Source organism: Gadus morhua, chromosome 2, assembly GCF_902167405.1.
Source record: "Gadus morhua chromosome 2, gadMor3.0, whole genome shotgun sequence".
Classification (NCBI taxonomy): domain Eukaryota; kingdom Metazoa; phylum Chordata; class Actinopteri; order Gadiformes; family Gadidae; genus Gadus; species Gadus morhua.
In genome coordinates, this window is record NC_044049.1 from 16747246 (window position 1) to 16806311 (window position 59066).

At 43.2% G+C, this 59066-nt stretch overlaps 4 protein-coding genes across 7 annotated transcripts in view; 2 read left to right on the plus strand and 2 right to left on the minus strand.

Moving 5' to 3' along the window:
• Positions 1-7481: 7481 nt before the first annotated feature.
• si:dkeyp-113d7.10 (uncharacterized) lies at positions 7482-36819 on the plus strand. 2 transcript variants are annotated; one of them, XM_030346159.1, is made up of 6 exons: positions 7482-7569; positions 8626-9045; positions 28036-28341; positions 32954-33262; positions 33734-34036; positions 36683-36819. In XM_030346159.1, exons 2-5 carry the CDS (start codon positions 8682-8684, stop codon positions 33919-33921), a joined length of 1167 nt encoding a protein of 388 aa, XP_030202019.1. In that variant the 5' UTR covers positions 7482-7569; positions 8626-8681; the 3' UTR covers positions 33922-34036; positions 36683-36819. The 2 variants fall into 2 exon arrangements, with proteins under 2 accessions (XP_030202019.1, XP_030202011.1); XM_030346151.1 differs by lacking the exon at positions 7482-7569 and having other exon boundaries at positions 8491-9045.
• A 6666-nt stretch (positions 36820-43485) lies between these two features.
• si:dkeyp-113d7.1 (COG5048 and zf-H2C2_2 domain-containing protein) lies at positions 43486-48768 on the plus strand. Of its 3 annotated transcripts, XM_030346079.1 has the most exons (4): positions 43486-43919; positions 44091-44136; positions 45373-46139; positions 46948-48768. In XM_030346079.1, the coding sequence occupies exons 3-4, from the start codon at positions 45705-45707 to the stop codon at positions 48139-48141; spliced, it is 1629 nt and encodes a 542-aa protein (XP_030201939.1). In that variant the 5' UTR covers positions 43486-43919; positions 44091-44136; positions 45373-45704; the 3' UTR covers positions 48142-48768. The 3 variants fall into 3 exon arrangements, with proteins under 3 accessions (XP_030201939.1, XP_030201930.1, XP_030201948.1); XM_030346070.1 differs by lacking the exon at positions 44091-44136 and having other exon boundaries at positions 43494-43919; XM_030346088.1 differs by lacking the exons at positions 43486-43919; positions 44091-44136 and adding an exon at positions 44315-44627.
• Positions 48769-50130: 1362 nt separating this feature from the next.
• On the minus strand, positions 50131-54288 carry LOC115534825 (keratin, type I cytoskeletal 13). Its single transcript, XM_030346111.1, has 8 exons — positions 53640-54288; positions 52831-52913; positions 52282-52438; positions 51970-52131; positions 51595-51720; positions 51027-51101; positions 50648-50796; positions 50131-50483 (listed from the first exon to the last, which is right to left on the minus strand). The coding sequence occupies exons 1-8, from the start codon at positions 54141-54143 to the stop codon at positions 50372-50374; spliced, it is 1368 nt and encodes a 455-aa protein (XP_030201971.1). The 5' UTR covers positions 54144-54288; the 3' UTR covers positions 50131-50371.
• A 2518-nt stretch (positions 54289-56806) lies between these two features.
• LOC115534837 (keratin, type I cytoskeletal 13) overlaps positions 56807-59066 on the minus strand; it is a 5064-nt gene continuing 2804 nt past the window's right edge. Inside the window, exons 5-8 of the mRNA XM_030346121.1 lie at positions 58804-58929; positions 58275-58349; positions 57512-57663; positions 56807-57056 (exon numbers count right to left, since the gene is read on the minus strand). Coding sequence (XP_030201981.1) covers positions 56930-57056; positions 57512-57663; positions 58275-58349; positions 58804-58929 — 480 coding nt within the window. The 3' untranslated portion in view covers positions 56807-56929. The remainder of the gene's footprint in view (positions 57057-57511; positions 57664-58274; positions 58350-58803; positions 58930-59066) is intronic.

The following is a 59066-nucleotide window of genomic DNA, read 5'->3' on the forward strand; positions in this document are numbered from 1 at the left end:
ATGCAAACATAAACATGTTCATAGATAAGTACGATGAGATGAGATTAGCAAGGTAATTTAGTAATTTGGTAATAATAATGATAAAGTAAGTTAAAATAATAAGCAAGGTCACCTAAAATGTCAACCAAAGCCATGACCTTATTCAACCCTTAAGGGTTGAATATACTGTGACATGTAATGTTTTTACGTCGTACAGCTGATTTCCTTTTACGTACATTAAGGACAGCATGAACAGCATGTTAACATCCCTCATTCTGTCTCTGATCATCCCATTCAGCCAGCTCGAGGAGTTAGAAAGAGTCTTCTTGCGTCAGGTCGAAAAGTTCTCCTATGGGGCCTGTAGCTAAAGATGCTTATCTAGTCTGCCAAATAGTCACATAGGGGATGGGAGGTGATGTCCATGAAGGAGTTCGGTTCTCATCCTCCCATCGGCCGTCTATGCATTCGGCCGATGGGAGGCATTCTGTAAAAAAAAATCCTCCATTCTGAAAAATAGGAGGATTGTCTTGCTTTTAAAACTGCTGTTTCAGAAGACAGATAGGATATCTTAATCGTAAAAAAAATAGGAGGATTATTTTGCTTTTAAAACTGCTGTTTCAGAAGACGGACAGGACATCTTAATCGTAAAATGATTTCACTAATCAATACAGGTCAAATTAGATCTATCTCGATACACATTTGTCTCGTTCTTTTTGCCCAATTTGTTGTGTGGGCTGCAAATTGCAATTTTTGATATAATGATCTAGTGCAGACCTCACCCTAAGCTGCTTATTCACAAAATACTCTCCTTTTTTTCTAACGCACTCGATAAAAACTGGCTGGAAACCAATCCACCAGTTAGTTGGAGATGCATCAAGGCTTCACTGAGACCAAGAAAGAATTTACATTTCCAATTTTCCAAATTAATTGATACTTGGCACTGATTCTGCCGAGCAAGACAAAACTAACATCATGTGCAGTTTCTTCCCACCCTGGAAAGAAATACTTAGCGGCACCTGGGCCAGACAGCTGCAGTCGTCCTTTGTTGTTGGGGACATATTTACTTTGGACTATTGATTGATGTACCGAAAACAATAAATGAGATGCATAAGGACAGTTAAGAGATTACGATTGATTTTGCTTTCATTTTACTACTATTGGAGAATGTTTATTTCATAACGGTAACACATTATCAAAATAATAATCGTTGGTCCTCGAGATGGTTGTAAAACCAGCTTGAATATAGAATCAGGCGCAGGATAGTGGCAGGATCCTAGGGGGTTTGACTCCAAGCGCCAAAGACACTGGGTTAGAATCCCCATGTCACATTCTACCTACAGGCATCCTTGGGCAAGATGCCTGACCCTCTATACCTTGTCTCTAAAGAAGTGTATCTCAATTCCCTATAAGTCCCTTAGTTACTATTGAAAAGGTAACAAATAATGCCTCGCCCAGATTACTTCCAAACATCACTGAAGGTCCACATCCAGCGTCTGAGACAGTGCTTGATGACATATGAGGGTGGGGGAATGTGCAGCCTCACACTCTGCGTTGTGCTCCAGTGTTTGAATTATGGAGACAATTCAATAATTTGATCATTCGATAATTGATTCATGAGTTGGATGGCCAACAGACATCACAAGTCAATCCCTTGCTCCACTGATGTTGTGCTTCATTATCTATTGGGGATCACAAAGGATTCGGTAAAAATAGAATGTATATAGTAATATATCAGCAATACAAAACTCTGCCATATTGTGCAATATGTGTGAAATACAAAACAAACACAAAGACATCCACTTCAATCATAAGAGCAGACAGCTGCTGCAAGGGTCAAAACATACAGCACTTCAAAAACAGAGCACAGAGCATCATTGAAAACATGTTCCATCGCCACTAAATGAATCCAAGACAAATGTAACAGTAGAATTATGATGGAAGGCAGCAGAAGAGAAATTTACATCTGAAATACAGATGAACACACAGTGGATCCAGATTTAGAGCTGCACTCCAAATGAAACAATGCCGTGCTTCAATGCGTGTTTTCTGTTTTCACTGTTTAATTCCGAAGAGCACTTCTGCCAAAAATCCGCTACCTATTATTGGTTTGAAATTAAGAGCATGAAATGAAATTTAAGGAAGTGATGTTACTGCGTACTGAATAATATGTATAAAATATTTATTTTCATTTATCTACAATAATTGTCCTAATATTATGAATGTGTATTTTTCAAGACTAGAACCCATACCACCTGCAGTACTTTCACGATCCATCAGAGGTGCATGCCCCACAGGTTGAAAAGTGGTTACAGGCTGTTGGACTCCCAGTTGAAAGGGTTTCAGGAGGGTGTACCCCAATGTCCTCGGCCTCCCTGTATTACTAAAGGCCTCTTTGAGCGAGCTGCCTTTCTCCTATCCTTTGATAACTTTGCCTTTCCCATTCGTATCATAGATCAACGCACCCCTTCATGGTGAAGGAGCACTGAATTCTTCCTGAAGGACTACTGATAAAGGCCTGCCAAGGATACCAATGTCATTAGCATCTTGGATCAATAAACCCACTGAATGTGATGAGGTAGGGAGAAAGCAGACTTTAATACAACAAATAGAACGCTCTAACAAACTAAATAAGGCCTCTCCCGCTGGTATGTTGACAGACTAAATCTTTCAATTTCCTAGTCCACGAATGACGTCAACTTAAGTTCAGGAGAAAGTTAGTCCGCCTGCCTACCGATAACCACCTGTGTTTAAACCCTCCTTTATCCACCTGTTTCTCTTATATGTTGCCATGCAAGACTTGAAGGTCCTAAAATAGCCATGGTGAGACCGCAGCGTACACACAGGGCTGGCCTATTTAGTCAGTCTATCTATGGTGTTCATCAACAAACTCTTTACTACCATGTTGTCCCTGTTTACACTTGTTAATGAATGCTGGGCTTTCATTCAGGAATAACTTGCATCGTTGGGCCAAAGGGGTTTCATGGCGTATCATAGACCGACAGAGATCCATGTAATATTGGTTTGGCATCTGCTTATCTGCTGGAGATGCAGAATTGGCTATCATGCTGAATTCATTCATCATAAGCTCCTCTTCCTTTAGAAATACGAATGCAATATAACCAAACCCCCCCCTCCGACCCATCTATATTTTGGGATAATCCAATATTCTTATCTTTACCACAGCATTTCCACTGTACTAACTCTCTCTCTCTCTCTCTCTCTCTCTCTCTCTCTCTCTCTCTCTCTCTCTCTCTCTCTCTCTCTCTCTCTCCCTCTCTCTCTCTCTCTCTCTCTCTCTCTCTCTCTCTCTCTCCCTCTCTCTCTCTCTCCCTCTCTCTCTCTCTCTCTCTCTCTCTCTCTCTCTCTCTCTCTCTCTCTCTCTCTCTCTCTCTCTCTCTCTCTCTCTCTCTCTCTCGCTGTCACTCTCTCTCTCTCGCTGTCACTCTTTCCCTCATAGACAGCAATTGCACTGCACTACAAGGTAATGGACAGTTAGATTGGAACTCGTAACGTCAAGGCGGACAGGAAATGGAAGCCCTAACCCTGGTAACAGGAATGCTTATACTTTTGAGCAACGCCACACAGGAAATGGATCCAGGTTTTTTGAGTTTTGAGGGGAACCATATTTTCTATGGTGAGTTGACTGTTAGAGTCAACATTGTAAAAACGTAGTTCATGGGTGTGCATGGTAGAGTTTCATATTTACTGGAAGCTTATTGGGTTTGGTAAAAGCGTATTGGGTTAAGTGACATATAACTTGCCAGCAGAAGGCAGTGCTCAGAAATGTTTGTATTAGCTTTAAAGACAAATAGCAATGCTTTATAATCTTCAATTTTTTTAATGTTATTCATCTTAATTATGTTTATGTTTAATATGTTTGAAAAATAATAGTGTTTGATTGACAAGCAGTCGTGGAATCTGCTTCAGTGATTCACTGTCTAACCACAGAATGTGCTGACAAAGGCCTGCTGCTGCTGCCACCACAGCATGCAGATTTATACTTTGTGAACAAGAGCAAAATTAAGTCAGGAGGCCTCAATTGCTGCCAAGATGGTATTTTACTGAGTTGGTGGTTTGAAGGAATTGTGAAAAATCTCTGCAATAAAAAATCTAAAAACGACTAGATCTATGTTATATATTTTGTTCAGTTATGTACTTAAATGATCTATTATCGATCTAGCATAATACAATGTGCTACTTTGATATGTGGTCCAAGCCAGCTCCCAACCTATTGCAGTTTTTCCCTCGGATAGACTTAACTTTGTTGGGTTATTCATTGTTTCGTTTTTTTCATCCATCCAATAAACGATGAGATCGGCAACCGATTGTGTACACAATTAAAAATAATAATAATAACTAGAACTGCAAGCAGTTATCCAGGGGTCCAAGCGATGTGCATTTCGCCGGCACAGCGCGAAGGATGTATTCAAAACGCTACTGTGAACATGTGGATATAAAGGTTTTGACTGTGAGAGGTTTGGTGTGGGAGTTTCGGCCCCAAACGCATTTTCCGCTACCGTTTTGTCGTCGACGGTTGGATCAAAATAGTTTTTTACTGATTTGCAACGTGAAACATGTATTCAAAACGCTACCGTTTCGTCAACGATGGTCGGATCAAAATAGTTTTGTGTCTATCGGGCAAGAAATGTGCGAGGATTAGCGAAAAGGCAGTTTAGCGGTTTTCGCCATTTTGCGAATAAATTATATCGACGCAAATGGGCGTGGCCTATGCAAAAAGATGCAACTGACTCCAGTGAATCTATGTGTATAACGTTTTTGACTGTGGGAGGTTCGGTGTGGGAGTTATAGCCCCAAACGCGTTTTCAGAACATTGCATTGGCCAATTAGGAGATATACAATTTCCTCGTTTATGGCGCCCCCTTCTGGCGAAATTTTCCGAAGAGAATTTTCCTTTTCCAAATAACTCCCGCCCACATTAATAATTCTTGGCCATATTTATTATATAGACTCGGGTTGGCCCATAGATGGTTTCCCTTGAGTTTGAAGAACATTCCTTTGGCCAATTAGAAGATATACAATTTCCTCATTTATAGCGCCCCCTTATAGGACTCGATCAGATGTCTAATTTTGTTTTTTTCTTTGGATTTTTGATTTTCGACGTAAAACGTAGCTAAGCAACAAATATTCAAAACGCTGCCGTTTCGTTGTCGACGGTCGGATCAAAATAGTTCTGAAGATGTCGTGTGCAAAGTTTGGTGTCGATTGGGCAAGAAATGTGGGAGGAGTAGCAAAAGGCAGTTTAGCGGTTTTCGCGATTTAGCGAAAAAAAATTCCAGACGCAAATGGGCGTGTGCCACGCCCATTTATAGCGCCACCTGAATTTTGTCGTCTGAGTAGCGGTGCCGGACCAGGATCTAGTCATGCTATTGGCGTGTCTGCACCATTTACGGTTTGGGCTGTGGTCCCACTTTCACGGGGGAAAGCATAATAAAAATCCTAACAAAAACAATAGGGATCCAACCTGTTGGCTTCGACCCCTAATAATCGTATTTCATTGTAGAGGATCTCTCTCTCACTCTCTCTCTCTCTCTTTCTCTCTCTCTCTCTCTCTCTCTCTCTCTCTCTCTCTCTCTCTCTCTCTCTCTCTCTCTCTCTATCTCTCACTGACAACAAACCATCAAGCGCCTCTCCAATCGATCATGCGCAGTATCAAGGTGTTTTTATTGCTACTTACTTAGTACACACTATTGAGTATCTTTCTTTCCAAACTCCTGTTTGCACAATTATCTATATTTTTTATTTTGGAACAAAAAAACTCCCACTATATGGTCACCTCACGCTGTAACTATAAGGAATCTATCTATTAGGAGGTATATAAGTTTTAAGCATAGGAAGTATTTGATTGATTAGATTATAATACTTTCTATAATATGACAAAAAAAAATGCTTCATTAGTCTGAAGTTTAAGTTAAGTTAAGTTACGTTTAAGTTTATGTTGGGGAAAAGCCCAAATATATCTTGATGGAATTATCATTTATTTGAGGCACCAGTGGTGGCAAAACAATCATCCACCTACTGCACCTTCCCCACACCCCCCGCCCATGACCTTCTTCGACCCCATCAAGCCATTCGACCTGGCAGTGAGTACCGGATCATTTACAAAGCCATATTTTTAAGAAAACTACTTTATTACTTTAATAAATCTTCCTCTTTCAACATCTTTCTATGCATTTATTTACTTTCCATTTATAAAAAAATACAATGATTTGAGCTGTCTTAATTCAGAATATTTGCAACAGCTACAACATATGGAGGTGCTAGGTTCCATCCTATAAACAATAATTATCATGCACACAGCTGTAGAGTACAAAAGCTGAGATTCCTTTGGCCTTACCTGGGTTTCTATCAAGCAGAGACATGCTAGCAAAGTGTTTTTAGCTTTACAAAACAAATTGAATACCGGCTTCTGTAGAATAAATAATGAACCAGCACACTTGAACTACACACAAACCGAGCAAGAGGGAAAGAGGAAAAGAGATAGAGAGAGAGACAGAGAGAGAGCGAGAGAGAGAGAGAGAGAGAGAGAGAACTGTGATCTTGGAAAGTTATCGCATTCTATGTATCGCCAATAAAAGCGACATAAGCCTATTGCTTCAGCCACAGCAGTTAGGGCGCACATGTGCAATAAAACTGTCCACGGGGTCCCACTGGGTCCAACTATTATTTTATTGTTTTATTATAATATTTATTATTATAACTCATTGTATCAGGATGCAGGTGTTTTGTGAAACGCATCAGAGAATGTGTCCCGCTGACAGCCCGGTTGGTTTTCTAAACAACCAAATGGGTCGATTCTGTCATACCGTGCGGTCCACACTACACACAATCCGCCGAGGGGTCTGATCGAACTGGGGCACCTCGGTCTCGAGATGAGCCCCGTACAACAAAGAGAAGGCACGCAACGAGCGACAGACATCCAGTGTGTTTGACGCTGGTTACCGTATAACAGACACTAAATGCGAACGTTTCAGGGGGAGTGCCCCGTCGCTGCGGTACGTTTTATGGAAAGTGTTGGGAGAGGCTATTGCACATGTATCCCGCCTTGCCAATGCGTGATATATGAGTGAACTATGTTTAGGCCTATATGTATAAAGTATGCTTTGTATGCAGCGCGTAGGTCTGTACAGACTAGTTTTGCCTACTGCAGATAGCTGCCTGTATATATCCTGTGCATATGTATATTTTTATGTATGTTTGTTTGTTTGTTTGTTTGTTTGTTTGTTTGTTTGTTTGTTTGTTTGTTTGTTTGTTTGTTTGTTTGTTTGTGTGTATGTATATATGTATGTATGTATGTATGTATGTATGTATGTATGTATGTATGTATGTATGTATGTATGTATGTATGTATGTATGTATGTATGTATGTATGTATGTATGTATGTATGTATTTAATTATTTAGGTATATAGATATGTAGGTAGGTGTGCAGGCTATTATGTTTCCATGTGGGTGCGCGCGGGCATGTATGCGCGCGTTTGTGTAGGGGAGAGGGCGGCGTTTAAAATCATATAGGATATCCATAGCATGTCTGTTGTCGTCTGGCTGGCTATACCAGATGTTGCTATACCAGGTAGGCTACTGTTTATGAACACAGAAAAACCCACCATTGGGATTTAGTTGGCAGAAACATGTTTACCCAGGTTTATGACGAGTTTGTACTTAACTTTAAGTGGAACAAATAACGGATTGTAACGCTTCAGATAGGCCGTATCGTGTTAACACTGAGTTATCAAGCTGTGTTTTTTTCGGTCAAGGGCTACACAATTTGAGTCGAAGGACTTGAGTGTTCAACTCCTTATTCCAAGGCAGTCGTAGGCTAATTGACAGTTATTAGATTAATCTTTATTTTCATTACGCAAAGTAGTCATACAGGTACAACGCCAATGAAGCCAATTTAACAACGGGAATAAGCCTATACGTGATTAATGCCCTGTTCAACTTAGACATAAGGACATGAGCAATCTTTCTTATTTCTAATGACGTTTTTTCCTATGAATGGACAACATGCAACAGAAAGGGACCCTTGTAGAGAAAAACGCGTAATTCATGAAGGCCTAAATACTTTTAACTTAAGTTATGTTGTAACTTAGCCTATAGAAAATAAGATCCTATAACAAGATCAGTGTTGCATTGAAAGATATAACAGAAGTTTTCCGTTGGCTTACATTCTAATATTAATTGATGATAGGATACGTACAATTAATTAATACAATGGTCTGTGAGTCGATTAATTATGAATAATTTGATTAATGGATTTTGACTGACTCAATCAATACACCTACAGTGATTTGCTGGCCACGTAGGGTGTGAAAATATGCCCGCATTCAAAATGCCGTACATTTGATTGTGTGTGCTCCATCTTTGTATCAGCGTTTGGTTATAGCTCTCATAAGCAAAATGGCGTGGATGGGGAAGCACGGCATGTGTGCTGCTGATACCATTTAGCACGGGGAAAATATTTTTGCGCTTCCGCAAGACGTCCTACGGTAGCGTCTGAAGGGGTGTGCACCAGCCTTCTATGGCGTATACACGAACACGACGCATAGTGATAGAGGAGGCAGTCCGCCGTGCGTTTCAATTGCTGGAGAGCTGACTTTGTTTAATTTGTGTTCAATTTTCTTAAAAGGAAGCGGGGGCGCAAAAGAAGAATGAAAGAGCTCTCAACGCGAACGGGACGCAATCATGAACGGGTCCTTGTACATTTCTTTCTTCCAAGGACAACTCGAGCCTGTCTTGGAGCAAGTGGTGCAACTCGCAGTCCAGGAAATAAGCAAGACTGTGGGGTCGAGTCTCAATTCTATGTTACTGGAAACTGTTGTCAAAGAACAGGAGAACAAGCAACTTAAACTGCAGCTCCAGTCGCGGGAGAATGGAGGTGTTGCCCTCGACAATGGGTGCCCGATGCCCGCTAGCAAGGCGGCCGACAGCGCGGGCAGTGGCAGAACAAAGCTCGGGCCACTACCAGACTCCCACGCCCCCGTCCACTGCACCGCGCGCGGCATGCCCGCAGATGCACGCAGACTGGAGCAGAAAGGGCGAGTTGTGGGTAAGATTGTGTACTCCTCCGATATATGCACCCCAACACATGCAGACACTCTCTCATGGTACTGCTTTATTGTGCTATATACAACGCGGCACATTACGTAATATAGCAAGCACACAACCAGTGGAGTGTGGGCCACAGAGAGCCCATACGAAGCCAAACAAGAGTTTCTTTATGCCTTTCTGACATATTGTATTGAGATATAATAAAAAAAGCAGCACCATATTGACGGGTATAAATGTATTTCTCAGCGTCACAAAACGTAAACTTGACTAACTTTTCATTCTATTTTGATTGGGGCTATATAGTGAAGGAAAGAAAGTTTGAACACATTGGTAGTGGCTACATCATATATCCTGTTCTCCTTCATACGTAGTTACCCTATGCATGCCTATAGGCCTGTAGTTAATCTATAGGTGGATGTCTGTTTCCAGTTCGCCCAAATGAATAATTAACAACCTCCTACAACAGTATAATTCTCCCAAGATCTTTCCCAGAAAAAAAGGACTTTCACCTGTTTTTGAATGATGAAAACCCTGGGTGTATATAAAATAGTTGCACACATCTTTACAATGAACAAGATAGCATACCTTGAGTATTGAGACCAAATGTATATGTCAATGAAAGCATTGTCAGTTGTGTGCTTTATGTCTGGTTAAGATAGTATAGTATATAGTGCATAGAAGTAGTATATTTAAGTTGAGTTACAGACAACAGATGTTAGTGGGGTGTCAGTGGGGCCTTGCATTCTTTCAACGCTTGCTGTAAATTAGTCTGTTTGTTTTGGGCAAAAAGGAGACGACCCATGCATAGGCACAAAGGACACGAGAAAGTGCCTTAAACAAAATGTCGACACATGGTTGCACATGAACCACGGTGGAGAAGACGCACCAGACGTCTGCTCCACTCTTCCATTTCCTAACTGAACTAGTATCTGATTCTGGCACTCACATTCATCAATCATGATACATCTCAAATCAGAGAAAAATCGAATGGGAGAAGGAATTGTTACCCAAATGTGAATAATTTTAACATATTTAACAGAAACGCAACTGAAGGAATGATTGCTTGGGTGGAATTTTTACGAGCCAACTAGCCCCGGGCGAGCTGCCTTTCTCCCCCTCTTTTTTAAGTCTATGCTCGGTTATATTGGTCTTCTCCGCATACAGGCTTAAACCGAGAGTCAGCAGGGGGACGTTACTATTCACTTTATTATCAGGAGCGAGATTTACCATGGTCTCTTTGTGTACACAAGGACACCACACAATGCACTGGCTCACTCAGTAGACACAACATACATCCTTTATCTTGTTGTTTAGTTGATTCTTCATTTGTCCATTTCAGCTAATGTCAGATGGATGTTAAATTGAACATTACAATTGTTATTTCTGCTGTACATATATCCTAACGCAAATACACAGATAATACGAGTCTGGTTCTAGGCCAGGTGGCAGTAATTCCATTGTTGTATAGTGCTTACAATTCAATTGGCTGAGCCTAACCTAACCCATAGACCCGTCTGGCATCATCCAATTACCGTTGGCCACCGTAAACCCCACACAATCTGTTAGGGCAGGATATATCCGGACAAATGGTGGCTTAATAACGCACAGTGGGTCATCTTTTAGATATAGCATGATCTAAGAGGGTGCGCCGCTCAAAATGTAACTATGCACGCTAGATGGAGTGTTTTATAAGGACAGAACTTGTACTGTGTCCAGTCAAAGACGGAGATCCCCCCCCTATCTCCATCCCTGTTCCTCCTTGTTAATGCAACCATTATCTTTACATTCCTCTGTTCGGCTTCACACTTTTTTGGCTAGACTGAATTTAACCCAAATAAATTGTTTCCTATTCACAAGAGACAATCGTTAGGTCCTGATTTGTGTTCCCTCTAGCATTTATCTCCTACAAACGTACAGCATGTGAGTTGTATGTTTACTTAATTTACTCTGTTAAAGACATTGATACATTCCTTTGCTGAGGGTAAGTAAGTCAGTTTATCTGTTTTCAGGGCTTATAAGGTTAGCTTTTACTTGAAATTGCAGGAAACTTGAGTGTATATAGCCAAAGGGGTGGCTTTTTTGCGTCTTTTGAATGTCAACACAACCAAGTATGTTGAGTTGAAGTACTCAGCTTTATCACTCCCTTCCAGGGCTTTGCATCTCTCCTTTTGAGCTTGATTCAGGGGTGATTGGGGCTGAAGTCGGCTCTGATTGTCATGCACTGGGGGGTCTCAAAAATCGCAATATGGCCGCCCCCTGTTGAGTCGGGAGGAAAAGATGTTATCCAACTGATTAGATTTTATCAGGCCCAGCTTGCGTAGTGTGGAGGGGACAAAGTCTGAAATATGCAATTACAGTGGCAATAGCCAAAATGTGAACAATCAGACTTTAACCCATTATTTTCCTTTGTGTAATCTTGAATAGTTTAATCTGCTGCTTTTAACTATAGCAATAATTCATTTTATCTAAACTTGCTAAATGCAGACCTTAAACAATGCTTGAAACATTTGTTTCATTAGGAATGACTCATTAGAGAAGTTTAGTTAAATCCATATTCCATTTGTAAAGTTATTTTATTAAAATAGCAGTCATCATGGGATGCTTTTTGGAAGGTAGAAAACAGAAAGACAAATGTATTCCTTGAAAATATTAGTGAGTCAGCAATTAGTAGAGAGACAGCAATTTGCACCGCTAAATGCTAAATATTGATCAATTGTGGTTCTGGCAACCAACCAACTTGCATGGTAAACATTAGGGATGGGCATTTGAAGGCATATCAATATTAGAATATTCAATAAAAATACATTTGAGTAACCGGTTAACCGAACTACAAAAAAGTAGGTACACGTATTTGAACCGAACCGTCACGGTACAGGCACTTCGGTGCGGTTACAGAGGTGTACCGCGGTCCGTAAATGTGGCGTACATAGCGTTAATATGGCGAATGTAAAGGCTTGTTTTGCGGTGCGGAACTTAAAACTTGAAGTCGGAGTTCCCCCCGGACCGTTTAGCCTTATTAGGCTCGGCTCGCACGTGCGCGAACTCCGCGTAGTAGCAGAGCGCGATCGCGACTGTGTGTGGATTGATGTCTACTAGCGAACTTAGAGCGAACTGCATGGCGAGCGACAACAGAAAACCGGAGCTTGAAGATGCCCCCCTGTCATTTAAATCCCAAGTGTGGGAGAACTTTGGATCGAAAGTCGAAAGCTGTGTGCAGACATTGTTCAACAGCGATCGTCTATGCAAATGGAAACGCATCGAACATGCACAAAATTTTCGCCCCCGGTACAATTTTAACGTGACAGCACCATCCAGGTGTTACTGTCACCGCTGCGAAATGAAAAAAAAGTTGTTCAAACCGTTCAAACCCAGCTCCCTACACTATTTAATCAACCCCTACACCTGTCTGGGAATTCAGAACGGGCAAATGCCATCACCAGGTCTATTGGTGTTTTCATTGCCTCTGACCTACGAGAGGCAATGAAAACACCAATAGATTATAAAATACATAAGCTGTAATTTAAGATAAGGCTGCAGATGCACTTTTATTTAATGATTGATATTTATATTTATGAGAACTTCAGAGCTTTAGAGAGCTGCAGGAATATTTTCTTTAAACCCTTAAAGTCTACATACTCTTTGTTTACATACCAGCTTAAAGAGCCTAGACTGAGCATTAACACTGGATTTTTCATTAATTTTATGTTGGGGTTATTGGAGAATTGCAGCAGTATTTTTTTTATATTTGTTACACATTTTATTTGTATGTTTCATACTTACAGCTAAAACTGTTGTTAAATTCGTTACTAATTAAACTAATGTTCGTTCTGTCAAGCAATCAGTTCTTACACCATAACTATGAACCGAACCGTCCTGTACCGTACCGTGACTTCAAAACCGAGGTACGTACCGAACCGTGACTGTTGTGTACCGTTACACCCCTACTGTGTAATGTAGCCTGAAGTTCTTCCGTGATCTGGCCTTACCTTCACTAAAACAAATGTATTATTTTTCCATCTATTAGTAAAATAAATAAGGAAATCAAATCCAATTTATTGAGCATTTTTTAAGGAAAAAAACACTCATCAGTATGCTGAATCGAAACAAGTTGAAATGAAACCATCATTTTTGACAAGAATATGTATGAACAATATTGCATACTTAGGGCACAAACTGAAATTAGATTAATGTAAATTTAAGGAACAAACTGAACAACAGCAAAAAAGTACTGGTGGGCTTGGATATCAACAGAACTTCACTTGCAGCGCATGGGCCTGCCTCGCATTACGCATGATGCACATATAACAGAACATCAACAGAAACATATTATGTGCAAGACGGAAATACAGTATGTCTAAAACGTTTCCAGTTAAATTAACAGGCGTGCTCAGATTTACGATCAAGCCCGCCGTGGAATAGACTCTCCACTGGAACAGAGGTTACCGCCATCCAAGTTTTAAATGGCATTAGTATACACGTTTAATGAACACTATGTAATTGATACAGCTAATGAATATATTTAATTAACTTTAGGCAACATTGTTAAAAAATCCACTACTGCTATTCGAATAACCGTGCCCATCCCTAGTAAACATTAAAATTGGAGATCGATGCGCATCAGTGAATCATTACATCCCTACTTTCTTCCCTAAGAGTTTTCCCTTACATTTGTATCATTATTGACAGGTAAAAATAATGGTTGCTATTAAGTTCTTCAGTATATCCGGTTTTTGAACACTTGTTGGTCTTAGTCAGCAGAAAATCCATTTCAGAATTATAATTGAATACCGTTCAATGGGAATATTGTTTTTCTATCCATACTGTATTTATAGGGTTAGCCTAACCCTAACCCTAACCCTAACTATCAAAGCTTTCATTGTCATTCAGTGAAGCTCTTGTATATTTGTCTAACTTATTTAATCTATTTATTCTGATAACTGACTGTATTTATTTTTTCTCAATTAAATACAACCGTAGGGAGAATGAATTTTGAATGAGCCTACATGCCTCACTGTCCTATTTTACTAATTGCTTCCCCTCAAAATATAGCCCCTGCAAATCCCAAACACGGTTTTCCCCCTTGACAACCCTTTCCCTATTCATCCTCAATTTTTCACTTCAGTTCACATCACTAAAAGGATAGCCTTCTTTTCCCTTAGGACCACCCTTTACCTGTGACCTCTGCAAATTAACGACTAATTTCTATTGTTGAAGAAATGGGCTGTCAAAGGGCTGTTTTCTAAATGCATGTGTGATGTATGACAATTGGGTCATGTCTCCACATGTTGCCTTGGAGGAATGCAGAGGGTAACATCTTTAGCACTAGCCCCTGAACTGGACCTTGTAAAGCAACTGCGAGCTCATTGAAGGACGATGTCTGGGGGGTCGGCGCATGCTTGTCAACATAGCATTTTGGTTTGCTGGTATGTAAAAGGGTTTTCAATCGAGCTTGCCAGCACGGCTCCTTGAAAACACAGAGAAGGTCCAAAATGTAGTTGTAGAAAGCCAGAGTGGAAAAATCAACCACAAAAGCAATTGTTTTAATGTGTAAATTCTTAGCATATAGTTTAATCTACCTCCCAGTGACGGGTGTTAATTTTAGCCCTGTTTCCGCATTCCTATCTACACCAATTTGTATACCCTTGCATTTAGGTTTTTACCTTTTTGGGTTGCAGATTCTATTTCACTTGTACAAATCCTTCCGTTTGGTATTTAAACAGCCCCTCTGGCTAGTTCAGTCAGGCCTTTTTGATTATTAATCCAAGCATAACTCAGCAAAGCTTCTAGCGAGCAACTGGGGAGGAAATGCCGATATGTCGATAATAAGCAACTCTAACTAACTTTGTTTCAGAAAAGAGTGCTCTGCCTCTTTCAAAATATTATAGTTTACATTTCACTGCAAAACACTGGATATTATCAATGTCCTTCGCATGATGGAGAGAGGAATGCAAAAAAATATTGTATATTAGTATTAATTTCCTCCAATTGTGTATTATTATAAAATATATAGATGAGGTTGGGCGATCGTCACTATTTCCATATTGTCCAATCATGTTTATTCTAGATATACGGTCCATTTGACAGAGGGGCGGCTGGAGGAAGGGGTTACGTCAGCCTCAAGCAATATAGTTAGTTATGTGGACAAACACAAAAATAGGGTGACTTTATTTGTATTTTTATCTGCAATTAAATTTCAAGGTCTATATCAAACTATGGCTCCCTTTCCAAAAGTCTGTGTCCGATTGGTCAGCAATATCACAGCAAAATGTTCTGTTAACATCAACATAACCAATCCAAATCTTATCCATAACGTTAACTACTCTAATGGAGTGCACAGCAAAGTTTGGTGAGCAGCAGGCATGTGGAAAACGGAGATGCGGGGTGACAGATCCATGGAAAAAGAGACGGCAAACTGGTTTTGAAATTCACTCGTCACCCATGCTGATTGACAAGGCTAATCGGGCAGACATTCTGCTCCCCCAGAAACAGTTGGGCACAGATTCTGCAGTGCTGATGTTACTCTGCAAACAGCACACGTAGACTTAATCTGAAGGTATCTCGTCACTTTTTTTCCTGGTGAATGGTGATTTTGACATTCACCAACATACTGAACAGTATCTCTTAAACGTTCACAATTTAACGATATTCCTGCGGTGGTTGCGGTAGCTTTAGTGTGAGCGACCACAGCTTGTATTTTGGTCATATCTTAACACTAGACTGTAGGCCTATATAAAAGTGATGGACCTTCACTGTCTTCGGGTTAAAAAAACTCTTTCAACTCCGTATCCCTCTAGTCCAACCGAAAACTCTGTCAGCTGCTGCAGACGGTTTGCAGACGGGCTCGGAGTTCAAAGCAGCAGTAGCAATCACACAACCGGACAGTGTAGAAAGTCCCGTCAGTTAACAATAGTAATCCAGTTTTTAAATTTGTGTTAAAAGTGGCAGGACATAGAGCTAGTTAGCTTAAAATAAAGTCGCAAACAGTGTCGAAATATGATCTGTTCAGATCGGCTCAGTATTATGATTGATGTGTTCAAATGAAACACAAAAAAAAAAGAAAGTTGAGATTATGGCGAAAACCTGTTTTCCCAGCAATATAAAATAGATAGTAAAGATAGAATTATGAACTGTTTAACGTCCTATCCTGAACTATGATCTTATCTTATCAGCAATTAAAGCAAAAATACAAGTTATATTTCAAGGAGTCTCGAAAATGGTAACGATCTCCTGTAATCGGAGAGAAATTCAGATGATTTAATTTATTTTTAACCGTTATTATTTACCGGTTAAAGATCTTATCGGTTGACCGGTTAACCATGGACATCCCTTGTACACTGTATATAAATGTATATCAAACATTGCATGTTTTTATTTTGTTATCCCAGTTATGTTTTCTTATTTTTTTGTCATTTAACATTACTTTTAATAGTTGCGGGACGTTGGAGCAATAACCTGGTGTTTTAACACTTCAGTCTGCACTGTGAATTTGAAGTAATGTTCAGTTTTTGAATAAAGATGCGGCAATTACAAATGTTTCTTTTTTTTATCCGATTCATCGATTAATCGTAAGAATAATCGACCGATTAATCGATTATTAAAATAATCGTTAGTTGCAGCCCTAAATGTAATGCGGAACTATTGTTAGATATGCAAGTTCTTCAAAAGGGAAAACTAATGGCGCGTTTCCACCGGAGGGTGCGGGTCGGTTCAGTTCGCTAAAAGTGGGCGCGACCCGGACTGAGCCGTATTGAGCCGTACTCGTCTCGCTGTACTCCTCCGTTGGAGTACTGAGACGCCTGAAAGGGTGTCGGCAAGTTCAAGCAACACACGCCGTCCGTTGATTGGTCGTCAGAATCTCAATTCCGTGAGACTTGGGGTTAATAACAAACAAATACATTATCCGCAATCTATTTCTGGACAACGGCGAAAGATTAGTTTATTGAAGAAAATGTTGCACAAAAGTTTGCCGTCCATCTTGGACATCCTACATTGTGGATCTTGGTTCATTGTGCGTGTTCTTTTTCCTTGGATTTATTAGCAGGCTACACTGTCGGGATGCTATGAGGTCACAATGCTAACATAGCTGCCGCGGGTATCGGCATCCGGTTTTAACCCCCCCCCATCATAACGTGTGGGGGGGTTAAACCGGAAAATGCAAGCCGTAACTGAGCGGCGCCAAGCCGCACCGAAACGACTCGCACCCTCCAATAGAAATGCGCCATTATTATACTGCAACCCCCCCACCACCATAGGGGTACTGTTGGTGCCAACATTCTGTGTACTTTGCACTTTCATAAATAAGACATGCTGCATTTTCAGTTTTATAACTGATTGTCTTATTTTATTTACAAGTTACGGATGAAGTCTGGAGATCATGTGGGGTACTTATTGTTTACTGTTCACATCTTAGATTACACAGCTCAGGCTGTTGCAGCTAGCTCAGGGGAGAGACTGTATAACACTAGGGGCCCTATTTTAACGGTCTGAAACGCAAGTGCAAAGCGCAAGTAGCTTTGTGGGCGGTTCTACGGCGCTATCGCTATTTTACAGGCGGATAAATGACGCTTGCGCCGCGGCGCAAGTGTCAAAAGGGTTGGTCTGAAGCAGCCTAATTACCCGTAGGTGTGGTTTGGGCGTAACGTGCAACAAACCAATGAGAGTGCCAGCTCCCATCCCCTTTAAGAGCCATGAGCGCATTTGAATCGGACGAGTTGATATTTTGACAGCGCGTCTGCAGTCTCCGATGAGACAGATGCACATGCATTTCAAACTGCAAATGGCTTAGTTTATTGCCAAATAATATGGCCTAATTCACACATGGAATAAGGGGTTTTCTTCCACAACTTCAGAAATATTGAGTCCTCAAATAAATTTCGGCAAAGAAAACGTATGATAGGCTATAACATATGATATGCGGTAACTGTGGTTCTATTTAATGATATACGCAATACATTATAAACATTGTTTCTTATCAGTATTGTATGCTTTCCTAATATGCATGTGTCCCCGCGGTAATAGACATTGCCATTGATTGTATTATGCGTTACGTGTTTAGTTTGCCCAAGTGAAGGAGTTCAAGTACCTCGGGGTCTTGTTCGCGAGTGAGGGAACAATGGAGCGTGAGATTGGCCGGAGAATCGGAGCAGCGGGGGCGGTTTTGCGTTCGCTTTACCGCACCGTTGTTACGAAAAGAGAGCTGAGCCGCAAGGCAAAGCTCTCGATCTACCGTTCGATCTTCGTTCCTATCCTCACCTATGGTCATGAGGGTTGGGTGATGACCGAAAGGACGAGATTGCGGGTACAAGCGGCCGAGATGAGTTTTCTCAGAAGGGTGGCTGGCGTCTCCCTTAGGGATAGGGTGAGAAGCTCAGCCATCCGCGAGGAACTCGGATTAGAGCCGCTGCTCCTTTACTTAGAAAGGAGTCAGCTGAGGTGGTTCGGGCATCTGGTAACGATGCCCACTGGACGCCTTCCTTGGGAGGTGTTTCAGGCACGTCCAGTGGGGAGGAGACCTCGGGGAAGACCCAGGACTAGGTGGAGAGATTATATCTCAACACTGGCCTGGGAACGCCTCGGGATCCCCCCGTCAGAGCTGGTCAATGTGGCCCGGGAAAGGAAAGTCTGGGGCCCCCTGCTTGAGCTGCTCCCCCCGCGACCCAACCCCGGATAAGCGGACGAAGATGAGATGATGATGATGAGAGTGTTTAGTTTGCGTGTGTTTAAACAGAGCACACACGCGCGCCCGCATTCATTCATTCTTTTTAACACTCACTCGCGGTAAAACAATGTTTTTCACGATCAAATAGGCCTACTCATCAATCCTAAAAGTTATGGGCATGTAGGCCTACACGATGTCTGTGTCAAGAAAATATGTGTTTGCTGTACGGTGTTTGCAGATGCATTGATTTAAAAGTACAACTTATTACCGCTGCATCAGCTGTTCTTTCCCAAATAATTTACCAAGAATGTGCGGCTAGGTAGATGAGAGAAGCAAAGTGTATGCGCGAGGTGCACAAGCAATCCGTATGCATCGCATGCGCATGTATGCATGCGCCCTTAAAATAGCATCTGAACAACGCGCCACTGACTTTAAACCAGGTATTTCCTGGTCAGAAGCGCAATGGTATTCAGAGACGGCAAAATACCGTTTGCGCCAGAACACGCCTCCTCCTTCCGCCGAACCGCCACTTGGGGTGCATGATCAATCCCTAATTTACCGGCGAGTGGCGCTGGTGGGAAAAGAACGCTCTGCGCCAGTTGTAAACTAGCAACGACACATGCGCCAGTGACTAAGTCACTTGCGCCGGATGCAAGATGGGGCCCTAGGTGGTACATCCTGAGGCATGCACAATAGAAACTTGCCTTCTGCATTTTTGTTTTTTCTTTCATTGTACCGAACTCGTACGAACCGTGATGTCTGAACCGACGTATGAACCAAACCGTGAGTTCAGTGTACCATTACACCCCTAGTTCCTATGGAAATTAACTATCATGAGGTGACATTCATTAGGTGTCAGCTTGTTCGACTAATTCACATCAAGTCGATGGACTGCGCAAAATGAATGCCCGACTTCCCCATATACTTATCCTTAAATAATAGTGTTCCATTGTAGGGTTCACTATATAGGGAATGAGGGAACAAGTGAGAGCTAATCAAACAAAGCCCATGTAGTCTAAGCATGTACACAAGAGCAAGTTAAACACAGCTTAAAGAAAAAATTAAGAAAGACAATGCAATGACAAGAAAGACCATATAGGACAAAACCTCATGGAAATGAAAACAAGAATAAAACGGAAAGAAAAAAAAATTGCCGGCCGTGTACCAGCTATGACCTGAAGTTTGTACTTTCTCTTCCATCCATGAGCAAAATTAAATGAAATGAAAGACCTTTGCTGTTCATTCATCCATATCGCCATGCTCCGATACTTCCTCTGCAAATGGATGGTTTACTTTCTGCCATTATGGATCATCAGCTTTACTATAAAGTAGGCAGGAGGACATAGACGGGGCCTCCCAATTACAACAAAATTACACTACTAAAAAAATGTCTAGTTGAAAAGAAAAATGTCTTCAAGACCACCAATCAAAAGGTCTCGCCAGACCAGGGAGCGACCTTGGCAGTTGCTCTCCCTGATCCGACTCTCCTTTCATCACTTTTCATTCATGCTTGAGGTTCCTTTCCTAGCGGTCAGGTAGATTGATGTAGGCCATAACGCAGCTGTGAAACGTGCCCAAGATATCCCCCAAATAAGACAGTTTCAGGTGGTAGGAGCGGACAGTTTCTCCTAAAGATTTTAGATAAAATCGATAGACAACTTGACCCTCCAAAGGTATCTGCATTGCCTCAGTCCCTTTTTATTAAATTGAAAGTTAAGCAACAATGTAGATTAAAATAAACGGTGATGTACATTCAGAGTCACAGCAATGTAAAGCCACATTTGTAAAGACATATGATTTTCTCTTTTTAGAATTCTTTTTCCAAAAGGTTGAGGGATTACCTCTCCAACAATGATGAAGAAACCGCAAATGAGGAAGAATACTTCTAAATCCCTAAAATATCAAAAAATAAAAAAATAACCAAAAAAAGACAAAATTGCACACACTTTGCAATTATTACATAATGTAAAAGATTAGACAACTGTTTGTTTCTAGAGAAAACCATAAAGGGCACTTAAAAACAAAGTCCAAACAACTGTGTATAAAAAACGAGGTCTGTTCAGCAATCACTGATGACCTTCAGTAATTGAGGGGCGCGTTGTACAGATTGTTGAAACCATTGTCCCTGCACCACCACCATTGTCTATAAACATCACAGTCAGTGCCCTTTTCACAGAATGTTTCAATCGAGTGGGAACTCTTAAAACGATGGCTTGCTCACCTACGCTTCCTGTGACAAAATGATATGATATATCAGCACATAGCTCTTGATTCCCTGGTGAGGTTTACCCACAACGGCAACAGATCTGAGCTGACTGGTCAGCTGAGTTCAATGGCATCCACGTTTCTAGATCATCATTAGCATATGTTCTATATTAAGAGTACAATGGAAATGGGGCAAAATCAGCAATATATGCTCGGCAGGGGGATTTTATGGTGTGGACCGCCTAGTTTGTGTTTGCTTTTCAACAGCTTTTATGATTACATTTTAGTTTACTCCTTTATTCCACTAGTTAAAAATGCTACAATATATTTAACACTTGCCAATCAAATGAATACCAACGTCTCATGAGCAAAGGAGAAAGTAAGGTTTGCTGCACCTAGCCTGGTAGTTTGCTTACCAGCTTTTTCCTACAGACGGTTAGCAGTGGTTGAGAGCCTATCATGGAGCAGTTTATTGGAAATTTAAGTGGGAAAACAAAGCTATAATCGACAACAGTTCTAGGCCAATGACTGAATAAGGCAATGTATTCCAACTGTTCGCTTGAAAAGGCAACACACTCATGGGTTTCAGAAAAGCCGATAATGGTTTAAAATAAATAATGCTGTAAAATAAACATACACACAACTACGATTGAAATCTTAGTGAAACTGCTAACAATCAGCAAAAATAATTTGAAAATGTTGTTTTGGCCAACATCACATAGGACAGTAATGCCGCTTTTCCACTGCATGGTACCAGCTCGACACGACTCGACTCAGCTCGCATTTTTTGCGTTTCCACCGCGAAAACATGGTATCTGGTACCTGAAGTGGCTGCTTTTTCTAGTACCGCCTCGCTCTAGGTTCCAAGCGGCTGAGCCGATGCTAAAAGGTGACGTCGGCAGACGGCTGGCCACTGATTGGCCAGAGAGTGTGACGAAGTCACGAGAGCGACATGGCAACCATGCTGGTAACAGCCATAGCAGCGCCGCAGCCAACATATTCCACTTCTTCAACATGCCAGCTAATAATATGAACACGAATACCATCGCATCGATGATCTCCATTGTTGTTATGTGGGTTCTGTCCATGTGTGGGTTACGTAGGTGTTGTTTGCGTCGCGTACAAAAATACGTCACGGCCCTTTCACGCAGCCGACCCCGCCCACGTCCCGGAGGTACTATTTGCGGTGGAAAAGGACCCGCGCTGCTACCGTGTCGAGTCGTGTCGAGTCGTGTCGTGTCGTGTCGAGTCGAGCTACATGTGCGGTGGAAAAGCGGCATAAGACCCTTTGGTTTTACCTGGATTCACTAGCCTGTCCGTCTATTTAAAAGTACAATACAGATACTATTATACTAAACTATGAGTCACATGATCTTGTTGAAATTTGTGATCAAGTCCCTTACAAAAACGCTACCACTGTCAAGTGATTTATGGTTAGTTTCGGAAGGCAACAACACATGCCGATGTCCTTTAGGAAACCTGCATTGGAGGTTATGGTCTGTAAATTGCAGCTGTGACCCCTGACCTTTGGAGTTGGCCCACAGTCAGACACAAACAGAAGGGATGTAGAATCTATGGGGAGTTGTCACACTCGCCATTTTGTAGCCATTTGGAATAGAAGATGAGCGTAAAAAATAGTTTAATCAAATTTAGCAAGTAAACTGAGTGTTTAAAGCAGGTCAAGGACGAAATAGCACCATATAGATAACGGACAAGTGCGAATGAACGAGCTTGAAGGTTCGCGAATGTTCGTGAACCTTTCACGTCATTCGACGCGATCGTCCGTTGCCAGGCAACGGACGACGCGATCATCTGTTGCCAGGCAGGTTTGGAATGGATTACGTATGGATGACGCGCCCGGTACAAATTTGGAAGCCGGTACACATTTGGCATGACAGCCATTCAAATTTTGAATGTTGCACCATTGGATTCTCTTATGAATATTGCATAGCTACCGGGGCATATTGTGGTCTGAGAAAAGTTGATAATCTCCATATGTACTTTCCATCAAGTACAGTCCCACAGACAATGCATTGGCTCATTCCTTTAAGTCAATTAATTTAAAATGCTTTTGATATTTCCGTTAGTGGAAGGAGGTCTTGTCCAAGTTGTCTTTATAGGTTTATAGCTATTAACTTATTAACCCTGTAGTTCCCAGCGTCGGCTCAAAATCCACTCCTTGCTGCCGTCAAGGAGTGAACATTTTCCCTTCACAGTATTATATGCTGAGAACAGTTTGGACACCAAACATGCCTGCTGACCCCGTTGCTAGCATTTGCTAACTGGGACTTTCCCTTCATTTGCCATGATTGCTTAAGTAACCTTACCGCTAACTTTTTATGCAGTAGAATGGTCAATTTCAAAGGTGACATTGGTCCCTTGAGGTTCACAGAACTATGAACCTGTCCCTTAAATACTCTGCAATGTGGGCCTGACCTATAGCATTACACAAAAGATTCAGCCGCAACAAAAAATATGTTTGCCAAATGACAATAAGTGGCCTGGCACCGCAGGTTATGTTAGTTTGTTCATCTTTGAAAAATTAACAATAAACCAATTTATGAAAAGTGTGTGTGTGTGTGTGTGTGTGTGTGTGTGTGTGTGTGTGTGTGTGTGTGTGTGTGTGTGTGTGTGTGTGTGTGTGTGTGTGTGTGTGTGTGTGTGTGTGTGTGTGTGTGTGTGTGTGCATAATATTCCAAGCAGCACTCCGGCCGACATTGTGGAACGCTCAAACCATATTCCATCATGTCAGGACTTGAACCCATCAATGGGAGCGCCATTATAATGGGAGAAATTGAGAGGAAATGTCTTAAAACTACCTTCCTCTCAAACTTTTTTCAGGGGTGCTAGACGGTCTTCCCCATACACATCGTCACACATGGACATGTTCGAGACCCCTGCTCCAGATTTGCTTTTGCGAAACAACGATACATTGTGAACATTAAACAACTCGTGTTTAATCACAGTAACTGGCCAAAGAAACCTTCTTGTGAGCAGACCGGACAAGCGCTGTTTCAACCCTCTGCGCATCTACTCGGCGCAGACGTGATCCCCTGTAGTATCGCGACATGCTAATTTAGCCGCTACCAAAACAACTAGCTCGTCACCGTTGATTTCATTTCAACAATTAAAAATACGAACTTTATAGTAAATAAACCCACGTTTCCACTGATGCTGTGCTCATTCGTGTCGATTATGTTGTAACGTTTAGGGGACGTGCTGTAATGAAATAAATGAAACATAATCCGGTGGTGGTGATGAAAACTACATTGAACGGCAGCCGCCATATTGTTATGCCCAAACGGCGCCTGCGCATACATCGCGCTTCCAACGAGATCCCGTTTTTCTCGAGAAACGGGCAGAGAAGAGAGAACGCAAAAATGCCACCAAAGAAAAAGATGAAACCTATTGCAGGTCAGCAAACCTTTGCAGCTGCATTTTCTGTCCCCACTACCTCTGCACTCCTCCCTGACTCTGATCAGCCTAGAGAGAGTACCTCAACATTAAAACACATTTTTTAAACTGGGGAGTCGTGACCCATTGAATTTCTCAGGGACCCACCCAACTCGCCACCTGTGGGTCCCGGGGACTCACTACATTGAAAACCTATCAACATTAGGCCTATAGTTTATTAGTGCATTTGCTGCATCTTCCTTTTCACACACACACACACACACACACACACACACACACACACACACACACACACACACACACACACACACACACACACACACACACACACACACACACTGCATTTGCCACACTGCAGAAGGCTGGTCTATGCTAGTTAAGGGGCCTCTTTCTTCCTCCCAGGACCTTGTCTTTTTTGGAGTCGGGTTTAAAAATGTGAATGAATGAATGCGTAGGCGGATCCGGATTCACCCCATTGGCAGATTGACAGAAAATGTATAGAAGGTGATGCATACAAAGATTGTAAAGATGGGTTTGAGGATAGAGAGTTGGTAGAATGAGAGTCAAAAGGACAAAGACACGTCACGTGATGGAATTAACGATGGGACATAAATCAAGTCTTTCCCTTCGTACAGAATACAGATACGTTTGTGTGATGCAACCTCCTTTCATCTTTCCTTTCAGATCCTCCATCCTTTTGATCGTTGTAATGATGTAATATATTCACATTACTCTGTTGTTGTAAAAGCACTAACGTAGATTGCGGTTCTCTGGCGAAGAATCAACTGACGCATCGGCGTTCAAAGATTTAAAGTAAGATTACCAACACAGGCAAAAGAAATGGCCTATAATTGAGATAACTGGGATTTAAACCTCTGAAATCATACTAAGCCTGTTTCAGCGGGGGTGTTATCCACCACTTGAAACCGTAAATACAGGACGCTTGGGGCCGTAACTCATGTATCTGTTGCTCGTTATGTATGGCTTACAAAACAAGCGGTGTGGTCCACGCTCCTATTTTGGAAACAACGCTGAGAGTGACAACATGCCTGAAATGCCACAAGTTATTGATCATATCGATCCTCATGCTGTGATGAATTCGCAGATTTTCGACAAAGTTTTAATGATAAACAAAAGCAAATATAATAATAAATATTTTGATTATTTATCACAAATTTGTAAAGAGACTTTTTTTAATGATGAAATATAAAAAGCTTATGTTAACCACAAGGGCAAATGTAGTGTTAACATAATGTTATATATATTATAACATTATTTAAAAAGTAGAACTGGTGGTGTCCTAATAACAAGTAATATTTAACCTTGATGCATAGAATCGAATGATGTGAAAAATAGTGGTGTGCATGCAACGACAGGTAGAGCCAGACTTCATTCACTTGGCTCAGCTAGCTGTCTAATAATATAATGATAATTTGTCTGTAATGAAGATCTTGGTACCAGCAATAGAAAAGTTGCCTTAACTTGAAACATATTGTGTAACGAAAGTTGTGGGGTTAATAATGACATATGGCATACGAACATTTAATTTGGGTTTAACAAGCAACATGTCTAAATGATTCCGAAAATAAAATGTGCACCTTATTACGACATGGCTTGAATGAGCATGCATCCGACATTATCTAACATGCCTCCAGTCGACTGTACTATCTAAACATGGGAGCAGAACAGTGTAATCAATATGTTTTAGTGTATGCTAACTGGGTGCCTCCCAGCTGCCCTGGACTCGCTGCCCCACAGCCCAAAACTGAGCACATCATCTGAAAGGCTAGGTCGGTGGTGAAATGCCTTGCTCAAAGGCAATAATGTGGTAGCAAAGGACAAAATAATTGAGTTCACAAGCCCGTGCCTCTTAGGATTGAGAGATTTAATGTTTGGTTATCCGTATATTTATCTAGTATAAATTAATTTGGGATAATATCAAGACCTGCATCCATGGCTAATGGGTAATTCCCCATTTTATTTATTAATGACAGCACTTTGCCACTCAATGATGACAATGGCCCATCATTGTATAACAGCTTTTTTATCGCCCTGTACTGTCAAGTCTGTATCTCGATGATTGATGATTCGTCATAGTGCCCCAGGCACTAAACCAGGCACTACACAACTATAAACACATTCATGCATACGTTGACAGAAAGGTACATGATATAGTTAACACACACACACACACACACACACACACACACACACACACACACACACACACACACACACACACACACACACACACACACACACACACACACACACACACACACACACACACACACACACAATAACCGCCAGTATTACTTTTTACACTGTAGTTTATCCTGAGTTGGGAGCGTGCTCTTGCTCAAGGGTTCACAGGGAGCCGGTTTATTTGCACGATGTCCCTACTAGGCCTATAATTACTGGGGCGCTAGACATGTCTTTACTCTTCTTATGCCTCTAGCCTTCTTATGAGGTGAGAAAAAAGGAGAGTGCTCAGCTAATCTGTCCTGGATAGACAATGGCTATGAAGAATCTTTAAGTTTACAGTTCAATGGCGGCTCTTGAATTAGGCTTGGACTGTGGGTATGCACACGGCTCCTCCAGGTAGCTATTGAAGTTCTCTGCTCCAGGACAGGTAGCATAATTATTTTCCACAAACGGAGCAACTGAAATCAGAGATACAAACTGGCAATACAGACTACACAAATGTTTATCACCTATTTTTATCTCACTGTAATATTTTTTTGGGATTATGTTTGTGTTGTTCTACGCATTACTATAAGCAGTATTGGCTATAATTTTTTTTTAATATTCAAGGTACATATTTTATGCATATTTACTTATTTGTTAACTACTTCAAATACTTTTTTATGTATTACTCTTGCTACTAATTTCGAACATGCTTTCTACTTTTTAATTAAACTTGTCTATCTTGCATTGATGACGAGATTTTGGATAACAAAACTTTCATTTCCAACAAGGACTACTACCTTTTCTGTTGCGCATTTAACCAATTAAGAACATGAACGTTTCAAAGAACCACACTGACCTTGTTAGGGCTTTTAACTTGACTATTTAACTGACACTTTCCGCAGTCTTAAAATATCAATGGGCCCCTCCTTATTCAACATACATTTTGATTGAATACAAGACGCTATTTAGTTCATAATCTCGAGCCAATACAGTTATGTGCAGCCACAGAGGAGTGCAAGTGGTTTTCTCTTCCACCCTGCAGTGCTACAGGGTGATTGATTGTCTTCAAGCAGCTGCCATAGCAGTCAGGTCTAAAACAATTGGGTTCTCTCAAAGCATTTCCATCTTCAAGACGGGCTGGTCAGAGTTGTGTAGTGACTACCATGTTACTTAACCCCCCTCCCCTCGACTAAAGCTAAAGTACTAAATAAAAAGACAACAAGACTGAAGAATGTCTATTTTTTTCCTTACCTCTTACCGATCATAGCAAAGTCATTTTAACAGCTGGGGCAGGCTACTCTGTAATTGCTATCAACGGGGAACCAAGCGTTTAGCACGGTGCTTTATCCTTGCTTAGGGACCCACTTTCTCCTGCTGTGAGCACCACAGAAAAAGTCAACGTCATTGAGGATTTAGGTGTAGGCGTTCCAATGTGGTTTTGCCACAGGAAAATGTACAGCCCACTTCTCTTGCATTTAACAAACACCGCTGTCACCGCCTCTTCTCCTCTGTGCTCCGCAGGCCAGTTGAAGGGGGTGATGGAGCGCGTGCTGGACTTTGCCGTGTGCGAGTTGACCAAGATCGTGGAGGCCTCGTTCGATGACCTCCTCCTGGAGATCACCAAGAAGGAGCGGGAGCAGAAAACCCTGGAGGAGTACCTGGGGAGGAGCACCGGGCTGGGAGGAGGCGCACCGGGAGACAGGGGGACCAGGGGGGCAAGCCGAAGACGGGGCTCCAAACACTCTTCATCATCACCCAGCGGCTCGGAGGCCACCAGAGAGGATCTGGCTGATGTCATCGTATCCAAGGAGACGCCCGAGGCTGATGGTGAGTGGAAAGTAGGGATTGGTCCGCTCAATCGATTATTTGAATATTGGTTCACGAGAGTCAAAGCAGATTTTTTTTGCATTTGTACCTGTAAAGCAAATGTTCAATTCAAATAAACACAAATGGAAGGACCGATCACACGAGCATAAGCCGAAATATAAATAAGTATGCATACAACACAAACAAACAGCAGCAGTACACTAATGAGCGGGGAGGGAGTTGGACATCATTCAACAGTGCATTGTGTGAGTTAGGTAGTTAATAATATAGTGTTATAGGCCTTTTCTGTTGGTAAAGGCTAACTCATGTCAAAGTCCCACAAGAGTTCCACATGGGCACACTCTAAGAATATAAAAGACAATCTAAATAGGGGTATAGGGCCTCTGCAGTTATGCGGAATAGAGCTAGCGTACGCTATAGGGGCTTGACTCCGGTCAGAGAAGAGTGTAGCTCCAAGGTAAACATCCCACCATAGATTGAACAGAAGCTCTATTCCCCTTAAAGTGACAGTGACCTAAATACGGGTCAACCAAATTAAATGTTTGATACTTTTTATTCTACATGGAGCATGATGCGTTTAAGATGGTAAGCAAATTCTTGCCGTTGATCCTTAGCTGCCTTTGTGAATGTCGGCACTAATCGAAAATTAGATTATTCGTTCATACCACAGACTGATTATTTGATCATAGAATGGACAAGCCATCAATAAATCAAATGCTCTGACAAAAATAAGTGAATAATGTGGTATCTGCGGCTGTCGCAGGCCTGTTATTATCCCGTCCAATCCTTTTAATTTAGCTTTCATGATCATGATAATCCTAGCTTTAACTTCAACCGGGTTTAATGTTGCTGGAGAGTTTACTGAAGATTGGGGCTACCAACAAGGATAATTATAAAGAAACATGGTCTCCTTTTAAGGGCCATTGTAGACCAGAATTTGGTGCATTTGTTCATGCATTTAATTGACTTCCTGTCCCTGTAATTAGTGCTACGGAAACAGACAATTGGCCGTGGGGGAAACCTTTCTCAGAAACCACCACAAAACTGAATTAGTTGCGTGGAATACCGAGCACATACCAAACAACACTGACATCATTTACTTGCGGTCAGTGTAATCTGACATCAGAGTCCTCTGTCTTAGGTTACCTTGCGTTCGTAACTGTTTATACAGATAGATAGATAGTAGGAAAATGTTTTATTCTAGGAATTCTCATCAAAGCCAATGTAATTACATTGATGCTTACATTTGACTGGGAAATTTGTTTTCTTCAACCAGTCCAACGAAATACAAAGAACATACGAAAAAGCAATCTATAGTAGGCACTATATTTAGCCCCAAAATAAAGTGAACATTGATTACGTAAGAAGACGTTTTTTTCGTAATACAGGAAAGTATTGAGCACTATTCTACAAAAGTGTTGTGCAAAGACATGACATGACACATTGGGCAGTCGAGTGTTCATCCTCTGAACATCTGGCATGGGTGAAGAGAGGGTTGGAAACCTGGCAGTTTATGGTGTGTGTAGTTGGTTCCGTTTGTTGAACCAACTACCTCTGGACATTAAAACAGCCCCCACTGTTGCCACTTTTAAAACCAAACTAAAAACTAAATTGTTCAGAGATGCCTTTAATTAACATGTTCTCCATGATTGTATGTTTTTACTTACATTACTACATTTTAATTTGAACTCTTATTATTCTTATCTACTTGCTACTATTATTGCTTTTGTAACTTCTATTTGTATGCAAGGACCATCCTTTTTTTTTTTTTTTTTTTTTTTGACATTGGGTTGCCTTGTTGTATGAAATGGGCTATACAAATAAACCTGCCTTGCCTTGCCTGGTCATGCGTTTGCTTTCACTGGTTTTTAATTCTGTATCATACATCGATTGAGGTCAGCTCTTGGATGTTGTAAAACATTACCAATGCTCTTCACAATCTTGACTGTGTACAACGGTGCCATCTGGTCTGTAAAGCTGTGGCCAAGTTCTGTTTTATTGAAATGTGTTTTTCTGAATGTGGTGTTTTTCGCAAATCTCTTTCTCTCAACACATGGGATAGATTGTCTGGAACAAAGGGAGGAAAATCCTTCTTTTATTATTGAGATCTCAAAAGATTTAATCGATCAAAATTCATGACTTGTGGAATAGGGTTGATTATTCAGGGTAATCCGTATCTGTGCACTTTATGTGACATTTTCCATAACAATGAAAGCTGGTAGAGCCTTGGCTAAAGAGTATAGCCTGCTTGCAAAGCTTTTCCTCCAGAATGGCTAACTGGTGTTCGAAAGGTTGATTTTCCGGCAGTTTGTTTTCCCAAGTAGCGGAGACACCATAACTTTTATCGGTTTGCTTAAATGGAATATCTGTATTGAAATCTTCCGGATCCCCTAAATGCACCTTCTATGCTATATTGGCTGATAATGAATGGGGATTTGCTAATATTATGTTAATCTCTAAATCTATGAACTTAAACTTCCGACTTTAGTCTATATTGTGTGGCGACTAAAGGTCTCCAGCGTGAAAAGACAAGCCTAGTTTGAACATACTTTGGTAATAACCCATTGTCCTTGACTGGTCGATTAGAGTGCTCTGGCGGTTGCTGCAAGAACAGGTATAGCCTGCTACTCGCAATGGTTATGTAGATAACGGTTGGGGAAATGGGGTCATCCAAGACTTCGATGATGTGATGGGGTTATATCTTATAGATCCATGGGTTTTTAGCCTTGCTTCACCAGATGAAATGCAAACTGCGAAGTTGAACTTTTCTGTTTTCGCACCACAGTGTTGATTATTGGACAGCGATATATTATTTCCCTGGTTCTTCTGACAAATGTACTGTACTCGCTTCATATAAAAGCGTCTGCTAAATGCCCTAAATGTAAATGTAACTCCTCTTTAGATTTCCAAAGGGCGCCACCAACTGGCACAAAATACCTCTAAATGCAATTGGATAGGCCTACAACCAAACATAGCAAAGAAGAGGGTGACGCAGCACTGAGTGACGAAAAAACATCTTTCTTTTCAACAAAAGTAATTTGTTGACAGTCCAGTTTGTCTCTATTAGCATAATCAGCAAACGGTCCTACATCAGCGGCAGCCATCTCTGCCTTTTCGGCCCTCTGCACCATCATCGTATTCATCCAGCCTTATATTAGATAAATAGTTATGATTGGTCATAATTCGTCTGGTTCCCAGGCGTGGATAATGTATGTTATAGGTTAATTTTGCTTAGATCAATCTATAAGCCTGCTTACGGTTTAGGTGAAGCCTAAATAAAAGTGGTTAAGCCAAAAATGTGACATGGAAGAAGTAGTTTGACTGCCTTGCTTGATAGGGTCTTAAATCGCCCCCTGGACAACTGTATGTGTGTGATTCAGCATAGCAAACAGAGCTGTTACGAATGCAGCGTTCATTGTTATCTTTTTACAACTTCCTTTTCCTTGCTGTTCTCCATGCATTGTGCCCCCGCACCTTTTGTTCTTATTACCACACTTAACAACCTTTTACTTTAAGGCAAGGCAAGGCAACTTTATTTATATAGCACTTTTCATACACAAGGCAGACTCAAAGTGCTTCACATATAAACATTGTCATACAATAAAATAAAATAATAGATAAGTAAAAGAAAACGTATGCAAGAAATGAGTAAAATAGAAAGTGCAATGTATTTAAGAGAAAATTAAATTGAAAGTTAAAAAGGCTTTTTAGTAAGTGAAATTGAAAGTGCAATGTATTTAAGATCCGATCAACAGTCTCTCTGGAACCCAAGTCGGGACTACAACCCGACCTAAAGGACAATATTCTAGGACTCAATCAGGTCTCGCTCAGGTTTTCAACTGCTCAGTAGGAGTTTGGTTAAGATCACGTTGAACATGTTTTGTTCTCTGGAATCCCTTCTTCAATTTTCCTTCACACTTCGGTGGCCTCCTCCTCTTCGTCCTTACCTTCCTTCCTTCCCCCTTCTCCTCAAACCTCCCTTATCTCACCGTCCTCCCTCCTTCCTTCCTTGCTGATTGCTATCAAGTCATTTAGCAGACCCTTTTAGCCAAAGTTACTTGGTTGTTATTTATTTTATATTTTTGAGTAAGTGGGCATCTTGCTCTGGGATTCTTGTATGTAGGCTGTTGGCTTTGATGATTACAGATCGGAGTCAAAGACACAACATTCTCCTATATATCCTTATCCTTTCGTTCTTTTTTGCCCTGATGTTCCCATAACTTTTCACCTTGTGGATCTTTCTTCGACCTGTGCTCCAAGGGTGAGTAAATGCCCGTTTTGGCAGGAGAAAAAAAAATAGAACGTGGTTCTGAGCAATAAAAAAGGTTTTAGGATGGGACTGAACCATTGGGTTCCATAGGAGCGAGTGTAAGGGGGGTTCATAACGGACGGCACACTCGCTCCAGCTAAGGCGCGCAGCCAATAGAAAACGACCAATCTGGAAACACGTTTTTAGCTGGGAGTAGCTGACTTCTATTATCATACCGAGAATTTCCCCCCAACAACCGAAGACATTTTAGTCCAAAAGCACTCAAATGTTGTTCAGCACTTTTCAGCTGAATAGAAGTCCTTTTTGGTGTTTACTTACCACCCCCCCCCACTGCCTCCCCAGACCCAGACCGGCCGGCGGTGCTGTCCATGTCCCAGGACTGGGTCCCCATCCTGGACAAGGTGTTTGGACAAAAGTGGTGCAGCGACATCTGGCAGGTCAAAGAGCTGGAGGTGGTTCGGGGGAAGGGCCCGGGGGAGGGGGGCCCGAGGTCTGTCACCACCCCTTTCAACCTGGTCCCCCTGGACATGGAGCCATCCCCCACCTTACCCCATCAGGACCCCCGCTGGACCCCCCTGGAGGACATGGAGGTCCTGTCCCCGGATGACAACAAAGCGGGGAAGGGCCATGACCGAGCCGTGAGCCCTGCAGGTGAGCTCTATGCTCTAGGTCATGTCTTCATGTAACTTTCATTTAAGAGATAGGATCTTCCTAGATGTATGTGATTGACGACGATGACTATGAGGCAAGATAAGGCTGATACTTCCTTTTTTAAAGTTGACATTGCAGTGTTCCCTAAAGTGTCACGTTATAGTTATTCTGCTGACTGGAGAAACGGCTGTCTAGCACAGAGGTGATCAGAAACAGCTGTCTCAAGACGGATGAAATATGGCGACCAAAGGGCGGTTGATTAAATTCTCGTGCTATGGCAGAAGCCTGGTGGATGTTTCATAACCGGTTTGGTGACTCAAGCCCGGACATTTTTCCAATAATATAAAACTGACCTGAGGCAAATCCCAGCTATGAAGAGTGCTGAGCAAACGTTATCGCCATGCTCCCCAGTCTGCTCCGACATCACTTCCTCTCACCCGTTTCCTCACTCGCTCTCTCGCTCTCCCTCAGAATCCTTGCGCCGACGCTCTTTCGGCCTCCATGCTCCAGCGCCTCCTCACGCTGCCCGCTCAGCTGACGGAGGACGACGACGACTGCGGGGGCTGCGAGGTCGAGCCCGCCCACTCCATCTCCCTCAATGTCGCCGACATCCTGGATGCCCTGGCCCCTGCGGGCGGCGGGGTCCGCAGTGGCTATGATGGAGGGCTGCTTGGCGTCTCTTCCCTTTCGACCAAACAGGGAGAACCAACACCACAGCAGCAGCAGCAAGCGGCGGTGGTGGTGGAGGAGGAAGAGGAGGAAAAAGGAAGGAAGGTAGGCATCAGAGGAAACAAAAGACTTGTGTCCTACGTTCAGTCTTTTCATTCAAAATAAGTTTGGTCGTTTGGGAGTATGACAATGGAGTAAGGATGGTAAGACCAAATATTCTCTTTCCACAATGGTGTTCTATAGGTGACTATAGGGCTCTGTGCCAGACGAGAACCTGTGGAGAGAACCAACGGGACAAACAAGACATAGACGGAACTTATATATATCATAGACAATAGGATGCCATTCAATGTGCAACCCCCCGCCACTCATTCATTCTCACAATAGCGCTTTGCTTCCAAAGGGACTCGTATAATTCGATTAGCAATGAGAGAAAGAAGCACACACACACGCACTGCTCTCCAAGAGACAGTAAGTCACTCGGCTGGCTCTGAGGAGCCATAAAGCCATTGGCTGTAGCTCAAGGTAATCAGCACCCAGTCAAAAGCAACAGAGCAAGGACATCAGTCCCAGCGTTAGGAGAGAAAAGTATATCATAACAGTTGAACAGAGTCGAGACTCGAGCACACTGAAGGCAAAAACATGTAGGCTTCAGGTGAGAAATAATGGTTTGCATGGGAACTCTAACACCATCTGGTGAGAGAGACCGGTCAGATGGATTCCAAGTGGGAAGTGAAACTCCTGGGATGATTCAGGCGTTATTGTTTTTTTTTTTTTATCCCTCACAAACCTCAGAATCTTTTCGAACCAAAGTCATGACTGCAGCTCAAAAAAAACATTGTGCCGGTTTCAAAGGAGGCCCAGGGACAGCTGGAGCCCATTTACAGAGCTGTTTCGGGTTTCAACTCACCTTCAAAGCAGGATAATTGAACCTCCTGAATTCACTCCTACGACGTGTCAACCAGGGGGGTAAATCAGGGTTTGAGGTTTATTTTCTTTTTGCCATAGCAGGAACCTCTTAGCCTGACATCGCCAGACCCATATTTGTCTGGCTGCAATTGATAGACCCTCAAAAAAGCAGAGCAACGAAACGTGTGACACATCAGTGGCAGCCATCTTGGTTGTTTATAGAAGATGCCTCAACGGCGCTCCCATAGGTCGCTCCTCTGTACCGTGATCATATTAATCCCGCCCCATATTAAATAAACAGTTTTGATGGGCCAGGTCATCTGTTAATCTGTCTGGACAGGAGGGGGGCCAGATGTATATGCCATATGAGCTTGCAGAATCGTCCGGTTCCCAGGCTAGGAACTGCTTATTCATGTCATTGTTGGTTTATAAAGAGTAGGTGTTTCTCAGTGAGCGAGTTGCTCTCTCAAAGACTTGTTACAGAGAAAGTAAGTCATATCGTATTTATTCAATCATAAAGATGTAAATCAAAACACACATTTAGCATTAATCAGTATTTTGCTGACTTTCAACATCCAAATTGATTAAATTTAACTTCCTCAACTTTGCGATGATGCAACGCTTTTGTCCGTCACGTAATAACCAATTTTACGGTTGACTATACGGTTGATATGTTGCCACATCCCTCCCCCTTACATAAAGCCTAAAACATGCCTAAACACAGCCAGGTTAGCATGCTTCGACATAATCCAAAGGAACCGAGAACGACCAAATAACCTCCAACTTCTCCCATGCTATTATATCCTACTATCTGTCAGGGGAACTGTCAGTTCATTGTCATGTCACAGCGGTAAGATAGAATCTAAATGCCCTTTCCCTGACAACCTGTGCATTCTAGGATATTCCTGATGAAGAGGCTAAATCTACTTAATTTTTTTGCCTTCACAATGTGACAGTTGAGAAAATGGTTCCGTGTCATATTATCAGCAACGCTAAATCAGAGGCTATGACCCTCAGCAGGAAACCAGTGGATTGCCTACTCCGGGTAGGAAATGAGTCCTTGTATGGAGTTCAAGTACCTCAGGGTCTTGTTGGCAAGTTAGGGTATGATGGAGTGAGATTGGCCGTAGAATCGGAGCAGCGGGGGTGGTATTGCGAACGCTTTACCTCTCCGTTATGACGAAAAGAGAGCTGAGCGGCAAGGCAAAGATCTCGATCTACAGGTCGATCTTCGTTCCTGCCCTGACCTATGGTCATGAAGGATGGGTGATGACCGTAAGGACGAGATTGCGGGTACAAGCGGGCGAGATTGGTTTTCTCAGGAGGGTGGTTGGCGTCTCCCTTAGGGATGGGGTGAGAAGCTCAGCCATCCGTGAGGAACTTGGATTAGAGCCGCTCCCCTGCTTAGAAAGGAGTCAGTGGGGGTGGTTCAGGCATTTGGTAAGGCGCCTCCCTAGGGAGGTGTTCCAGGCAGGACCAGTGGGGAGGAGACCTCAGGGTAGACCCAGTACTAGGTGGAGAGATGATATCTCAATACTGGCCTGGGAGCGCCTCGGGATCCCCCGTCAGAGCTGCTCAATGTGACCCAGGAAAGGGAAGTCTGGGGGGCCCCTGCTGGAGCTGCTGCCCCTGCGACCCGACCCCGGATAAGCGGTTTGAAGATGACGATGACGATAAGGGGCCCCATTAGGTTGATTTTTTTAACAGAACAGAACTACCAACTGGAACTGCCACGGAAACGTGTTGTTTTCTTCAGTTGGGAAAGTGTCTCAAGTGTGAGTGTTGTGGACAGATGTACTTTAACAAACTATTTTTTTCTCTGTCTCTCTCTCCCTCCTCCAGAAGAGGAGGCGGGTGTGGTTGGAGTGTGACGAGTGCGGCCGGCGGTTCAGCCGCGCCTCGCTGCTCAAGACGCACCGGCAGACGCACGCCGCAGACGCCGCCTCCTCCGCCTCCTTCGCGGCCGCCGCGGGCGAGCCCTCCGCCTCCCCGCCGGGCGGCGAAGAAGAGAGGCCTCCGTCGGCGCTGACCGTCCTGCGGTGCTCCGAGTGCAGGAAGCACTTCTCCTCGGCCGCTCGCCTGCAGACCCATGTCCAGAACCAGCACCCGCCCTCCGGGAAACAGCTCTGAGGCCACGGGCCGAGACCACGCGACCGGGGGGTCCGGGTGGGGCAGACCTGAAGAAAGCCGAGGACTGTCGGGAAGCGGGACGGAACCGAAACGGGAAGAAAGGAAATGCAACGGGTGGGATAGGAGAGCCGGATCTGAGCCAACCATCTGTCGGCTCAGATCAGGCAGATTGACTGAACAGATGAACACGAGTCATCACATTTGATTGAGATTGGACCGGAATAAGAGGGAGGGACAAGCCAGAGCAGGTCGATTGATCGAGGGTGGAACCATCTTTATTGACGCCAAGATGTAAATTGGCAGAAACAAACAATACTACAACGCACATAATACTACAACCACAATAATGCTTATTTTGCTTTCAGTGTTGATGTTCAGGTATGGATAGTACCAGGGATCAATACTGCTACTGTAACGGATCACCGAGGGACCACGCACATAACCATAACATAAATAAGTCAATGAAATGTGAAGTTTCCAGAAACGAACAATAGAATGATTAGTACTACAATACCAATAACATATCAGAGCCAAACCTGAGGCCCAACCGTAGGAAACCGAGTGAGTCCAAAACAAAATGGATCCCATGGCAATACATGGGATGGATTGTGATAGGTAGAAACTTGAATATAGGAGGGCGGTAAGCAGAAACAAAACAAGCACGCACAAGCAAAGGTTTTGAAGGCGGTATGGTTCTCTTCACGTGGGTGCCATTGAACTCAGCTGACCTGTCAGCTCGATGTCGAATATGTTGCCGTTGTGGGTAAACCCCACCAGGGAAACGAGCTGTGTGCTGATATATCGTTTCATTTTGTCAGAGGTAGCGTAGGTGAGCAAGCCATCATTTTGAGAGTTCCCACTCAATTGAGACATTCTGTGAAAAGGGCCACTGTGATGTTTATAGACAATGGTGGTGGTGCAGGGACAATGGTGACAACAATCTGTACAACGCGCCCCTCAATTACTGAAGGTCATCAGTGATTGCTGAACAGACTTCGATTTTTATACAGAGTTGTTCAGACTGTGTTTTTAAGTGCCCTTTATGGTTTTCTCTAGAAACAAACAGTTGTCTACTCTTTTACATTATGTGATAATCGCAAAGTGTGTTATTTTGTCTTTTTTTGGTTGATTTTTAGATATTTTTTAGATATAGAAGTAGATTCTTCCTCATTTGCGGTTTCTTCATTATTGATGGAGAGGCAATCCCTCAACCTTTTGCAAAAAGAATTCTAAAAAGAGAAAATCCAAAAAACACCAAAAGATGTAACTGAAGTGTGCATTGTGTCTGTACATATGTGGCATTGCTGTGACTCTGTGAATGTACATCACAGGTTTTTTCCTTTATATATCTACATTGTTGCTTAAATTTCAATTTAATAAGGGACTGAGGCAATGCAGATACCTTTGGAGGGTAAAGTTGTCTAGCGATTTTATGTAAACGTAAAACGATGGACACTCTTTTCCCTCTGATTATTTTCTGTTCCTCATTGTTAGTATTCCATGTCAACATTACCACACAAATACCTCTGTTAAGTAAATGTTTTTTTTTACGTACTGTACCTTTCGTTGAACGGCCCTGTTACATTGTCCGTTTTGCATTGCCTAGCAACTAGCGATAGTACCCTTATGGTTGTAGGCATCCAGTAGGCGCGGATAGGGCCGTGAGAAACTGTCCGCTCCTACCACCTGAAACTGTCTACTTGGGGGATCTCTTGGGCACGTTTTACGGCTGCCTTATGGCCTACTTCCATCACCCTGACCGCTAGGAAAGACACCTCAAGCATGAATGAAAAGTGATGAAAGGAGAGTCTGATCAGCGAGAGCAACTGCCAAGGTCGCTCCCTGGTCTGGCGAGACCTTTTGATTGGTGGTCATGAAGACATTTTTCTTTTCAACTAGACATTTTTTTAGTAGTGTAGTTTTCTAGAAGTAGATTTGTTGTAAATGTGAGGCCCTGTCTATGTCCTCCTGCCTCTTTTATAGTACAGCTGACGATCCATATTGGCAGAAAGTAAACCATCCATCTGCAGAGGAAGTATCGGAGGAAGGAGATATGGATGAATGAACAGCCATGGTCTTTCATTTGGGGGGCTCGCCTTGTGCTCAGTTTCTTTTAATTTTGCTCATGGATGGAAGAGAAAGAACAAACTTCAGGTCATGGCTGGTACACAGCTGGCAATTTTTTGTTGTCTTTCCGTTTAATTCTTGTTTTCATTTCCATGAGGTTTGATGTTGTCCTATATGGTCTTTCTTGTCATTGCATTGTCTTCCTTAATGTTTTCTTTCAGCTGTGTTTAACTTGCTCTTGTGTGCTTAGAATACATTGGCTATGTTTGATTTGTCTCACTTGTTCCCTCATTCCCTATTCCTTATATAGTGTACCCTACAATGGAACACTATTATTGGAGGCATAAGTATATGGGGAAGCCTTTGTTTGCGCAGTCCATCGACTTGATGTGAATTAGTCGAACAACCTGACACCTAATGAATGTCACCTCGTGATAGTTAATTTGCATAGGAACCTGTTTGTGCTATTGTCTATTGGTTGAATCCAATGGCCATGAAAGCTGCAGTGCATCATGGGATTTAGTGGGAATTTGCATGTGCATCGTTGTTCACTTCATTTTACGATGCATTTGAGTATTAAGTCGTGCACTATGTGGTAAACTAGATTTGTACACTTCACATTTTTGGACAACACTGCAAAATGCTGAGGCCCTAACTATATAGTGAACAGGTGGACCAATTCAAACAGCCATGAAGCATGTAGAGCGCTAGCAATCAAGGATGCGTTTACAAATCACATTCATTCATTATTGTTACATGTTTTTTTGTCCTAAATGCAGTGAGCTTGAAAGCTCCCCCTTTAGTTCTGTGACGAGGTGCACTCATCAAATTACTTTGATTTTCCCAATGAAATTAATATAAAGTGACGGACATTGATTCAACGTAATCGACCACAAGATTACAGAATGTGACCCACCCAGTGATAGTAACGATTAATCTTGTGATTGAGCTTTTAACAAGCCCCAATGTTTGACAACATTATGAACTTTAAAAGTTCTCCCCCCTCATTTGAATGTCTGCTATCTTCAATATTAGCCTCTACATTATGTAGCATTCAGGTTTATTTATAACTAAAGACAAACCATGCGAACCAAAAGAGAGATAACTTAAAATTATAAATCTTATCTTATTTATTTTTATCCGAGACTTGTGAGGTTCTATTATATCAAAAAACTAGGCACTACAAATATATTTATATTGCCCCGTAGTAAGTTTAAGTTTGGGTTAAAATTGGAATAAGAAATTTGTTTGCAGAGTTCAAGGGAAAGATTAATGATTATTATTTTAAATATATATATTTTCTTTTCTATGGACCTGATCCGACCTGCTTATCTGGCCCAATTGCGGACAGTTAACTCCTCAATTTTGTTTAAATACAGGTCCTCGAGTCTTCTTAGTTTTCATTTTTGAGCCATAAAAGCCTGTTATTAGAATTTACAGCTGGGGAAAATGCGTAATAACATTGTTTGATTATTTGTATTATTAATTATGTACGTATTTGATGCTTCACATACACGGGACAGTGCTATACCATCAGCTGTTGGCCAAATATGAATAGGCAAGCAGAGTCTTATAGATGTTGCTATAGCTCCCGGTCGAGGTGTACGTTGTACATTGGAACCTTAGTCGTCATGGTTAGGGAAGGGAAGATCATTACTATTTAACCCATTTTCCGACTAGTTTTCTTTTCCAGTCTGTTAAATCGGTCGAGATACCAGAATATGTGCTTGCACTATTGTACCCAAGTATAGTTGTGCTTCAGGTGTACTACATGTTTTTGTGTCTTGTTGTAGCAACATGTCCATTCTCTTTTCTTCTCTTTGGCCTGTATGGTTCAAAGTTACAGTGTGCAAGGGGGTCGGGTGGAGGGGAGGAACAGTCTAGTCTTCATGTATCAAAAAAACATCATGTTTACACAGGCCTCGTGGGTACTTTGTCGTATGCACAGTATGAAGGGAAATTTGAAATGGCGGTAGAATACTGGAAATGGCAATGGGGTTTGTTGTGTATTGTTTGCATTTTCAATGAATTGTATGAACGTTTATGAGGAATAAAAGGACCCTTTTTGGGGGATAGCTCATTCGAGGAAGCATCTCCAAGGCGGAAACCCCCGAAAGATGTAAAATAAGCTTTCCTAAATAAAATAACGGACAACAATACGATTCATCTCAGTTTTTTGCATGACAAACGTGGATTTCTATGAAGATCTGTCCCACAGTAATTATTTTGAGGTGGTGTTGGTCATTGATGGATGCATTTGTTGGTGCAAAGCAAGAATTATACTGCTCTGCTGCACTTACTATTTACTGGCGAAATGAAATTGTCCGGCTTTTTTTTATCATGAAGGAAAACTTATTTTATGAATTGTGATCCTTCACATTCTGATGAACCAGGAGCCGCCTATAGTGGCACTGTGGGATGAAAGGCAGCATTATGTATGGTTCATAATTTCTTAGCTGTAACTTTAACATGTGACATTTACATCATGCAAAATATGAAATAAGGCACTAAAAAGTGGTTATTGGTGACCCTCTAGTCTAGAATATACATGACATTATCGCCCCCCCCCCCCCCCCCCCCAAAAAAAAAAATAAAAATCCTAAATTGTGTGTGTGTGTGTGTGGTGGGGGGGGAGGGGGGGTGACCTGTCATGCCATATTCTTGACCAGAAGGGTCAGCGTTTCCGTTTGGCTTCATGCCTGCACAACAAGCACATTTACCATCAAACAAAGGTCCCCACCTATGGTTTTTTCATACCTCGGTTCACTTTTTTTGGCTGTTGCAAGTAAAGATTTGGGAACTATTTGTGCTGACGGTATGTTGTTTAGGGGACACATTGACTCCCTGAATGGGAAAAAATCTTAAGGCCTCAAAAGATCAACAAAGCAACATCAGACAAGGTGGTTAGTATTGTTTCCCACCCTTTTTATTTGCACACTCGAAGGTAATGTAAGCCATTCTAAAGAAACTACTGCTTATGTAATTTTTACAAATGGAAAAAGGATGCACCCTGGTGGTTTCATGTGTCCTACCAGGATAAACCCTAGATGAAACCTGCAGGACAGTAAATCCTGCTAAACACTATCGTCGATTAAAGTACAATTGCAATGCATCTGTTAGGCGTGTTTTTCGTCTTGAAGCAACATTTCTTGAAGCGAAATTCCTACTAATAAGGCAGTGCAGTTTAGTTGCGAGTTATGGTATTGGTTTAAAAGGGATAAAGTTCTCGGTGAGGCACCAAGTCATACAGAAATATGAGCTTAGTAGACCGGCTATCAGGCTGTGGGATAATCACTCAATACTGTGTAATATATAATGGTATGTCAGTATAATAATACTGACAATGAGATTCATTATTTAATTAACACTTGACTTCCTTTTTTTCCGTTTTACTGAAGAGAACTTGGCTACGGGGGAAATTTGTGGGACAAGCTATACAGTATGGGTGACATATAAACTGTTTCATGTGACATGGACAAATGTAGAAAGAGTAAGTGAATATGTTTTTCCAACAACAGCCCTGGCCTAAACGACATGGCCTAAAATTGTCTGTGCTCGGTTAGGGTGAATGTATTCCACATCATTAGTCCTCTTTTATAAGGTCTCAACAGTTTTCAACCAAACAATGAATGCATTAATATCACTTACACTTACAGACAAACAGTCTGCATGATTTTCCTCTTTTGTACAACAAGGCAGAATACTGGACTCTTGAATTGTTTGTTATGGCTTTTTGATGTAGGCCTACTTTATATGTCAGAGAACACCATTTAATGAGGATTTGTTGGAATTCAAATTATACTTTTTTAAACGTAATATAATTGACATAGCTTGCTGCAATGTTACATTTTAATGATCATCTGTATTGAAATATACTTTTGCATTTAGCTCAAGAAATGTGATAGAGGTCTATTTATGTGATAGATGACAAAGGAATGGAGTAAGTTCCACAGGCTACATTGAAGTCATTTGACAATATTTGTATAGGCCTAATTCATCCAATGATGAAAATAGTCCAAAGGGGAAATAATATATATTTCTGCTTGGCTTGACCATTTTTCGTCCAAGGATTTGTTTTTTCATGTTCTTATCGATGTTGCCCAGAGTAGGCCTTTATTGAACGGTTTCAACGGAATTTAAACATAACTGGAAACACGTCGACATCAGACAATAAGGGAACCTAATTTGTTTTGGTTTTAAATTTCCACTCACTGATTCCTATCCTATCCTATTTTGACTTGTCTGTACCGATTAATGTCAATGTGGCGAAGGCGTAGGTCTCATCTCCCATTGTAGTTAAGTTAATTAACTGGCATTGTAACGGAGTTATTTTGTGAAGAATAAAACGCCTTAATGCTTATTGACCGCGGTGACCCCGTGCCATTATCACACACAATACGTTCCGCTTGGATTCCCATCCCGCTCCCAGCGGGCAGCCTGCTGCTGCGCGACAATAGTTGCTTTGATTTATGACACCGGGGCGCATGAAGAGGAACGGGAGGACGGTGCTCACAACAATACAGCAAGCGCGTGCCTGCATAAACGACCGATTCGGTTATTACTAGTCGCCCGGGTTATGCGAATCGGTGCGGAGGATGAGGGCGTGCACGCACACTGACAATCAAACCCGTCCACCAAACGAAGGACGGAAGTACAGAAGCAGAAACAGAGAAGGGAAAGAAATGAGAAGGGACCGAGGGAGGGAGTCGGTGAGAGTGGAGCGGAATTAGTCAATGATAGAGGGAGGAGGAGAGAAGAGAAGAAAGAGAGGCAGAAGGGTAGTGCTCCGGAGGTGGACGTGGCGGGTCCGGTGGTGGAGTTAAAAGTCAGGCGATTGTGGCGCTGTCACAACATAAAGAACCATGAAGCGAGCAGACGGCAGGTAAACCCTCTATATTTCTGCAGGCATGTGATGTTTTTCAACATGGCAGCAGTGAGACTGGCGTGCTTAGATTTTCTTTTTTTCCTCTTTCTGACAATCTTGGTGAATGCATCCCCCCCCCCCCCGGCAGCCAGGGTTTTTCACTATGTGACACACTTTGTCTTTAATCAGAGGCCGTGCCACGGGCTCCACTATCCAAAGCACACGCCGAATCAAGGTTAGGAGATTGTGTTTCTCTCCCCCCCCCCCCCCCAGCTCGTTTTGTGGCTTTCACGCTTCACTCTCACTTTCCACGGTTCCCCAGTATGCCACTGAGCGATAGCGGAGCGTTAGCTGGCAAGCTAACACTAGCTATCCTAGCTCCCAAGCAGAAATCGACGGCAGTAGTAGACAACAAAATGGCCACTGGTTAGCCCAGCTAGCTAGACATGGCACCTTGCCCTGTCTTTGTATACTACAAACGCTGGGACTAATGTATCTATTTTGCACGTTGTTTACTATTTTTGTTTACCGCCCAGTGCGGTATTGGCCGTGTGTCATTGTTTTCAGTGTCCAAACCGCATTAATAGTCAGATTGTACAGACACGATACACAATTTGAACAGGAAAAAAAATCACCGCCAGAATCTTCTGAGCCAACTAGTAGTAGCTAGTGTGTAGGTTGCGTGGCGAGGTTAGATCGCTACCTGGATAGCGTTAGATCCGACAGGTAGGCGAACTAACTCCCCCCTTTTGTATCCGTTTCAAGACATGGCTATAATAAAGCCCTGTGTTTTAAAACCGATTGTTGATATTGTCCCTCCGCTCATCTTGAAAGATTGAACTTTCTTAGGTGTAACTTGTGGCAAGTGTTGCAGAGCTTCCTGCAAACTTTCCGTGTGTGCATACAGCATAGGCCATTTCGCCGTGACCGGAGTTGACCAGGTTTTATGCATAAGGGAGCGCATCAACTTGTAATATCATCTTATATACATGTGGTTTTTCTTAATAAAACAATATGTATAACTGATTAATTAAGTAATGAACACCGATTCGTTCGTATCACATCGAAATACGTACTCATCATTTCAATATACCTTGCCCCTTCGGTTTGTTGACCTTTTTCCTCGCAATTTAGTTTTGTGTTGCTTGGCCAATTCATGTTAAAACTTTAACCATTTCATTGACCTAATAAGCCTAATAGTAATTATTAAATGAACTTCTTCAATAGCATGTAATAATGACATAACTTCTCATTTTCTAATATAATGCGGCCTCTGAAGCTCATCATCCACCGTTCACAGCAATGATCTTTAGTTGAACTGAGATTACCTCTTCGTAACTGCGTTAGTGTAACAATAAAACCTATAAGTCTGCTCTCGACAGCAATATCGAGTAACTGTTATAACCTCGATATTAACACTAGGATGTTCTTCCTTCGTAACACATTTCTTTGTCTGTTCTCTTTTCCCCAGATGATTCCCAGGCAACTGGCTGGTCACACCAGCAGGAGATGTAGGGGCCCCCACTGTGGCTCATTATATGTTTTCAGGGAACCAACCAGGTGTGCCAGTATTCCATTCTACCTCCTCCATTGACCGGTAGATTTTGAGAAACACGCAGGAGGTTGGACAAGGCGGAAGAAGAATTCGGCGGCAAGGGAGAAGAACCGATTCGGGGGGGGATCAAGTGCGTCTTGTGCGCCGCAACACGTTAAGTGACGGAGAGTGGAAGAACGGTGCTGGGATCAGTACCAGGAGGAGTGGAAGAGTGGGACGACTTTGGAAGGCAGCTTTTCCCCCTCACCATGACGGCGTTGGAGGCAGAGTGCATGAGCCTGAGCCTGGCTCATTCCATGTCCTCGGAGTGTGGCTCTCCAGGTTCTCTTGGCTCAGACTCGCCCGCCTCGCTGGTCCTCCTCTCGTCGGCCTGCCCCACGCCCACCCTCAGCTCCCTGGGGGCCGACATAGCCGAGCCCCTAGTGATGTTGCCCTGCATCAAGAGCGAGCCCGAGGACCCCGATCTGGAGCCCATCCAGACGGTGGACCTGTCGGAGATCCAGCCACTATCCACCGCCGAGCTGGGCCAGGATCAGATCAAGATGGAGATCAGTGGCCTGGACTACATCAGGTCTGAGCACCACGGCAGCAACAACCTGGGACCGTTCCACAACGCTGATGTCACCGAACTGGACTACAAGTCCCAATACGAGCCCATCCTGGTGTTTGACTACATTTCCCAGGTATCACCATACTGTATATTCATGATGGGAGTTTTCTCTAGAGCACGTCTTTGAGTAGCAAAGGCTTTTGGTCAACTGTAATTCACACAAAACCCACTGGAACTGCCTGCTTCCTAACTATAATATAATACACTCAAACCACAATATTATAGGATTCTTAATTTTGGGGGTTGAATGCCTCATTCATGAATTTCCCTGAGATAGGATAAGAGGGTTCTTTATTAATCTGGGATTGGAAAAATTGGTGTATACTGCGTGTATATCCATTGTTGCTTTGGTGGCTCTATTTATTCAGAACATTTTAAACAGACTAATTTCCATTTGTGACTGGTGGTGTCTCTACTCTTTTGCTAGTAGATTGTATGAGTAAATATGCCATCATTATTACAATATGTAATTCTTATTATCAGCCCATGTTATCTGCCTTTTCTCAGTGCTGCATAGAATGTTGGTTCCGAAAGTTTTTCAAAAACAGTTAAAGCGTTCCATCAGTTAAGAACACAGGCGTTGTTTATTCAGGGACTACACTATGGATCAGTTCAGAGTTGCATTAGGAGTTGCTGCTGGGCCGCTGCTTTCGTTTTTTATTGGCCCCCAACTTACCAATAGTTTGGATGTTTTCTCTTTTCGACTGAAGGCAGCCAAGCTTTCCTGGCAGGTTTCCTCACAGTTCAATCGTTTTTATGCAGTGCAAAGCATCTGGCATTCGATTGTGCCTTCGTGTGCCACATCCGTTGCCGTACAGCTGAAACGTTAGCGTCTGCTTAACCCTGATAGCTGACCTCTACCTTTTCTATTCTTTGTAAAGGTGTCCGACACTCTGGAGTACATCAAGTCGGACCACCACGTGGATCTGCACTGCTACTACACCACCGAACTGGGCTCCCTGAAACCAGATTACCCCGAACACAACTTCATGTCCAGCCACCTCCAGCGGCCCGACCTGCACCACCACCACCACCTCCACCACCCCAACACGCTGGAGTCGATCCACATGGCCGAGCTCCGTGACGAGCTCAACAAACTGCGACCGGACCCCATGCTCATGGACGGCGTGGTGAAGGTCGAGCCCGAGTCTGGCGACGGCGTGTACGGCCTCCTGACCGGGGAGGGGGGCAAAGCGTCAGCCGGCGGATGCAAAGGCCAGAGCCTCGCCTCACGTAAGCCCCGCAACATGCAGGGCGAGAAGCCCTTCTCGTGCCCGCAGTGCGGCAAGAACTTCAGCACGCTGGGCAACCTGAAGACCCACCAGCGCATCCACACGGGCGAGCGGCCCTACGCCTGCTCGCAGTGCGGCAAAAGCTTCGGCCAGGCGGGCAACCTGAAGCGCCACCAGCTGATCCACACGGGCCAGAAGCCCTACGTGTGTGCCCACTGCCCCAAGGGCTTCACCAAGGCGGACGACCTGCGCTCGCACCAGCGTCTGCACACGGGCGAGCGGCCGTTCAGCTGCGGCACCTGCGGCAAGAGCTTCGGCCAGTCCAAGGAGCTGAAGGCCCACCAGCTCAGCCACACGGGCGAGCGACCCTACTGCTGCCAGCACTGCGGCAAGAGCTTCACCAAGGAGATGAGCTACCGCAACCACCTGCAGATCCACGCCGGCGAGAAGCCTTTCAGCTGCTCGCAGTGCGGCAAGACTTTCAGCAACTCGGGTGTGCTCAAAACCCACGAGAAGATCCACTCCGGGGAGCGACCGTTCGGGTGCACCCAGTGCGGCAAGAGCTTTGGGCGCCTGGGGCACCTGAAGGCCCACCAGCAGATCCACACCGGGGAGCGGCCCTTCGCCTGTCCCCAGTGCGGTAAGACGTTCAGCCAGTCCGGCCACCTCAAAGCACACGAGCAGATCCACAAGCGGGAGCGCTCCGACACGGGAAGCACCAACAGCAATGAAGCAGCACTCTGGGAAATGACAGTAGCTAAAACAAAACAGTTTATACACCATTTAATGTCATGGGTAGGGGGGGGAAAAGTATTATTCCTTTTTTATATAATGCATATATAGATATATATATATGTGTGTTTTGTTCCTTATTTTGTTTTCAAATGTTCATACCGTTGTGCTTTTCTTTCTCTGTGTGTGTGTGTGTGTGTGTGTGTGTGTGTGTGTGTGTGTGTGTGTGTGTGTGTGTGTGTGTGTGTGTGTGTGTGTGTGTGTGTGTGTGTGTGTGTGTGTGTGTGGTTTACTAAGGGCCTTGTTGATTTTGTGTTAATGGTTTGTCCGTACTATATCAAGTATAGAGGTGAACCCTAAATCATCTTTTTATAGGACCAAGTATGGGTACTTATTTTTCTTTTCCTGTAAGTACTTACCAATACCAAGCACCAAGTGGTTTGATGACCAATTTACAGTACTTGTTTTTGTACTTTTCAATACGCAGTACCAACCTTTAGCAGACCAAACTGTGAGTACTTGTGTACTTGTCAATAGCATTTATTATTATGAGTACTTTATTCTGTGTACTATGCCATACTGAGGGCCAAAGTATAAATAAGTACTTATTTTTCAGTACTTGCCAGTACAAAATGCCAGTGTTTTTACTGACCACGATGGGTATTTGCTGACGACAGATCAGAACTTTTTTTTTACGTGATGTGATGCCATTACATTTTAATACATAAGCTAAAAATACTTTGGTTGGATGTGAAGTTATTTTAGTATTCCAAACTAAATAATTACGCCAAGGAGTTTAGATGTTTCCTCTGAAAATTTAATTCGATTTTGTCCTTTTTCTTGGTGAATAATTAGGAAGTACAAAAGGTCTGCCTGTTGGGCTATATATATATATATATATATATATATATATATATATATATATATATATATATATATATATATATATATATATATATATATATATATATGATTTTTTTTTAAACTATATTAAATTATGATGCTGTTTTTTGACTGCAACGTCAAAAGTTTTAAATGTACATTTTTAAATGTATGCATTTTCAGTTTTGCTCCGGGGTAAAAAAAATGTAATACTGGTGCACAATGAATTTACGTGTAAATGGTTAAACTTGAGCAAGAGGAACAGCAGACCCCCATTACTTGACATCATTCCAGTAGTCTTGTTATTACCGTTTTCTAGGTCGTCAGTGCGGATTAACGATACCAAGTACATAATTAATCAATTCACTGTAACCCATGAACGTAAAGACCATGTTATACTTCTGTCGAACAGCCGGCTTGGGGTTTGCCTGCATAGCCCACAGAGGGCGCTGTTTACCGTGCCAGACTACACTCAGGATTACAGACGAAGTGTAGATACGGGCAGAGAGACCCAGTAATGGTTCCTTCATGATGCAGAAGTGTAATTTCGGCCTTAACCCACTGCTACGCGAGTACAGGGTACTCACCAGACCAACTGGACTCCAATACCTGTCCAGCGATCGCTCACTGTGTTAAAAAAAAGATTAAAAAAGATCTATTGTAAACATTTTTAATTTCTAAAAAAATAAATGAACAGCAGTATCATGTACTTGAAAGAATTATTAAAGAAACTAATGAAATATGCTTTCTGCTTTTAATGTTTGGTTTTGTGCGGCATGTTTGTGCAACTGCTTCGAGAAGGCGTGTTTCAGAAGCTGGAATCTTGTTTTATTATTTTTTTGGTATCCCTTCTGTGAACTTTGGAGCATAAACTGGTGGTAGCATCATGGAGTCTTAAAGGATTTTCTAGGCTTTGGTTGTCAACTCTTGTCAACACTTTATCCATGGCGTCGAACTACCTGTTTGAAGTGTTAACGGATATAAACAAGCCTGTGACCTCGTTGAACTATTGGCCAATCTGTTAATTGTGGATGTGGCTGTGGTCATATTATTGCTGTTATGCTCATTATGACTGATTATGGAGTGGGTGGAAAAAAACGAATCTAACTCCTTAATTCATGTGGACTTTCATTTGAGCTCTGAACACCACTGTTCCCCTACGGACAGTTCTTGCATGTACATTGACACCAACACACATAAAAACACAATATCAAGGAATTGCTTATAGTTTGCTTTATTTTTTCCAACCATCTACCAGACAGAGGTTATCACGTAGTAGACATGTTGCCCCAATTGAAGGTGTTTCAGTGTGAAGGAAGCACAAGGTAATAATCTGTTGAATCTGACAGACAGTAGTAAAGAGATCCATGAGTAGATAGAGAAAGGGAGGGGGGGGGGGGGTGGGTGTTGTTGGACGAGATGTGACTCCCAGTCTTCTCCGATTGCTGAGGCCAACGGTTTATCCGACCACCTCCTCGATGATCTTCACCACGGTGGTCGTCTTGGAGGAGGAGGAGGAGGAGGACATTCCCCCGGAGGAGGAGGACATTGAGGACGATGATTTGCTCATGCTTGAAGGGATGAAGCCATCGGGATGCATCAGATACATGTCCAAGCTGAAGGACACTAGCTAACTGACTTTGGACTGGCTGCATTTGTGTGTGTGTGTGTGCGTGTGTGTGTGTGTGTGTGTGTGTGTCATTGTTCAGCCAACATTGTGATTTGTGCTGCTTACCCCATGCCGCCCTCTCCGTCCAGAAGCCTCCTGTACTCGGCGATCTCCATCTCCAGTCTGCTCTTGATATCCAGCAGCATCTGGTACTCCTGCCCCTGGCGCTCCAGGTCACCTCTGAGCTGCACCAGCTGTTCTTCCATGCTGGTCACCTGAAGGTCGGACAGAAAGTGTGGAGGCGGTTTTCATTGTGTGTTGGGACTTGGGACATCCATCGAGGCATGATTGATTAACTAACCCTAACCCTTATGCTGATATTTACCTTTGTATTACATCTGCGTGCCGCCGGAATAGTGGCCAAATTTGCTGTTAGCTGCTCTTTTTGTGACTAAAGTGTCGACTCGATATGCATGCTGGTAATGATCAGATGCTTTGTGCTCACCTGGTTCTGGTAGCCGGCCAGTCGCATGCCGTAACGGTTCTGGACGTCTGCCAGAGATGCTTCCAGAGATGCTTTCTGCAAGAACATGGAGATTAGATTGGGGATGGAAGGAGCCGGTAGAAACTCACATTAGACCCTATTTTACCACCATGATGTGGTATGCTGATAAGCCATTATCCTGGTACAGCTGGGCACACATCCTCATTATAATGCACAATTTGAAATTGCAATTGTAAGTCAACATCACACCTGGTGGTAAAATAAGGGTCCTTGAAGCAGTGGGCACCACACGGTAACACTACTGTGGCAGAGTGGCGCAGAGAATACGTACAACAATGACAAAGATTGAGGTTAAAATCCTTTAACTGTGATTTAATAGTGATGATCAACCTAATTATGTTTTGGGGAGGGGGCATGCGCCAAAAACAGCCCCTTTGTGACCATGCCCCTGCTTTGAAGCTCTTCAACAGACTACTATGCTTCCTATAGCCACAAGGTTTCTGCCCAATGCGCATTGGCAGTTGGCGGCGCCAATGTACATTACAAACCAATTGATCCGAGTTCTCACCATGCTGAGCTGTGACTGGAGCTCAATCTCCAGAGCCTGCAGACTGCTCTTTACGTCCTTCATCTCTGAGCTGGTGGTCTTCACGGTCATTTCAGCTTCTGCTACCTCCACATTGATGGCTTCGCTCTGCATGGGGGCACCAAAGAGGTCAAGGAACGGAAGAGACACAGGTGGAGGCAAGAAGATGGAGGGAAAGAAGAGAGGGAATAAGAACCGGGGAGAGGATCGAGATGAGGAAGAGGGATAAAAGGGAAAAGGAGGAGAGGGTTAAGAGTTGCCGTGCCAATGATTTGTCGATCAGATTTGAATCATGTGTTGACTATTTGGACTCTTTTCTTTCGACCTTTGTGATTGGATAGGGATTTGGGTGTGTACCTTGGCCTGGAACCAAGCCTCCAGTTCCTTCCTGCTCTTCGCGGCCGACGCCTCGTACTGCTCTCTGAGATCGTCCAGGATGGCGGTCAGGTCGACCTGGGGCGCGGCGTTCACCTCAACGTTCACCTGCCCACTCATCTGGGCACGTGCTGACAGGAGGTCCTGGAGGAGGAGGAGGAGAAGGAGGAGAAGGTTTGGTGTTAGAAAGAATGCCCCTGTAGCTTTAACTCAAAGCTGCTGATGAACAGCCTTTCATAAACATTGCTCTGGGTTTAAGGGAGCCAGGGACTACGCTTGATCTGAGGCTCAGACCTCCTCGTGGTTCTTCTTCATGTAGGCAAGCTCCTCCGTCAGACTCTCTATCTGCATAGTGAGGTCCGTCTTGGCCATGCCCAGCTCGTTCATCAGCATCCTCAGACCAGCGATGTCTGCCTCCACCGATTGACGCATTCCCAGTTCATTCTCATATCTGGGAAGACATGGGAAGAGGAAATGTGTGGATGTGTGTTTTTTTTTCATTTCTGAGGCGAATACCCTTTCAGCCTTTACAATGATCCGACATGCTCTTTTTGTATCATGACGTGAGGCCAGCAGGGGGGGCTATACCGCAGGTAGGAAACTTATGAAACCAATCTGTATACTTTTTGACAGACACACCCTTTTGAAATATTTTACGCCTCGAGCCTAGGTAGGGCTCAATGTTTCATTTGACTTTGAGCATCCCTCTATTGTTCAGTTTAGTTCATATTGTATCGCTATAGTTGTATAGGCATATACAAATATTTACCACAAACCAAACTACGGCTACAAAAGCGTCCCAAAGTTGAAAAGAAAGTGCCAGGTAAATGATAAATGACTTACTTGACCCTGAAGTCGTCGGCGGCCAGCTTGGCGTTGTCAAGGCTAAGGATGACTGTGGCTCTCGCGGTGATGGCATCCAAGATCTGTGACAACACAAACACTATTTATTAGCTTATTTTATGAATTCTAATGTAACTGCATGATTCTTGCAATTTCTGGGTTGTATTTTCATAGTCGAATGCACTTATTGTCGCTTAGGATAGAAGTGCCGCCATATAAATGTAATGTTATTTGTACACTACCAACAATGAAAAGCAACTTATTGTACGCTGCTTGCATTGGGATGCATGTTGTGTTATGTTTTACATTCAACTAGCCTATGGTTTAGCTACATTTTTGCATTACATTTGAGCAATTTGTTATATTTTAGAAGTTATTAATTGTTCTGAGCAAAGCTACTACAATATGTTCAACCAAAGCAGGAGTCTTCATCCTCCATCTTCATCTATCAATCTCATACGGAGCTAAGCTCCAGCTGCCTACAACAACTGACCTCTCTCTCGCTCTCGCTCTCTCTCTCTCTCTCGCTCTCGCTTTTGCTCCCTCTCTCTTCCTTGCTCTCTTTCTCTCTCTTTCTCTCGCTCTCGCTTTTGCTCCCTTTCTCTTCCTTGCTCTCTTTCTCACTCTCTCTCTCTCTCTCTCTCTCGCTTTCTCTCACTCTCTCTCGCTTTCTCTCCCTCTCGTTTGCTCACTCTATCTCTCTTTCTCCCTATCCCTCTCTCTCACTATCTATTGCTCTCTCTCTCTCACTTTCGCTCTCTCTCTCTCCTCTCTTTTTTTCTCTCTCTCTCTCCCTTCCCCTTCCTCACCTTGTCTTGCAGTTCCTTGATGATGACGAAGAAGGCACTGTAGTCCCGGGTGGTGGGACCGGACTTGCTGTCCACGAAGCCGTGGATCTTCAGCTCCAGCTCAGAGTTGGCCTGCTGCAGGTCGGACACCTTCTTCAGGTAGGTGGCCAGGCGGTCGTTCAGGTTCTGCATGGTGCCCTTCTCGTTGCCCATGACGCTATCGTCCCCACCGCCGAAACCTCCACCGCCACCGCCACCGCCACCGCCGAACCCGGCGCCACCGCCGTAGCCACCGCCATAGCCACCGCCAAACCCGCCGCCACCGCCACCTCCGAAACCGCCGCCACCGCCGAAGCCTCCGCCACCTCCGCCACCTCCTCCATATGAGGAAAAGGAGCTACCGCCGCCGCCACCACCGCCGGAGGAGAATGAACGGGATACGCTCGAGATGCGGACATCTCCCGCCCCGCCGTACATGCTGCGTCCCGAGGCTCCTCCCGACATGGACATTCGACTGAGGTTCATGATGAGAGAAAAAGGAGGTGGAGGTGGAGATACAGGTGGAGGCTGTGTGCCCTTCTGTCTGCTCTGACCGGAGAGGTGGGTAGAGGAGAGAGAGAGAGTTGGCGTTGAGGGTAGAGTCTTCTCCTTTTATTGGCGATGATCAGGGAGGGGTGAGGGGGGAGCAGTATGTGAGGTGGGCGTTGGCTCTTTCAATATAAACTCATTTATCTCCTTTTTTTTCTTTCCTCCGGGTGAAGTGATTGACAGGGGATTCAACATGTCTTAGCAGGGAGCGCGTCCCTCTTCTGAGTGTGAAACCCGGAGAGGCATGAGAACAGCCCCCTGGCAAAATAAAACCTGCTGCCAAGATTACCCTATGATCTAAGCATGTGAAATGTGTCCTTGTCTCTATCTTAAACAAGTGGCTTTTTGTGAGGTTGCATTGAGAGGCTGTCAAGAGGGCACTGAAAGACAAAGCCCTGTGGGTGATCACTGCCAGATGCTCGGGTGCATGTGTGTGTGTGTGTGTGTGTGTGTGTGTGTGTACATGAATGTGTGTTTGTGCGTGAATGAGTGTGTGTGTGTGTGCGTAAATGGGCGTGTGTGTTTGTGTGTGTGCACGTATGAATGTCGATGCACCATTCCTGCGTAAATTGGGTGTGTGTTTGTCTGTGTATGTGTGAATGGGTGTTTTTGTCTTTGTGTGTGCGCGTGTTTGTGTGTGTGCATGTACGAATGTCAGTGCACCTTGCGTGCGTGAATGGGTGTGTGCATGTGTGTGTGTGCATAGGTGCACAAATGTCGGTGCACATCAGAAATAGACCTGTGTGTGCCTGTGTGTGCATATATAAACGCAATATATATTTCCTATATATATCCTATATATTTCAATATATTCATGAACGGGAAACCTTACCATTTCCAGTGTTGGCAACACATAACTGCAGCTACAGCAGCTTTACAATGCTGTTAAAAAAAACGATTTACATCAAGAGGTGAAACAGTATATTATTTGATTGGAATGTGTGCCTTTGTTGGAAAGACAGTCAAGTGGGATGGAAGGGGGAGGGAACAACCTGTAGCATTTAGGTGTGAATCATGGCTGAAAGGCCACTTGACTATGTGGTGAAGGCCTCAAAGTTGAGCGAACGTACTGTACATGCCTGCTAGGCTAGGCATGTGTTGTAACGTGTAGTATAGTGGAAGAAAAGAAAGTATCCAATAATAAATGGCAGGCCGCGAGGGTTCACCATTAAGTGAACCATTGAACTCAATGCTGTTTTGGCTACTTACAAAAAACATGCATTGAACACAAGTTGCAAAGGCATACAACAACATATTTACATCAGAATTAGTTATTTAACATTTATTTAATTTCACCTTTCCAATGCAATATTCTATTCGGGTGAATTCTGTGTGCATGCATTTATGCCTGTGTGTGTGTATACACTAGTATGTGGGCATCCATGCTTTGCATGTGTGTGTGTGTGTGTGTGTGTGTCTGTGTGTGTGTGTGGTTCTGTGTTTGTGTGTGTGTGTGTGCGTGTTTTTGTGCCTGTGAGTGTTCATACATGCCTCACTTTGTACTAGCATGTCTTTGTGTGGGTGTGGCTGTATAAGTGTGTGTGTGTGTGTGTGTGTGTGTGTGTGTGTGTGTGTGTGTGTGTGTGTGTGTGTGTGTGTGTGTGTGTGTGTGTGTGTGTGTGTGTGTGTCTGTGTGTTTATGGGTGTGTCTTTATGGGTGTGTGCAGGTATGTCCTCTTGAGAGGCAGTGACTCTCCCCGTGGGCAGGTGAACCCCCCCCCCTACTCAGCCATGTAAGCTCTGATGAGTTGAAACACAGCCTAGATGCCGCAGACGCTAAAGAGTGGTATCATGAAATGCTGGGAAGATAGAGTGGAGAGAAATCAACGGAGAGCTGCCAAGCTGCAACAGTCACGTATTAACACGCAGCGTAAGGGGAATAGTTCAACCCCCTCTAGCTGTATGCGCAGATTTATAATGCCGTAAAACATTTTGACAGTGCACTTCGCTTTTCTGTCTTTTGCCTTTTATAAAAAAAAACATAGACTGAGTCTATTTTACTCAGAAGCGCCTCATCTGGAAGCAGACATGGTAGACGTCTTATTCAAGGGACCTTTACTGTAGGTAGACTGCAGAAGGGGTGTGATCCCGTCCCCTTCGGTTAGGGAGTCAAACACACTAACCACAAGACCACTTTGCCTCCCAACGTGTCCACGTTGACCTAACTTGAACTCCGTTTGCAGATCACACGTGCATGCACAGACACACAGCCCGTGACTTTAAGAAGGAATGTGAAGGTTCTTGCTCATTCTATTGTGACTAACTCAGTAGTAGTTTTTTTCTTTTTAAACCAATGTTTGGCCATTGCTATTCTGCAAGTATGAACTAGAACACTTGAAGTTAAACACAAAAGATGCATTTGACTTCATGCCGAGTAAACATCGATAACTAATTGCTTACACTTTCATGAACATTTGTTTATATAATTATATATAATTATAGTACCTTTTTATATAGTGTGTTTTATGTAAACGTATAACTGATTTGCTGCTGCTAGGCAAAGGAGCCAGAACCGATGCCTTGTACTGCCACCTACTTGTATATGACATGTACCAATGAATAATGTTGAATGTTGAAAGTCATAGTCACACACATGGTGATTGTAGTTTGGATTCAAATTTTATTTGAGACCCGACCCCGGATAGGTGGTTTGAAGATGAGGATGAAGAGGTTCTTATGCTTCATTGGGTGGGGCTCTTGAAAAACATGACGCGGGGATCTCGTCAGCGGACCAGGCCGCGGGACGTGGATGATGAGCTTGTGGATGACACCACCTTTCCATCCACCACCATTTCTTCCACCACCACCGTCTTGGTTCGGCTGGTTACCGAGGAAGAGGAGGTTCTACTGCTGCAAAACAGAAGCAACATAGAGTTCATCGAACAATGATTGAAGCCTGGGATTAAGATTGACGTAAATAATTCCAAAGGAGAGATTTAGCTGAACTGGTGCACTGTTAATTACGTTACGTAACTTAGACCAACTTAGATCAATCGAAAAGGTACCATGAGAGCAAGACGCGTTCTTGGCAGAGATAAAGCGTACACAAGGATAGATTGAGCTACGAGTTGAACCGCATACCTCAATGAATCAATTAAATGGTACATACTGTATATAATTCTTCACATGAATTCTTCCCTTATTAGTTTCATACTGTTTAAAGTACTTTAAATGTTATCTCCTCATCGAGTCCCACTCTTTGTCACATTTCCTTTCTTTTTATTTTAGTGTGCTATGTATTTGTAATTTGTTTCTATATATTCCCCTGTATTTTTCAACCCATCTCCGGTACTGCAGGTACTAACCTCATGCTGCTGCCCTCTCCGTCCAGAAGCCTCCTGTACTCAGCGATCTCCATCTCCAGTCTGGTCTTGATGTCCAGCAGCATCTGGTACTCCTGTCCCTGGCGCTCGAGGTCAGCTCTGAGTCCCATCAGCTGCTCCTCCAGGCTGGTCACCTGGTTGATGATTCAAATGAAGAGGAGAAAAGGGGGTCAACCAATCGATGTTTGGGGCGAGTGATCATCCATCCAGGGCCGCCGGACTGCGGGTATAAGTTACAAAGGCAGAGGGGCGCCCATGGAATGAAAAAACTAATCTTTACAGGGCCCAGAAATTGGTGCTACGGCCCTGCATCCACCCATAGTATTTAGGCGTTGTGTCTTTGAGCTGTGCATTTAAATAGCCATGTTTCAATGCTTGCTTGGTTGTGCTTCTTGGGCGTCTTTGGCACGTTTCTAATTAACGGTGGCGTGTGTATTCGTAGATCGTGCTTACATGCAACTTGACCATTTTAAGGCTTTCAGAGGTCATCTGAAGATCTTACAGTCAATGTTCAGGTTGTTCTACCAACCACCCTTTTACTGAATAATCGTTGCAGAAAGAGAGGGTTAAGATTGGCCTCCAGATAGCGCTCTAATCCAGATTGTCAAGTTTAAGGGCTGCGTTTTACATCAAGTTGTGACATGTTGTGAAAGGAGATTTAAGGGAGGAGAGGGCATAGAATGAGGAGAATAAAGAGGGGAAGGGGAGTATAAGGCATCACCAGGAGAACGAACGGTGGCATTACCTGGAACTGGAAGCCTGAGAGCTGCATGCTGTAGCGGCCCTGGATCTCCGCCAGATTGCTCTCCAAAGAAGATTTCTGGTAGGGGGAGAGGAACACCTCACATCTTCACTAGCACTTTTTATGGAAGCCTTCTCTGAGAATTGTTGTGTTGTGTGTGTGTGCGTGTATATATGTATGTATGTAAATATATAAAGGGTTATATATATACATATATATATGTATACATATAAAATGTGTGCTTTTGATTTTTTTTTTACTTAAAACATTTGAACCAAATGATTCCAAAGTGTGATTCTGTTCAATGATTCGAAAGTGTGATTCTGACAATAACAAAAGGTGCCTTTAACACTAAGCCACATGGGGGAAAGTAGATCATTATCCATGATCCATATATTTGTACATCTCCCTATGTCCCATTGGGTCCATTAAGTGAATGCATCTCGCCACAGCGACGTCTAGCCGTAAACACACTACCCTGCCCCTCCTCTTGGTGGTCAGCAGTCATTGGGCCCCAGGGTCCTCCACTCACCATGCCCATCACGGCCTGCAGCTCGATCTGCAGCGACTGAAGGGTGCGCTTCACCTCTGTGATCTCAGACCTGGAGGACTCCAGGACGGTGGTCTGCGTGATCACCTCCTTGTTCAGCGTCTCTGTCTGCTCAGAACAGACACACACACAGATACACATCGTTTTAGTCTTCAAAATGTTTTACTTAACCCTAAACATTTGGATGACTTGGCTTTTAAATTCCCCTATAAAGTAGAGGGTTTGCTTCAACATTTCTCTCTGTA

Bases quoted from the DNA above. Each gene is read 5' to 3' on its own strand.
- si:dkeyp-113d7.10 (XM_030346159.1), top strand. From the start codon at position 8,682: ATGAACGGGTCCTTGTACATTTCTTTCTTCCAAGGACAACTCGAGCCT. The intron at 9,046-28,035 runs GTAAGATTGTGT...TGTGCTCCGCAG, and splicing joins GCAGAAAGGGCGAGTTGTGG to GCCAGTTGAAGGGGGTGATG. The intron at 33,263-33,733 runs GTGAGCTCTATG...GCTCTCCCTCAG, and splicing joins CCGAGCCGTGAGCCCTGCAG to AATCCTTGCGCCGACGCTCT.
- LOC115534825 (XM_030346111.1), bottom strand. From the start codon at position 54,143: ATGAACCTCAGTCGAATGTCCATGTCGGGAGGAGCCTCGGGACGCAGC. The intron at 52,914-53,639 runs GTGAGGAAGGGG...GTGTTGTCACAG, and splicing joins TCAAGGAACTGCAAGACAAG to ATCTTGGATGCCATCACCGC. The intron at 50,484-50,647 runs GTAAGCAGCACA...CATCCCTTCAAG, and splicing joins GACGGAGAGGGCGGCATGGG to CATGAGCAAATCATCGTCCT.
- si:dkeyp-113d7.1 (XM_030346079.1), top strand. From the start codon at position 45,705: ATGACGGCGTTGGAGGCAGAGTGCATGAGCCTGAGCCTGGCTCATTCC. The intron at 46,140-46,947 runs GTATCACCATAC...TTCTTTGTAAAG, and splicing joins TGTTTGACTACATTTCCCAG to GTGTCCGACACTCTGGAGTA.